Source organism: Amaranthus tricolor, chromosome 4 (assembly GCF_026212465.1).
Source record: "Amaranthus tricolor cultivar Red isolate AtriRed21 chromosome 4, ASM2621246v1, whole genome shotgun sequence".
In the NCBI taxonomy this organism is placed as follows: Eukaryota; Viridiplantae; Streptophyta; class Magnoliopsida; order Caryophyllales; family Amaranthaceae; genus Amaranthus; species Amaranthus tricolor.
Window position 1 is genome coordinate 7,670,624 of NC_080050.1, and position 55,000 is coordinate 7,725,623.

Below are 55,000 nucleotides of genomic sequence, written 5' to 3' on the forward strand. Positions count from 1 at the left end.
TATAAAGTATTAGAAGATTCTTGTTAGTTGAAAATGTTTAAATACTTTTATACAGATGGACAAAAATTGTGTTATAATATTTTTGAAAACTTTTCAAGAAAAAAAAATATTGTTTTGAATCCAGATTCCAGATCCAGACCCTGGATCCGCCAGACCGTAAGGGTCTAGATTTGGGTCCAAATTTTTCATAGCCTATGGATATAAATCCAATTAAAAAATAGTGTCTGAATCTAAGTCTAGATGGACCCGACCCAGATTTGACCCATGCCAATCCTTACTTATAATCTATGAAATTAATTAGCATTTTAAAATACACATAAAGAAACAAGTCTAGGGATGGCAAAATGTGCGGGTTGATGCGGTATGCCCTCCCTTATACTGATACTCACCTGAAATTTTCATATCCACCTCCCTACCCACCACCCATGGCGGGTAAGATTTTCATAATCATGCCTGCCTACTTGGGTATACGTTCGAACCCATCCATACCCACTATGGCCAACTGGGTACGCCCATCATAGTTGTTACCCACCTTATACCCCGCCTCACATTCACTCCAAGTCCGTGTTATATACTTAATCCTTATAAATTTAATTGTATATCTATTTTGTTTAAATTATGCAATGTAATAAAATAAAATAAATAGTTTTTAGTTTTTTCAATTGTTTTTAATTTGATATAAGTTAGTACATTGTAGATAAAGAGTGGGCAGGTATGGGGTGAAGCGGTTGGCTATAGGGTATGGGGCGGGTGGGTATGGGGCAGAGTAGACTTTATATCCACCACCTACCGACTACTCATGGCGAGTAAGAGTTTTCATAACCATACCCTCCCACTTTCCACCAAAATCATACCCATACGCGCTCTAACTAGGGAGAATACGGTGCAAAACCTATATAGTTTAACCCATTTGTCATCCCTTAACAACCAAACATAGTGAAAGAATCTTTTGTGTATACCAAAATTCTAGATCATTCTCAATCACAATATATTAATGTAATATATTAAGTCATATTATGAAAAATCATAACATAAACAGCTTATTTTTGTGACAATACAATAGAAATGTCATAAAACAAAGAATTAGACAAGTCAATACATCATACAAGTGTACGTTCACAAATCACTTGAAATTAAGTAATTCAGATACTTCTCGAATAAATTTATGATATACCTATCAAACAGTAGTTGATTATACAAAATTCATCAAGAATCTTCGATTACATTCTCGAATCAAATCATCATCAATCTGTCATATAACTCATCCTTACGTACGAATCACACAACATAAGAACTAAAAATATCATTACCTATGTCTAACACCAAATTGACAAAAAATTAAATAATGTTGACATTGTCACACTACAAATGTTGTTCATGTAACATAGATCTTTTTAGTAAGAGCTTAAAATCCTATTGTAAAGTAATTGTCTATGTTTATATGTCTTGTTTACTTCCATAATACTGCAACACGTATAAATGAGGAGTGTCATGTGGGCTTGGAAGTGTAAATGTAATTAAATTTGTGTCAAACTTTATTATAAGGGTGTGTTTGGTACAGTTGATTTTATTGATGTTTATATTTAGTTTTCCTATGTATATGTATGTTTTCAACACATAAAAGGTGTCCAGGTTTTTCCTATGTACAACTCCTAACTGAAATTAAATTTTGGTGCAACCAAACAGTACTTAAAGATGCATAGTCATCAATATATGATCATCACTGGACTGATTGTGTTCCCATTCCATACAACAAATTTTATTGTTAAGTCATTCATTTGATTTTTCCATATGGCTTGTAATGTCTAGAGGTAGACACTTTCAGTCATCAAATTGAATTTAGGTATTAGTATAGTCGAGTTTGATCTCGTCGCAGGAATCTCTCTATTTAAGCGTCTTTCTCAGGTTGGGGATTCTTTGGCCGCATATTAGGTTGTCGTTTTTTATCCCTCCACATAGCCTGATCATATGAGTAAAATACACTGGATACGATGATAATAATGATGATGTTTAAGTTAAATTGTTTTCGGGTACCAGTGTTTTAGGTTAGATTATTTTTTTAGTTGTATGTATATTTAAATAGTATGTTAATTCGATTTTGGTTATCTTTAATCAACTTCACTACCAATGTTTTTGTGTTTTATATATTATACAATTTAACATTAATAAAAATTTGGAACAATTAATACTCTAAATAACTCAACTTTTTACTGATTTTCCTATAATAATCTCAATTTTTGATTAAACATGAATAACCTCAACCATTGGGGGTGCTTGCTAAGATTGCACCAAGGTAACCTCTTACCTATACAACAAGTCAATTTGCATAAAAAAAAATTAAATACAAAATTAAATTATAAAAAAATTGAAATATAAAAAAATATATAAAAGTTTTTTTTTTGAGTTTAACTTTTACTTTTTAATAATTTGATTTTTGATTTTATATTTCCTTTTATTTGTAATAATTAACCAGCAAAAAACTAGTAACTATTTGGGTAATACTATTTCTGAGTATAGGTGACCCCAAAATTGGAAAAGTTGAGATTATTATAGGAAAATAAATAAAAAATTAAATTATTCTACATAATTTTTCCTAAAAGTTTTAATCAAAAAATCCGTATCATAACCTAGACATGTCCAAACGTATATTTCCTGAGATTAAAGTATTTTGGGCTAAACTACTAAACTTTAGTAGGAAGGGCCTCACGAGCTAACACATAGAGATGAAGTCAATACCAAAGGAGTATATCCTAAATAGAAAGGACCTCACTATATTTGGAAACAAGTAATAAAGTAAGAGAGAATATAAGAAAAAACATGATCACCAGCAATCAATATCTTCTATCTATTCTTATGGAGAAAATCATGTCCTTTGAATAAAATAATTAGAGTGATTAACTATCAAAAACCAACTCTCATGAATATAAAAATGTTTTGTCGTAAAACCCAAATATTATTTCTAAATTACATTGCAAATTAACCGGATAGTTAAACCATCCAATTATAAACATAAGAATTTAAGGACAATAAAACAAAGATGTAAAACAATAAATATAAAATTAAATATATGAGTTTATCCTCATGAATATAAAACAATTAATAAAAGTAACAAGGTATAAAAGATAAGTAAGGAGTTGATTGCCATATTTACAAAATAACTACAAATAGAACCTAGTAATTTATAATTTACTCATTACTCATTAGTATTCTTTGTAATACTCGGATGCTCATATTACTCCTTGTTTCGGTAATGAAACGAGGAAGTGCGAGACACTTGGAATACCGCAGATGGAGGCGTTATCGGAAGTAGCAACTCGTGGGAGGAAGCGACCTGAATTCCTGCAACACAACACGTTAGCCTTGTCCGGGGGGTGATCTCCCGGAAAACCCCTCCGACGCTCAAGTCAGAACGTAGATCGGAAATTAATGAATGACAGATTGTAGAATGAATGCAAGAAGGAAGGTCGGGATTGGGATTGCTAGTGCTAGTGCTAGTGTTTGGGAAGGCTAAGGAAGTAATGTAAGCAAGGATACTAGGAAAGCTATTTCAGATGATCCTCCCTCCTTGATGGTAGCCCCTATTTATAATGGTGAGGAAGGGAAGTTGCAGAAGAAGTGAACTATCATTGGAGTAGTGGGAGTAATGGGAGGTGGACTGATCATGGGAAGAGTGGGCAGTTATTCATCTTGAAACAAGGAGAGCCATGCATTGTGGGAGAGTGGGGAGTTAGGGTTTTTTAGAGGTAACTGGCCCATGGGCCATTCAAGCAAGATGGGACTTCCAGAAAAAGCCCATTGACCGAAAGTCAAGGTCAACGGAAAAGGTCAAAGGGTATTTCGGTAATATGATGCTAATTATTAAATAAATAAATTAATTAAAAAACAGTACCATGACATTTAGCCCCACGCATGAAGGGTGATATGAGGGGAGAGCCCCAACGACCTGAAATATCTTCCTTTATGCGGAAAAACACGCGCCCATCGTAGTTGATTTGATGAAGGGATACGATCATAAAGAACATTCAAAAGCCCCATGAGGATGAACACATACCCAATTAGGTGAATCTTCTAATGGATCATGAAAATTGAGCTCGTAAGCTTCGAGTCGACTGTTCATATGTCGAAATCCGAGTTGTACTGAAAAAGATATGACTTTTCAAAGTCATCGTGTGAAGCGCTCCGAGTTTAAAGAGAAACGAATAACGTCAACTGAGCCGCGGCTTTGAAGCATGCCACGGAGCAATCCTAATCATATTATCATATAGCAGCAAAAATATAGGTGTAAGGGCTTGATCCCGTGACCTCTCATATGGCATACTGCACCTGCGACCAACTGAGACAACTATCCACTTTTGTATCATATCGCGCGGATTTTTTGTAATCTATGCTTCCAGTCCAGCTTTTAATACTTTGATGCCGTGACTATTCTTGAAACTTAGAATTTTTGAGACAAGATCGCCCCCAATGGGGGTCCGACTTATCTATCATGCGGATCATTCCAATTTTTTATTATTATTATTATTATTATTTATTTTTTTTTATTTATTTATTTTAAATCCAAGAGGAGAGCGAATTGAATAACACAAGCCGCGGATTAAGTCATGCCGCGGAGTACCCTCAGCTAGCAGCAAAAATGCAAATAGGGGGGTTTGATCCCGCGACCTCTGGGATAGTGTGCAGCACTTCAGACCAGCTGAGACAACCTTGCTATTATGTAGTAACTTAAGCCGTGGATTATATCATGCCGCGGAGTAGCTCCAGTCAACAGCAAAAATGTAAATAGGAGGGTTTGATCCTGCGACCTCCGAGATGGCGTGCAACACATGGAACCAACTGAGACAGCTATCTACATGTGTAGCATATCGCACGGATTTTTTATAAAATTGATGCTTCCAGCCTAGTTTGTGCTATTTTAATGCCGCGGAAGCTCCAACACTTCTATTTTTGGAACAAGACCCCCCCAAGGGGGTCCGACTTTTCTACCACACGGATGAAATCACAATAATTTTTATTTTTTATTTTTTATTTATTTATTTATTATTATTACATACCGTGGGGCGTGGAGTCTTAGAAGGATAATATGCCGCAGAACGAGTAAATCACGCGAGTTGATGACGCGGCTTAGATTTATACTTAGATTTTTAAACCTTCACTGAAGGACTTAGGGGAGTCCGACTTATCGACATCGCAGGATGATAAAAATACGTGAACAATTTTTCTCGTCTTAACAAGCCCCTTATTCTTCTATGACACGGGATGAGCAAAAAGGTCCGTGTCTTCGATTATACGGACAATACGAGAATTCTTCCATACTTAGAATTTTTACAAAATTATTAGGGGCACCTGGGAGTCCGACTTATCGACTCTACGGACACCTTCCATACTTCGAAAAATTATTAGGTGGTCATTCGATGGTTTGTAACAAGGAGGATGACGCGGCCTCATTAATTTCCGCGGCTATCATGGGTGATGCGGCAAGAGAGCCGCCACGTCTACAAGTCGGACGGTGGAATGAGTGATCTCAGACTTGGAATTTTTTCCATGTTTTTCTTGGAGTGCAATTTAGGGTCCGACTTATTGATATCACGGGAGGATAAGAATACTTAGAATAATTTCTCGTCTCAGCGAGCCCTTCATATCTTCTACGCCGCGGAATGAAGGTAAGGGTCCGCGTCTTCGATCATATGGTCGGCACGGGAATCCTTCCATACTTAGAATATTTCAAAAATGGTAGGGAGCACCTGGGTGTCCGACTTATCAATATCGCGGATTGATAAGAATGCTTCGAAAGATTGGAAGTTGCTCCTATGACGCTAACGAGGATGACGCGGCCTTGTTGTATTCCGCGGCTATGTTGGATAACGCGGAATAAAGAATCACCAAATTAGCAAGCCGGACTGTAGAATGGGTAATTTCTATACTTAGAATTTCTGTTCTCCTTAGAGTATAATTCTGGGTCCGACTTATCGACCTCACGGAACGATAAGAATACCAGCCACTTCTCTTATCATACCCCTTGCTCTTCCATGACGCGGAATGGGCATAAAGGCCCGTGTCTTCGATCATACGGAAATATGGGAATTCTCCCATACTTAGAATTTTTACACCATGACTGAGCGCACCAGGGAGTCCGACTTATTGATCATACGGACTTCCTTTGTACTTGGAATATTTTTCATACTTTATTCATACGATGGTTTAGAGCGACGAAGAAGATGGCGCGGCATAACATCCGTCGTATCTATAAGTCGGACAGCAGAATGTGTAATTTTTCTATACTTAGAATAATTTTCGTTTCTGGGGGTGCAGTTTAGGGTCCGACTTGTTGACTCCCCGGGCACATTCGAGTGCTGAAGGACTTAGAATAATTTTCTATATTCTACCCCTCCCTGGAGGTCCGACTTATCGAAGTTACGGGAACTTTCCTGACTTACGAGATTGATTTTTCTGAATCATTGAACCCGAGTTTACGGATCCCACTTATGAATATCGAAGATAGTTGAGATTTTACTTAGAATTTTATTCGGGATCTCATTCTAAAGGTCCGTCTTTTCAATGTCGCGAACAGGCAGTATCATGGGCAACCTTGGAATATTTTCGATTTTGGGACCCAATCTAAGGGTCCGACTTTTCGATATCACTGATTCATAGTGACTTAGAATAATTTGATTATGGGACCCCTCTCAAGGGGTCCGACTTATGGATATTACTGAATTTAATAAGATTTGCAATAGATTTTAGTCGAGTACTTACGAATATAAGAGCCGGATAATCTGAAAATAAAACTTCTGATGTTATAAATGAATTTTGATGATCACTAAGAATACAAATGACAACGCGAGCATGCCGCGGGATGAGTGCTGATAAAACAGAATACAAATGACAACGCGACTACGTCGCGGGATGCGATGATAAAACTGAATTCGAATGACAATGCGAATACTTCGCGGGATGAAACAATTTCGCGGAGTTAAGCTGATAAGACTGATAATCACTGATTGCCCCTTGCAAATCTTGTTAAATGAAGAATTTCTTCAAATGGTCTCCATTTCATGGGCAGGGTAGTTTTTTTCCCTTTCTCTTTGGGCGGGTGTCGCGGAAGGTCCGCGCTTCATGGTGTTGATGAGGCATTGGCGGGCCATTACCTGGTCTCCCTTGAGGATGCCAACTTGTCCATCATCCCGCTCGAATTGCAGCAAGAGTTGATGAGGAAAGATTGCTGCTTTGATCTTGTTAATAAGTGGAAGCCCCATGATGGCGTTGTAGGGGAATACGAGATCCACCACCGTGAATCGTATGGGCATAGTTCTGCTTCCGCTTCTTTCCCCTACTCGCACAGGGAGTATGATTGTTCCCATTGGAATGACCTGGTTTCCTCCAAACCCAATCAAAAGTTTATCAAGGGGTTGCAGGTGCTTTTCTTCGAATTTCATTTTTCTTAGGCATTCCATCGTTATAAGATCGGCTGTGCTTCCGGTATCCACCAATACTCGCCTTACCATCATTTGCCCAATCTTGATGGTAACCACTAAAGGATCAGTGTGTGGTTGTTGCAACGGTTGGGAAGTAGTGGCATCAAATCTCATGATCGGCCCACTTGAGGTGGTTTTTGGGGGTCCTTTGAACAGAGTATGGACGCTGCCTTTCGCAGCGCGGATTGTGGGATATTCCTCGGTGTAGCCGCTGAAAATCATATTGATGGTTCCTTGTGTGTTGGAACTTTCACGCCTAGCCTCGTTTCTTTTCTGGTTCCAAGGCCTTCTTTCCGCGTCGCCTCTCGTGCCATAGTCCTTTCGATTGATGAACCTTGATAGCTCCCCCTCGTCGGCTAGTTGATGTAGGATACGTTTGAGTTCGCGGCATTGGGCCAAAGTGTGGCCGTGCTCTTTGTGGTAATCACACCACAGATTGTAGTTGCGTCGATCGGAGGGAGTGGTAATAGGAGGTGGAGTTGGCAACTCATACCGAACAGCGAAGAAAATGTCCTTCCTGTTCCAATTGAACCTCGGGTCATTACCTCCATCAAGCAAATTCCGCGTCCTGGACTCCCCTTCAACGGCATATACGTGCCGGGATCGTGGAGGTCCCATGTCTGATGGAGGCTCTGGACGATGCGGCATGTAATTTTTATCCCTCCTAGATGGATGTTCCTCTACGCTCCTTGAGGAGCGATTGGATATTGGATCCTTCTTTTCTGATTTACGCCTCTTTGGGTCATGTGCCTGACATATCTCGGAGGCCGTGACATAGCTTTGACATTGCTTCATGGCCTCCGCGTATGTCTTCACTTGACTCTCGACCAACTGGAACTTGAGCCTTTGAGCCTTCATTCCGTTGATTAGGGCGTTTAAGGCGACTGATTCTTCCAAATCCGTTACCTCCAGCACTGCCTCATGGAATTTCCTCAGATACGATGATATGGATTCCCCTTCCAGTTGCGTTATGCTAAGCAAATGGAAGTTTGATTTCTCCTGCCTTCTGGATGCCACAAAGTGACCCAGGAATTTGCTCTCTAATTGGGCAAAGGTGTGGATACTTCTCCCTGGAAGAGAGGTGTACCACGTCAAGGCTACTCCTGTGAGAGTAGTTGGGAAGAATTTGCACCACAATGCCGGGTTGGTGGTGTACAGCAACATCAAGTTTTTGTATGCCATCAAGTGTTCCTCGAGGCAGGATGTTCCATCGAAGGCCGCCATATTTGGGATCTTTATTTTCCCGGGGTTGGGAGTATTCAGTATCTCCGGAGCCAACGGAGAGATTATTGGCATAAGATCTTCGGGGAGGCTACTCTTGCCGGTCTCATTCCGCGGCATTATGACGGGGCTGGTGGGATGGCTAGATCCCGTGAGTTGCGCTTTCTTCCTTTCTTCCCTCCTCTTGTCCACCAATGATTGAACACTTTTGAACGCCCTCTGCTTCTTGTTTTCCAGGTAAGTACGGGCATCTCGAGAGGCGGTTTTGGATTCCCCATTTTGGGATTCGATTCTGTTGAGGCTTGTATGTGTCCTCGATCTTTCCCTCCTCTTCTTATTGCGTCTACTGGAATGTGACATCCTTGAGTTCCCCTCCTGAGATTCATGGGATTTTGATAGCTCCTGGTGGGGTTCGATTCTCTCTCGCAGATTTTTTATCTTCTCCGCCATTTCTTCCAATACTTGCTGTTGAGGGGGGTTATTGTTATTATTCATGACAGTGCGGAAGCGGCAGTGAGGTTTCGTGCTAGCATGTCCAGATCACGACGAGTCACGGCTTGGTTATTAGCGTGACCTGCGGAAGTGTCTGTATCTGTGCTATGCACGGTTGCGGTTTGTGTTGGATTTCTTTTGGGAGCCATGACTTTTTGTAACACTCCCCACAGACGGCGCCAAACTGTTTCGGTAATGAAACGAGGAAGTGCGAGACACTTGGAATACCGCAGATGGAGGCGTTATCGGAAGTAGCAACTCGTGGGAGGAAGCGACCTGAATTCCTGCAACACAACACGTTAGCCTTGTCCGGGGGTGATCTCCCGGAAAACCCCTCCGACGCTCAAGTCAGAACGTAGATCGAAAATTAATGAATGACAGATTGTAGAATGAATGCAAGAAGGAAGGTCGGGATTGGGATTGCTAGTGCTAGTGCTAGTGTTTGGGAAGGCTAAGGAAGTAATGTAAGCAAGGATACTAGGAAAGCTATTTCAGATGATCCTCCCTCCTTGATGGTAGCCCCTATTTATAATGGTGAGGAAGGGAAGTTGCAGAAGAAGTGAACTATCATTGGAGTAGTGGGAGTAATGGGAGGTGGACTGATCATGGGAAGAGTGGGCAGTTATTCATCTTGAAACAAGGAGAGCCATGCATTGTGGGAGAGTGGGGAGTTAGGGTTTTTTAGAGGTAACTGGCCCATGGGCCATTCAAGCAAGATGGGACTTCCAGAAAAAGCCCATTGACCGAAAGTCAAGGTCAACGGAAAAGGTCAAAGGGTATTTCGGTAATATGATGCTAATTATTAAATAAATAAATTAATTAAAAAACAGTACCATGACACTCCTGTTGATGTATAAAAGATAAATTCCTTCTAGTGTCAGGGATGAATTAAGATGTAGTTATTAATCACTTAGCTCAATTCAGATGTGTTGAACCAAGACGGTCACTATTTTCACGTGTTATATGTTACACAATTTAATATTAATAGTGATTTTAATCCAATCGTCAGAGTCAATCAATACCTAAACAGATCAAGAGCTAGATTACCCTTGTCTAATGCTTAATTAAAACATACTTTACGCCAAGATCTAAGCAAAACTATCTGACGATCTGAAAATTCAACGATTCGATCAGATATCCAATTCGAATCTTAAGATATCCGATTCAAAATTCTAGTTCAAATTAGATATCTATTAAAAAATTTGAATATCGAATATGAATTCAAGTATCACATTTTTTAGAAATATCCGACATTTTTAATAAATGGATATCGAATATTAGATATTCAACAATATTTTGAATAGTTGGATATTTGGATATCAGATATCGAATATCCGCTATTAATAAGAATAAAGTTATGTTTATTTTAAAAATTATTTTGCGAAATTCGTGCGTCAAATATCTTATATGAAATTTTCAACTTATCTTTATTGGTCCAGATATTTTTGGAGATAACAAGTAGTGAATGTACCAGTTTTTTAATATCTAATTTATTATATGTTTTTTGGATCAGATATCCAACTTTGTTCACCCGTAATTAGAACTTATAACACACACAAATAATTGCTTAAAAACATGTACCAAACAAATTAAACAAATCACGAAGATCATAACATTCAAGTTGTACGGTGCAAAATGGTCTCAAGATTACATCAGAAATTGCATCTATCTATATAGCGTAGACGTAGTGTAGTAGAACTGTAGAATTAATATCTTTGTAAACTTACATCATTTGTTGACTTTGTAGGACATTTGGTATGAAGGTGCCAAAATATAATAAGTACGTATTTTATGGGTCAGTATATTTACTTAAATCAAATATGAACAGACTTCAATTCAGACCTTTTATTGGCTGGATTGTTTTGTATTTTTCATTATTTACAAAAAAGTAATACTCCTAGGCTTAGCTAGTTGTTGCATCAACTATTATGAATTTTAGGCATGTTGCTAGATATCAATTATCAACTCTCTATCTCATCTATCCCAACTCCTAAGGTGTATGTCCATTCTCTTGGCTAATTAACACCACTTCAAATATCGTATGCATGAATATGAAAGCTTACCCTCTTACCATGCACCCATGCTATTATCAAGATTAAAATATAATTATAAATTGAAATATCCTTTCACGAGAACTTCTTGGTTTCGAAATGTGAAAATAACCACTACAAAACTTGTTATACTTTATTAATATATCGTTATTCTTAAAGTAGTAAGTGTCGAAACTGACGATTATATATTACAATTTAATTGACGATTTAAAATATAACTATTCCATAAAAACTATATTACTTTTTAATATATATATATATATATATATATATATATATATATATATATATATATATATATATATATATATATATTATCCTAGTATTTTAAACTTAATATTAATTTATACTTTTATCATATAACGTAAAATAGTTACTATTTAAAAATACAATTATAATTGTTCAAAAAAAATACAATTATATAAACATATTTGGGTGACACAATGATTGCAAAATCAACAAATGTAATTGTGACACTTTTTTATGTTACGATTATTAATTTTGTGACAATTTTAGGTGTCACCATTATTTCTACACTTGAAGATGTCACATTTTCATTTATGATAGGCCAATTTATGACACTTTTTATAATTGTCACCAATTATTTTGGGACATTTACAATGATATGATATTGATATATTAAATGTCACAATTGACAGTTTGACAGTATTATTTGTAGTGAACATAGACCAAACTTTTTCCATTCTCGACGCTAAATATTCAATTTGAATTAAGGGTTAAATAAGAATCGAACTTTTGACCTAATTATATATGTACATTGATTTCTAATGTCATGTCACTGAACAAATGGCTAAAAGTGACCAATTTTTTCATAGGCAAGTTGTTTATGGACTAAATAATTAATATCTTAAAATGATTATTTCGATTCAACTAAAAATTTAAATGGATGATTAAAGGTACTCATATATTATACACTAATACATATTATATCGATTTAATTTTAAGAAATTTTAGCATAATACAAAATTTTAGCATAATACACTAATACATATTATTTCAATATTTATTTCTAGTGTTTCTCGATATGGAGAAGGAAAACATGAAAAGCAAAACCATTGGGCTATCTAGCTACCCAATTAAGTAGTGCTATTTTAAAATCATTTTGAAGGAGAGTAGTAAATTCATTGTTATTGAAGAATGTTTTTAAGTATTCAAAATCTAATTTCATACTTCTATTGAAGCGTACTATCTTACCTCTAAAATATTTTTAGGGTATTTAGGGAGAATGAGTTCAGTAAAATTTGAACTCAGTAAAATAGAGACTCAATTTTGAGAGACTCTAAAATATTTAAAGTTCTGAGATTATTGATAAATTTGTTAAAGAATTTGTATATAATAAGACTAATACAAGACTAGATCATCTTAAAACTAAATAGTAATAAGAAGAGTAGTCAACAAGTTTATATATTAATCGACCACTCACTATATCTTGCTTTGAGGATGTGAGCATTAGAGCATGGTTGCAGCGCCATTAACAGGAAAAGTAAAAGAAGAAATTTTTTAGAGGTAGTAAAAAAACGTGTAGATAAATGAAAATGAAAATTAATTGTGGATGTAAATTAAACAAAAAATATGATTTATGCTCAAGAATACAAATAACACAAATTTACTGGAATAGACTAAAAAAGATGGGACAAAATTTAGTCGGTATCATTCATAAGTTAGCATCAAGATTAGAAAAAATTGGCATAAATTATAAGTTTGAGAAAAGTCTTATGAGGTGGGCTTAGAAGAGCATGTTATAGTTAATCATAATGGGCAATCATAAATTTGTTGAAAATATTTTTCATTATACCAATAATTTTCCAAATATATAATTTATTGCTGCGCAACTTACCAGTTTACAGCAATTAGGGTTAAATTTATAGGATGTAAGTGGCCTTCAACATCATTTGGAAATAAGAACATAATCCAACTTAAATGGCATTTTTTCCCAATAATTTCATCGATGTACACAATATTATTGGTAGGCCAAGTTATTTACAGCGGTGGATTTACGTTGGAGCCTACAGGGCATGTGCTTCTATGGGTTTTTTTAAAACAAATTTAAAGTAGACTTTTCTATTAGTAAGAGTAAAAGTAGAGAATTAGTACTGAAGTTTTTTTATGACAAATATTTTCTCATTTTAGTAATTTTATCTTATTTATTTATTTTATCTTATTTTTTATTAGGTCAGTTGATTTATTTTGCTTCAGTTTCTTTTATGGTATATCATATTTAAAATTTTAGCAAGTTTTTTATGAGCCCGTCTCACTGCGAGACGGGCCCATACAAGCAACTCATTAGCAAAAAAAACATAAAAAAAACAAAGAAATCTGACTTCACACTTGTGCAAAAAGCAATTGTTTTTAAATAGTTTAGTCTGACCCAATTAAGGTCGTTTTACGGTGAGACAACCTCAACAAAGAACGTGTACTATAATATATCAATCCACTATTTATTTACACCATACACCTTATTTTTAGAGTATATTTAACTTTTTCTCTAAATACATTATTTTGAATAAAGAGGAATGAATTCAATAAAAAAGTTCAAATTGTTATTAATTCAGGTAATGCATATAATAAAGATAAATCTTAATTACTAGCATTCTTTTATTCAAAAATACTATTTAATTACGAGAAACTCTTTCAAGAATAAGATCATAATAATTTTGATATATTTATTGTGCTTCTACTGTGTACTTGTCATTTTGCAAAAATAATAAAAAATTAGTTGTTAATTTTACAAACGATACTCTGTCGAAATGTCGTCCATTAGTTGGTGCCCCTTGGGAGTTTGAATGTTGGATTCGACACTGGTTATGTATGGTTATTATTTAAGTCAATTTATGAAGTTTATAGGCAAGAGCAAAGTGTGCAGTTGTTTAGAAATCTCAATTTAATTTGAGGGATCTTAATTATATATAATTTTGACATAGTCCTTGCCAACAAATCTAAATATTATAAAACGAGTATTTACAAGATTTGATTGTATTTTGGATTAATCTTAGTGTTATAGTATATAAAATATTATGGGGCTCAACCAAAAGCTTTTGGTTGAGTTAGTTCCTTGACAAGGCCAATCTTGGAAACTAAATTATTGAACTTCGAATGCAATAAGGGTTTGGTTAAGACATCAGCAAGTTGGTCATCACCAAAAATATGTGTGACATGAAGAGTGTCGGCTTGCACTTTTTCACGAACATAATGAAAATCTAGTGCTGAATGCTTCATACGAGAGTGGAATACAGAATTTGCAGAATAATGAGTAGCACTTAAATTATCACAAAAAATAGTAGGAATTATTTGAGATGAATAAAAGTTCGGGCATAAGAGAAGTAACCCATTGGAGTTCAATGGTGGTAGAAGCAACCGCTCGAAATTCAGCTTCAGTAGATGAACGAGCCAAAGTAGTTTGACGTTTAAAAGACCATGCAATGGGATTAGAACCAAGATATACGATATACCCGGTAGTACTACGGTAATTATCCTTATCACCAGCCCAATCAACATCCGAAATGCATGTAAATGTAAAGGAGAGTCACGTCAAAGGAGCAAACCATGACATCAACATCCAAAAATGCATGTAAATGTAAAGGAGAGTCACGACAAAGGAGAAAAACCATGACGCATAGTACCATGAAGAAAGCGGAGAAGACGTTTGACAACATTAAGATGAATGTCAGTTGGTGCTTGCATAAATTGAGATAATTTATTAACTATGTATGAAATATCGGGGCGAGTAAGAGACAAATATTGAAGACTACCGATGATTGCTCTATAACCGATGGGGTTCGCGAGTAAAGTTCTGGTATTTAAATAAGGGCACACAAACCAGATCCCAAATGAGAAATTTCTTTGTACACTTTGCGTACCTCTCAACAATGGAACCCAAAAATCACGAATAAGCCTTAAAAGATTTTGAATGGGTTGTTGCCATGCAAGATGAACTGAATGAATTTGAAAGAAATAAAGTGTGGCACTTAGAACCCAAACCAAAACGCAAAAAGATGATTGGACTAAAATGGGTATTTAGGAACAAATTGGATGAACACGAAATCATTGTAAGAAACAAAGCAAGACTCGTGGTTAAAGGGTACAATCAACAAGAAGGAATCGATTATATAGAGACATTTGCTCCAGTAGCAAGGTTAGAGGCTATCAGAATTTTAATTTCTTTTGCTGCTTTTATTAATTTTAAATTATATCAAATGGACGTGAAATGTGCTTTTTTGAATGGTTTTTTTGATGAAGAAGTCGTTGTGGAACAACCCCTGGCTTTGAAAATCCTTCTTTTCTTGATCATGTCTATAAGCTTAATAAAGCTCTTTATGGGTTAAACAAGCTCCTAGGCAATGGTATGAAAGATTATCAAAGTTTTTGATTGAAAATAACTTTGTTAGAGGTAAAATTGACAAAACCTTATTTTTTAAGAATAGAGGTTATGATAATTTAGTTGTTCAAATTTATGTTGATGATATTATTTTTGATGCTACCAATGAATTGCTATGTAAAGAGTTTGCTAACCTAATGAGCACTGAATTTGAAATGAGTATGATGGGAGAATTAAATTTCTTCCTTGGTTTGCAAATTAAACAAACAGCTAATGGAAATTTTATTCATCAACAAAAATATATAAAAGAACTTCTTAAGAAATATGGTTTAAATAATGCTAAAACAAACCACACACCCATGGCTACAAATGTTAGATTAGATGAAGATTCAAATGGTATTGATGTTGATCAAACTATGTATCGAGGCATGATTGGTTCTTTATTATATCTAACTGCAAGTAGACTCGATATTGCTTTTAGTTTTGGTTTATGTGCTAGATTTCCATCAAATCCTAAAGAATCACATCATACAGTAGTGAAAGGAATTCTGAGATATTTGAAGGGAACAGATGACTTGTCCCTATTTTATCCAAAAAGTGATGTCTATGATTTGAAAGGTTATAGTGATGCAGATTATGCAGGAGATCTTGTAAATAAAAAAAACACTTCAGGTATAGTACAATTCTTTGGCTCTTGTTTAATAATATACTCAAATATGCTCTGATGATAAGGAATTTGTGATATAATGCTCTGATATGTTTACATTTGACTTGGAATGTATGGTCTGAAGCTCTGTTTGTGTGCTCTGATAAAAGTATTGTTTATTGTGTTCTATCTATACTCAGGTTCACTAAGTATCTTAGTAATTTATGAATGTTTAGTTTAAAGTTTATTTAAAAGACATAAGTAATGAATTTCTAAGAATTAATTTGAATACTTTGATTATGCTTATGTTGTTTTTAATAATTCTAAACATTAGAGTAATTTGTTTTGTTAAGTATGCTTGGTAAATTATATTGTAACGAGTTGATTTTCTAAGTTATGTAGAGTAGCTTTAATCTCTGGCACGCTCTATGACATTGGTTTTACTCTATTTTGTTTAAGTTTGTTTAAAAGTTTGTCATCATCAAAAAGGGGGAATTTGTTGGCCCTCTTAGGTTTTGATGATGACTACACTTTATATAAACAAATGTATTTCAGAGATTATATGCAGGTCGATATCCGGTCTTGTTAAGGATCGTTGATAGTGCCTATGACTTAGTCGATGAACGTGTACTAGTCAAAAGAATCCAATGAAGTTAGATAAGGTATATCGCTTAGGATGTCAAATGTAGACAGAAGGTCTACTGTTCCCAAGTTTGATGATCTGACGTTACTGGAAAATGGAGACAGTGCATTGTTGCCATACTGGAGTCTGAAGAAGTTACGTCAGCTGGAATTTTTGTTAAATTCTATTTTCTGAATTTTTAGTTGATGTATTAATTAAAATTAATTTGTTGCATTATTTAAATAAATAAGTTAATTGGAAAAATATTTTTTAACCACCTTAAAATAACCGTGTACTCTTTTAAAGAGTGGAATATTTCTCTCCTTATTTTTCTCCTTCAAAATAGGCTTATATTTTGGATCTAATTAAGTAATAAACTACTTTGTCTATTATTAGTAAATATAAACCGTTGCTTTTTTTTTTTTACTTGAGCATCAAGCTTCCACTTATTTCTCCTTAGAATAAGGTTATGAAGAGTTAACCGTGGGTTTTTATTCTTTAGATCTAAGATCCACTTAATTCTCCCTAATCTTAGGAATAAGGATGAATGGGTAGTTATTCTCTTTTTACTAGCTAAATAAACTCTATAAATAGGGGACTTGTTTATTTCTCAAGAGTATGCGTATGAGACTTGGACAATCCATACGTATGACATTAAATCAACAAGAAATATTTTTGTTCTAAAAATTGCCAATTAATTTATAATATTTTCTTGTGCAACTCTTTAATTTTATCTTTGAGAATTTATCCTTGTAAAGGATTTTTGAGAGAATTGTTGTAACTAGACTTGGGTAAGTCTAGGGGAGATTTAGAAAGCTTCAAGTGAAGCTAGAGAATTAGAAAGCTTCGAGTGAAGCTAGAGAAAAAAGCTTTGAGTAAAGCTAGAGAATTGGAGAAGCTTCGAGTGAAGCTAGAGAATTAGAAAGCTTTGAGTGAAGCTAGAGAATTAGAAAGCTTTGAGTAAAGCTAGAGAATTGGAGAAGCTTCTAGTGAAGCAAGAGAAAGAGAAAGAGAAAGAAAAGTTGACCTCGTTAGAGAAGCTTCGAGTGAAGCAAGTTGTATTTGTTTTATATAATTGTAACGAATTGCCTAAAACATATTGGAGAGTTTTGAAATTTCGATGGGTCGTGGTTTTTCCTTCTATTTAGGCATAGAAGATTTCCATGTAAAACTGTGCTGTCTCTTTTACTTTTTCGCATTAAGTTTAAGTTTTAATCCTTCAATCTAATTCTGCAAAAACACTTAAACTTCTAAAACAACAATTCACCCCCCCTGTTGTCGTTCCCCATCGCTAACACTTTCTACAGCGTACATTGACGATTTCATGCTAAGAGTTGGCACACCCTAGACCCAAGTACTTTCTCTAAATCATAAACAACAATACAACAAGTTATAAATCATTCAAATATGGGCATGTTAATTGGTGAAAAGCGTAAAAAGTGTTTGATAAAAATTTGACACTAAGGCAAAATCAAAAAAAATCTACAATGTGTAATTTTTAAATTAGATTTTGACTATAATTTCTCTAATAAAGGCCAATGATCAATACTCAACAACTAATTTTTATTAAATATTTTCATAATAATTAAGATAACAAGATGACAAAAATACTAATTAAATTGTATCAAATATGACCGATACTTTCAACTCATCAAACAAGTAACAATTTCATCCATTAGTCATTTATCAAATAGATATACATATAAAATCTTTGTCTCTTTAGATTTATTATTAATAGTGAAAAACAAGCAAGCAAGCCAATTTCACAAGAGAAAAAGATTAGTCAACAAAATAGGAGTATAGAGGTGTTAAAAACAGACTCAATTAATTGATAATTATTCGACTTTGTAACTGAATTCGATATGTCCTCACATAAAATAGATTAGCAATTATGTTAAAATCAACATGAATATGTTAAAATCAACATGAATATAATTTCTGAATTTAAACTGACTCGAAAAATCTGATCCAAAAACCCAAATCATACCTCTAGGCTCTAGTATATGGGGATAAAATATGGGATGGAAAAACACAAAATTCAAGAGAAGTGTAAGTAATCCAATAGGGTAAGCCATTTGCCAAAAATGTCCCTTACAAATCCATGCACATAGACTTTTGTAACAAAATACAACTCATTCGAGTAACTGCATCTTTTTTTCATTTAATTCATCTCTGACTTTCTCTTTTAATCTTATTATCTAAATCTAAGTTTTAATTGCTACAAGTCAGATTTCTGCACTTTTTTGGGGACTGCTGATGAAATTTAAGTCATATTTTCCTTGGTTTTTCTGATTTTGGATAAGGTAAAATATAATGCCACCAAATTTTTGCTCATCTATTATGTTTTCAATGATCAATGTTTTCCAACTTTCATGACTTTAGTCCTTGAATTCTTTTTTTTTTTTTTTATTTCTTACCAACTTGGTATTTATCAGAATTTATCGACATTTTTATCTTAGTCTTTTTTTTGATTTCGCAATAATTATATTTTATTATTTTTTTAATTATTTTTTCTCACTTTTATTTATTTTTAATAATTTAATCGTTCATAATATTTTTTAATCTTTGTGTTAAAATTCATTGTTCAAGGATGGTAAAGGGATCGGAATAAGGGAGTTGTATTAAAATCAAACTTAAAAGTACTAGTTGTACAAATCATATGGAATTTAAGGTAAGGTACACCGAAGTACAATATTACAATTTTCAAATGGTCTTCAAATATCTTGACTAATGTTTTTTAATTTTTCAAACTTAATTGACCAGTCCCAATGACAATAAATAAAGAAGCAATTATAAGCAAAGTTTGTTCCACACTGATAAATTAAATTATTAAAGTCATTTCTTTCATTATTATATGTTTTTGAAATAATACATTATTGGCTTATAAATTTTTATGTGCACCTTGTATTTTCCTAGAAATATTTGTTGGCATTTAAAATAAATCCAACTCAGTTTATCATTTATATTTTTGTACTTTCTTAACAAATAGTTTAGTGGATTCAATTCCATAAAATAATAATATTCAAGGAAAATTTAAATCTGTATTAGTATAGGCCACAATAATTCATTGTGTATTCAAATGTTTGAATAATTGTGTTCACCGTCTAGCCCTATAAAACAAAAGTTAATCGATAATAAAAACTAAACATATTAATTAAAAGTCATTTTAAAAGAGATTATATACGCTCTACCCCTAAGGTTAATAATATTTTTTAGGCATTATAATGAGCATGAATTATTTTTTTCTATCATCTTCTATTTGAGAATTTGTACGTGTTATGAGTAATTTTCTAGTTAATGAGTCATCATTATTATCATCATCAACATACTTAGTGTATCCTACTCATATAAAACCATGATCAGGGTCTGGGGAAGAAAGAACAACGGCAGCTCAGACCTATAGAGAAAAAGTGCGGTCATAGACTCCCTCAGCTCGAGAAAGGTCATCAAAGAGAGAAAAACCTGCAACTTACAAATAGAATAAATACTCTCTCCGTTTCCTAATGTTTTTTCCGTTTAGAATATTCTACTTTGGAGAGAGAAATTTGATTAAGATTTTTAAGATATATATATATATATATATATATATATATATATATATATATATATATATATATATATATATATATATATATATATATATATATATATATATATATATATATATACATATATATATACATATATATATATATATATATATATATATATATACACACACATATATATATACATATATATATATATAAATATATACATATATATATATATATATATACATATATATATATATATATATATGTATATATATATATATATATATATATATATATATATATATATATATATATATATATATATATATATAAATATATTTATATATATATATATATATATATATATATATATATATATATATATATATATATACACATGTGTATATATATATATATATATATATATATATATATATATATATATATATATATATATATATATATATATATATATATATATATATATATATATATATATATATATATATATATATCCATGTGAGATTTCGTTAGATATTTTTTAATGTATACTTTTCTATTACATATTTTTTATAATTTTTTATGATGTGTATTTAAAGATATTAAGGCTCAAAATTTACTTTGAAAACTGTGCAAATAATAAATGGAAATAACATTTGAAAACGGAGAGAGTAGAATACAAACAAATAACTAAAAATAAAGATAAAATTAAAGAAGGAGGTAAAGAGTAATAATTTATATCATCATCTTCTTTATTTATTGTCGTTTCCAAAATCATGTAAAGAAGATGAATTGTAAAATACTAGAGACAATAAGTAAAATATCATCATAATTAATATCATACTCGAAACATTTTCAACCACAAAATCTGTTTTAACGATAATTTTAATTCCTAAATTGTTTCATTGTGATTCATAAAATCGACTTCAAATTAAATTATTAGTACACTAATTTTAAGTGTTAGGTGCAAGTAGTAGGAGTATTAAATAATCCAAAGAAGTAAATTTATAAGTTTGTTCTTGTTCATGTGCACCATGTGCTAGCCTTATGTCTTATTTGATACTAATTTTGTCATTTTAGCATGCTTACTCAAAATATTAGCCGTTAATGTTGACATCAACTATAATTTTATCTGATATTTTGTATATATAATATATAATATATAATATAATGAAAAAGTGTCCCTAATAATACAACCTTAAAACTTTCTGGCATAGTACGTCATTTCTGAAATTGTGGAAGCAAATTGAATAATTATTGCAACTAGCTACCATAAATTTAAATTATATTCAAATCAAACAAGTTTTATAGAATTAGAATCAATTCTCTTTCTTTTCCTATTCTTTTTTAAATCTTTCTTTTTCCCTTTTATTGAATTGAAAAATCTTATGTAATCTCTATTCCTTAGAGTTATCTCGTTTGATAAAAAAAAAAAAACTCATAAAACTGATTAAAAGAGACAAATTCAAAGGAACACAGTAGTATTTCTACCTTACGTCTTTACCCGTTCTGAAATACTTTCAATTATATGGTTATATATTGAGATTATTTATCCTTCATACTTATTTTGCATATCGTGGCTATTTTGTAAGGAAAATATCACTCCGAAGGATCTTATATATATATATATATATGTATATACACACATATATATTCATTTTAGTTCTGCATAATTGCATATAAAAATTATTAAAGTATTTACAATACTATATAATGAAACGGATGAACAACAATTCAAAAAAATTAGTTGAGTATTTTATTATGGGCTTATTTTTATTTAATTGTTTGCAAGTTGTTGACTTGTTGAGTGATTGAATGACATAATATGCCAAAATATATATTAATCTATATATCATTTCAGTCGAAATCATTTTTGGCAGCATATACCTTATACTCTTATTATATATTCCCATTTCAATAATAGTGATAAATTATTCTTTAAATTATTTCTCCTTTTAAATGGAGTTTCACAAATGTTTTTTAATTGGTACAAATATAGTGTACGTTTAAGTGGTGTTTTTCCGGAAGAAATTTTATTGTGGAAAATAATTTTTCTAAAAAAAAAAAAATACTTCCTCTATTTTCAAATGTTCTTCCCATTTACTTTTTTCACATATCCCAAAGCAAATTTTAAATCAAATAATTTTTATTGTAAGTCTTTAAAAATTCTGAAAAATTAATATTTAGAAAGTATATATTGTGTAAAATCTAACAAGATCCCACGGGAATATGTTTTTTTCTTATAAATCGATAATAAATCGTAGTCAAAGTTGGACACGCAAATTCGTAAATTGTATTTGAGAAAAACATAAAAAAAATGAAAAGAATAATATTTTCAATAGATAATTCAAATAATAAGTTTTTTTGTTTGATTTGATGTAAAAATCATTAAACTGATAGTTTAGGAATCAAGAATTGTTATCTACTTGCTTCAGGCCTATAGAATTTTTCTAACCTATCCCGAATCAAAATTAAAAATTGTTATGTATCAATAATCTAAATACCATTACTTATCGGTTCAATAATTATCATCTCATAATTAGTTTATACCTCAACTTTTTTAGACCATTTTTTTAAATATGAAGGAATAATAATTCATAAAATAATATATAAGGACATTTTTGTTACTTTAATAATTCATAAGTCACTTGCTCAAAATTCCCATTTATGTATGATTCTCTAATATATATGGTACCTTTAAATACCATAGAGTGGAAGGAATGTGCAATAAATCATACCTAGCTCCTAAAAGTGGATTATGATTACTGATTAGCAACTAAACAGTTTGTAATCTACTGCAAACAAATTATATGTTTAGTATAATAATATAAAATTATTAAAAATGATATAAAAAGCTAAAATATAAACACAAAACATACACTAATAATAATTAATTTGATGATAATTAAACAACTTAATAATACCTTAAATATTACAATGAATAATACATACTGATATTGAATGATATTTTAGATTATTATATAGCGTAGGCGGAAAGAACGGGAGGCTAGGTGAAAACACAAATTCTCAAATGACACTTACTTTAAGATAATTTTTATTGGGTTGGCCCAATGTATGCTTACTGTTTTAAAATAATCACTTATAACCTTAAAATGATCACTTATAGTTTTAAAGTGATCTTTTTTATAGTTTTAGAGTGATCACTTATAATCTTAAAATAATCAATTAATGAAATAGGCTAATTATATTGGTTCGTCTCATGGTGAAACGGCCTTATACAAGACTTGTTCAGGTGAGAATCAAACCAAAAACCTTACGTTGGAAATGTGGTAGGAATTGCTCCAACCGAGAAAAAACTCGCGACCCGTTTGGTTGATGGTAATAAAGTAATGGGAATGAAATGTTGTAATGGCATTAGTAATGAAGGAATGGATATGAGAATTGGTAATAAAGATTCTTTTGTTTGGTGTGCATGACTAAATAATGGTAATAGAAGATAATATTCCATTGATTGCATTTGGTTTTTAGTAATAAAAAATGGTAATGACTCTTAGTTTTATTATTGTATATTTGTATCTAAAAGCATTATTGTATCTAAATTATTCTATCTAATGATTCTTTTTTTAATAATAATATTTTTTTGAATAATTACATACATTACCTTTTTTTTCTTCATTATTTTTTTCTTCAGCTCGAAACAACATTACCTAATTTATTTACCATAGTAATACTTCATTACCGTTACAGCCTAATACCAGGTTGTTTGATGGTAATAAAAATGACCCTTTTTGGTAATTTCATTACCTTATTTTATTATCATCCATTACCATTGAAGGCATCCAAACAACCAAATTTTTTATTACTTTATTTTATTACCATTACCGCCCTCTAATACCATGTACCAAACGAGCCGTTGATTCTTTGATAATACATAATTAATCCCTAATGCTATATTGTAACTCTAGTTTAATTTAATAATTATATAAATAAACCGATACAAAACATCCATTATCAATTGCATCTATTTTTTTAATTTCATGCTCCCATTTTTGCTCTTCGAAAGCAACTCCTCACCATATTTTTATTGCACAAACTAGGTTTAATAATTTATTAACGTATTACATATTAAGCAAAAGTAATTGTTAAAAATTAGAGTAAAAATTGTAATTTATTTAATTATAAAAATGTTAAAAGGTCCATATCTCATAATCTGATATTAGTGAATTTATGCTTTTAAGTTACTGCAGATACTAAAAACGCTTTATCTGAGTCAGATCCAGCCATGCATGGCCCAACTTACATATGAATAGGATCAATAAATTACATAAAATTCAAAAAAGGTATTAGTAAAAAAATGTAAGAAATTAAATAGGTGCTCATTTTAAGGCTACCATTAATTAATCCATTATCAACAGGAATTATCCACTTGATCTGTTGACTTAATAGCATCATCCAAAATCTAGTTTTATTAATCAATGGAAGAAGAGAATATGAAAAAGTAGGTTATACTTTTTAAAAAAATTATAAAAAACGCTAATTTTGTGAGAGACTGTATTAAATTAGGCTGGACTTATTGTGAATGCCAGCATATTAACGAGGGGACACAAGTGCACACACTTCATAAGCCAAGGAGATATATACCATCCCAAAACCATATGGCAATGGGAAGAAGGTCTCTAATAGTTTATAAAGTGTGCACACCATTTTGAATTTATCGATGTGAGATAACTCATCCCAACAGACTGTCTCTTAAAAAGATGACTTTAAAATAATAAGTCTATATTTTTATTTTCTTTTTAATTTGTATTAACTATAGGCCATATATCTAATCCGTCTCTCGGAAAGACCGTCTCTCACAACAATTTAAAAGAAGTTCGTCTAATAGGTGAAAATTTTCTTTTAATCGTTGTGATATAGGTTCGATTCTGATCACCGTCCTTGTAATAGAGGATTTGTACTCAACACTTGTAGAACTACATAGAGAATCATCATTACTAAGAATAGGGAATTATTTTATCCTGAAATAAAAAAAAAATTAACGATACATAATTTTGTTAGCTCCTACATAGTGATGTTTTTAAGAGTAGTTTAAAGTGCGATGAATAAGAGTCCAGAAAAATATAAAATCTCAAAATGGATTTCATTTAATTTGCTTAAATAAAATCTTTGTTAGAGTAATTTATAAAAAAATTTATTGAGTATTCACCCAAATTTATTATTCATCATACATTTATTTTTATCCAATCTATCAATTTTGTTTTTGACATTTATTGTTCATTTATTTCCCATCAAATTACGAAATAAGTCCGATCCCTAAACAAAAAGTTATTCCAATATTTCTTAAATAAAATTAAGAAAATATATGGTCGTACTTTTAAATAGAAGATCCTATTTTCTAGAAGGACTTTATCCAAATCACTTTTAAATCTTAATAATATGCAAGTAACTTCCGATGAATACTACTTTGTTATTAACAGTACAAAGTTAATCTAAGAACATTTAAAAGTTTGTGACTTTATTTACCTTTTTTATTAAAAAAAATAAAAATTTTAAAAAAACTTGTTCAAGAAGTGTTACTTGTTATGACTTCATTAACACATTAATTTGAGGATGCAATTTTTTTTCATCTCTCTCAAACAAGCATAATAAACTATACAATTGCCATTTTGTGAATTCATAATTTCTATATTTATTAATCTATGATTTAGAAAGTAAAATAATGTTGTATCAAAAATAAGTTTTATTAATATATTGTACACAATCAAAATACCAAATAAATTTTTCCCATGAATAATAATATTTGTACCAGTTTTGAAAAGAGAAGTACTATAAGTTAGCCTAATGCTTAGGATTTTTTCTTCATTCTTATTACACTTTAATAATAGCCGTAGTGGGTAAGAAATTTTCAAACGTAAAAATCATTTAAAAAGTATAATGTATTAAATAAAATTACATAAAATTTACATCAAAAATCTGAAAAAATTATATTATAATTTGATGGAAGTAAATTAATCATATTGGGACCAAATTAAATATTTCCCTAAACAGAAAAATAAAAGTTTGGTGAGACTTTCTTTTCTTCTCTACTATCCTCCATTAATTACGAAAACATTATGATGACCATTAAATGTAATGACTCACACAATACACACACTCATAAACCCTCTTATTTTTTTCCTTTTTTTAAGGTAATTATAATTATATATTATCTTTTTTGTTTAATCTAAAAAAAAAAAAAGAATCAAATTCAATGCCCTTTTACACGTGTCAACTAACATCTTTATAAAAATTACACAAATGTAACAAAAATCAATTCAAAACGGATAAGCCTAGAGGCCCCATTAACCCTCCTCCTTCCCCTATATTTTCCCCCCCTCACCAACATCCCCTCCTCATTTCTCAAACACTCCCACATTCTCTACAACTATTCAAGAGAGTTTTTTTAGAAAGAGAAGTAACAAAAAAAAAAAAAAAATTGTGTATGGAAGGAAGAAATATGAAAAATGGTGATACTAACAAAGTAGTTGGTTCTTCTCTTCAATTAGAGAAGAACCAAATTGACGTATCCGAGTCTAGCTCGCTTAAAAAGCTAGGCTTGGTTGCATCAATTGCGGCTGGGGTTCAGTTCGGTTGGGCACTACAACTTTCGTTGTTAACCCCATACGTCCAACTTTTGGGGATTCCACATACTTGGGCCGCATACATCTGGCTATGCGGCCCTATCTCAGGCATGGTCGTTCAACCAACGGTGGGTTATTACAGTGACCGTTGCACATCTAAGTTCGGCCGTCGTCGCCCCTTCATTGCCGCCGGGGCCGCGCTAGTAGCTGTAGCCGTGTTCTTGATCGGATTTGCCGCCGATATAGGACACGCATCCGGCGACCCAAATGGCAACGTAGTAAAACCAAGAGCCATCGCGGTTTTCGTCGTCGGATTTTGGATCCTTGACGTAGCCAACAACACTCTTCAAGGTCCATGCAGAGCTTTACTAGCCGATATGGCCGCCGGATCACAAGCTAAAACCCGTTACGCCAACGCTTTTTTCTCCTTCTTCATGGCTCTAGGAAACATCGGCGGATACTCCGCCGGTTCCTACAGCCGTCTCTACAAAATATTCCCATTCACCAAAACCCAAGCTTGCGACGTCTACTGCGCAAATCTAAAATCCTGTTTTTTCATCTCAATCACCCTCTTGATCATCCTAACCATCCTGGCCCTCTCGGTAGTCCGTGAGCGCCCGTTCTCCCTAGAGGAAATCGAAGAAGAGGAAGAAAACTTAAAAAACAACACATCGGGATGTAGTAGACTTCCATTCTTCGGACAATTAATCGGAGCCTTAAGAGAATTACCGCGCCCAATGCTAATCCTTTTATTAGTAACATGCCTAAATTGGATTGCATGGTTCCCATTTTTATTATTCGATACAGATTGGATGGGTAAAGAAGTATACGGGGGTAAAGTAGGAGAAGGAAAAGCATATTCAATGGGTGTTCATGCAGGTGCATTAGGATTAATGATTAATTCAATCGTATTAGGAGTAATGTCATTAGGAATTGAAAAAATTGCAAAATTAGTAGGAGGAGTTAAGAGATTATGGGGAATTGTTAATTTGATATTAGCGCTCAGTTTAGCGATGACAATTGTTGTTACGAAATCGGCGGAACATTACCGGGCGACACATCATGTTGTCGGTGCCGCCGAAGCTCCGCTTCCGCCGGCTAGTGTCCGGGCCGGCGCTTTGGCTCTGTTCGCCGTCCTCGGAATTCCTCTCGCGGTATGTTTACTTTTTCTTTTCTTTTTATTTTTTATTTTTTACTATTTTTTCGTGGCGTTCATTATTTTTTCAAAGTTAATTTATTAATACTGTCATGTTTTTTTTGCTATTATTAAAGTAATTGTTTGACGGTGTCATTTTTTTGGTTGTTAGTATAAGGTCTTAAAATTAAATCTGTTAAAAAAATATTATTTTAAATAAGTTCTTAAGATTAAATCTTACAACAATAAAAATATATTATTTTTAGTAAGGTTCTATGATTAAATCTCGTAATAGTATGGCGTGTAAAAACACTCTATAATTAGGCTTTTAATTAAGTTGTTTTATAGTTGAAAGTTTCTATTTTATTATCTAAATAATAGGAGTTCAGTTTTCACTAATTATAATTATGATATAGTAAATTCTCCCTATGCTGATTATGGCTATGATGAAATCACTTTATAATCTTATTAATTTGTTATTTTTAAATTTTTTAAAAATATTACTTCTTGTTAGGAAACAAACCCAATTTATCTTATAAATTAATAGATGATAAATAGTATTATAAGTTTATTATATAATTGATGTGTATACAAATATATTTAAGAAACTAGTATTAAATGATCATGGTGAAGCAAAAAACAAGGAAATGTTTTGAAAAGAAAAGTTTTTTATTTTATTTTTTGTATAAACATATCATCAAAACGGAAATATATTATAAATAATTGTAATTATTGTACTATTAAATAGTTACTATAATAACAAATTTCTATAATTAGAGAAACCGTAGTCAAAGACGTATTAATTTATTTTTAATTTTTTTACAGGAAGAAATCTTTCCTTGATTTTATTATTAATAAATAAATTGAAGGACGTATTTAATTTGAAGTATGGTGGTATATGGCCAGCTTTGCTTAGTTTCTAGAACTCCTAGCCTTTTAGCTTTTGAGTATGGTAGTCCTACAGACTATAGTAACAAATAAATACGAAAATAAATTTTATACATATCTTTTTTTATAAAGTGGTGGGTCTTATTATGTCCAATAATTCTTTTTTCATTGACTTAATTTTCATAGTCAAGCAACCATGAAAAATCTATTAAGTAAACTAGGAAGTTAGTTTGGAATTAAAAAATTAAAATTTTTATCTACTTTATAAATATAATATTATATTAATTGAATTTTTTAAATCAATCCAACTAATGATTAAAAATAATAATTTTAGCGGTCAGGTTTAATCGCAATTGGAACATATACCGCTTTTCTTTTAATTATAATTGCCTTTGTCTTACTATTTTTTGTCATTCGGTTCTCTCAGCCTAACGTACGAATAATTATAATTTTAGTGAGAAGATGATTGGTTTTCCATGTTAAGTTGTTAGCATAAAGCAACACCGTCCATACTCAAGTAGTAAGAAAAATGGGCCAGTGAGTTTCGCCTTTATGCCTGGTTTCAAGTTTGAACTATTCAAATGTGTAGAATAACCGGTAAATGATTTTTAAAATATTCCTTTTTTTAAAAAATAATAAGTGTTTTACGAGACCGTATCACAACGACATGACTCCATATAATTAGCTTATTTCCTAACTGATCACTTTACAATTGTAATTGATTATAAGATTATAAGTGATTATTTTAAAACAGTATATATATATATATATATATATATATATATATATATATATATATATATATATATATATATATGTTAGACCAGTCTAATAAAGTTGGTCTCAAAATTTGTTTTTTTTTTAAAATACTGTTCTGATATTTCGAGTTTTGTATGTATTTGCTTATAGTCCAACTTCAACTTGAAGCCATTTTGGCTGCTTTCTTTAACACTGTGACAAAAACCTACTCTAAGACTTGTCCTATACTTTGATGACAATTGAATATGAATCTGAATCTGAAATATATTGACTTGCTAGTTGCTAATGTGTTTTTATTAGCCTTTATTGGCTGTCTTTGCCTGTTAAAATCCAAATTATGTAAGATCATATTAATTAAAGTCGGTATCATAATACGTATTAATCAAGTTTTCGAGTGATCAAAACAAAAAACAATTGGTGAAAATATCAATTTTAGCATCATACACTTCTTAACCGATGGGCTAATAATAGTACGTCTTATATTCGATCAGGTTTATTAACATAAAATATGTACTTATTTTTTGACGGGATAAGTAATTAATTCAGTTTATTATTAGTATTAGTAATGTGAAAAGAAGAAATATAGTTTGAAAATTTAGTCGAGCTAGTCAATTAGAGGAGGATTATGTAGCATGTTTTTTCTACTTGTTTCTAGTGATGAAAGATTAGTCAAGAACATTAGATATAAGTTAGTAAATAGGTCATGTAGGAGATAATTAATATAGAGTACCTTTATTGACCATTTAGTTTTGGTAATTTGAAATTTGAATAGTGGTTGACAAGTTTTTTCTTTTGATTCCTTTGGTTAGAATCAAACCACATAATCAATAAAGAATCTTATCCAAGTTATGTTCATCACATATTCATAACTTTATATTAGCTCCTTCTAGTTCAAGCCATCAACATTTTTAATTTTCATTTTATGCTTATATTGTATTCAAAAAATAAATAAATAAATATATATATATATATATATATATATATATATATATATATATATATATATATATATATATATATATAATTCGAATAATAAATTTATATCGGTATTTGTTTTTTCAGATCACTTTCAGTATTCCTTTTGCATTAGCATCCATCTTTTCAGCATCTTCCGGTTCCGGACAAGGTAATCAATTAACGAACTTTATTTTTCAAATTTTACTGAATCTCTCCTTAAATATATATGAAATTAGGGGTCTATTTTGGACATCTCTAATATCAATCAAATCGTTTAACAATATTTAATATTTAATTTGTAGGTTTATCACTTGGAGTTCTCAATCTTGCAATTGTTGTTCCTCAGGTAATTAATACAATTCAAACATATCATTAATTACTATCATAATCAAACTTATTTTCTTGACTATTATTGAAATATAAATAACATAACTACACGTAAAGTTAGATAGATCATATAAGATAATCAACATCTTAGGACCCTACAAGAAAACACAAGGTTATTGATTGTTCTCCTACATACAACTAACACCCAACTTCCATATATGCTGTGGCATCTAATGATGATTTTGACACTCAATAAATTAATCTTTTGCTTTCATTGTTATAATAAAGTTCCAAGTAAACTTCGCACTAAATTTACATTAACTAGATTATAATACACCAATTTTTTTATTAGACAGTCTTATCGTGAGTTGCACTTTATACATGAATTAAATAGTCCAAATAATACAAATTAATAACATATGGGCTTTTTATTTTGAAATCATCTAACCGAGAGACAATCTTTGACAAGAGTAACTCGATTATAATACGTTTTGTCTGTCCCCAAGAAATTATTACAGTTGTATATTACACACAAAAAAAAGTGGTAGGATCATTTAAATTGAGTGGGTAGTATTAAAAGATAGTTGAATTGTGGCGCTGTGCGTGTGAATAATATTCCTATTCAAGAAAATTGTAGAAAAGTAAGAAGAACGGATTAAAAAAAGTGTAGCAATTTGTTAGATTACGTATACTTGAAGCTATATTCTTAAGATCAATAGTAAGTAGGAATGAAGCACCGACCAAAAAATGAAAGCTAAACGTATGATATGATAGTGTTAAAGTTGATATCAACTTTTTCATATGTGAAGCCAATATGTCATGAAATGTAAATCTACTTTATAACTTTACATTATTACTTTTATTATTATTATTATATATATATATATATATATATATATATATATATATATATATAACTATTTTTATTAATAAGTCCTATAAACTAAAAGATTAAGTTAATGACTCGGGTTTTAATAGTTTTATATTTATATAAAATTTAAATCCGTAATTAAATCTTATGAGATCATATCGTCATGATCTCAACTGAAAGGTTAAGTTTTGAATATGTTAACATTTTAAACCCATTCGGTTATATAGGATTTAAATTTTCCTTACATGTAAGTGGATGGATTACTTGTAAATAGATAATAAATAAATCAGCTTGTTTTGTACGAGACCATCTCATCATGAAACGTATCTATATAATTAGCTCGTTTTTTCTAGGTGATCACTTTAACATACTAGATATATCTAAGTCAGCTCAGTAGAGATGATTTTACTTTTGTGAAAATAACAATAAATTAATATTTGTAATATTGTGGTGAAAAAACAGATGTTTGTGTCGGTAACAAGTGGGCCATGGGATGCATTGTTTGGTGGTGGAAATTTACCGGCATTTGTGGTAGGAGCAGTGGCAGCAGCAGCAAGTGCCATACTATCTTTTACTCTTCTACCTTCACCTCCACCTGAAGCCAAAATTGGAGGGTCCATGGGTGGACATTAATTAAATAACTCATATAGAATATCATAATTACCTTTTACTTTTCTTTTTTATTTTTATTTTACTTTACTTTATTTTGTAATTAGAGAGAAAAGAATTATTATTCAATGGAGCTTTTTAATTAATCTCCATTTATGGTGTAATTTTCTCTCTTTTTTTTATTTGGGGTACTTTTACTTTGCACCTTGTTTTTGAGATAAGCTAAGGAAGTGTTAGATGATGGGGGATTAAGCAAGAAATTGCTTGGGTATAAATATTGTCCCTCTTTGTAATTTTCAGTCACATTTGATGATATAATCAAAAATCCAAAAAATTTGAGCAAATAGAGTTTTTTTAAGCACATCGAGCAAATTCGATTTATTTTTGACAACTTTATAGTATTCGTTGCTTTGTTTCTTGTTTGAGTTGTTTCTCATTCATTCCCACTAAAATATGAGAATTAATTGCCTTAATCATATTAGAGTTATATATTTTCAACTACTCTTGTAAGAGACTGTTTCTCAGAAAGACGACCTTAAAACATAAAATTCACATTTTAATTTCTTCATTAAGTTGTATTAATTAGGCTATTTAGCCATAAATGTAATGCGTCTTTCAGAAAGACTGTCTCTCACAAGTAATATATTTTAATCAAAGTAATTATTGCCTTGAATAAATGAGGGTATTATTGGAAATAAAATAATTACTTCATTGCGAATAAAATTTTTAAAGGTACTGGTTTTAGAAAGGTGTACAAAAATGTTACCTACGGAGGTGTAAGTAGTGAATCATCCTGTATGATTTCCATGTATCACAATTATATATTGTGATAAAAATCAATCTTTAAAAATGATATATGTGAGGCTTAATTTAATCAGTTAGACACTAAATTCATCAACAATGTCATCACTTAAAAATAATCATATAAAAACTCATAGTGAAAACTTATATATGCGTACAATAATAAAATAAAAACTCATAATAATAATTTTATAATACTAATATTAATACTTAAAAAAAATCATAAACAGATTTAATTTAGTTAATTCGACTCCAAAAATGATCATCAACAATATTCTTCTTTATACGAACCTGTTACTTCTTACTTTAGTTGTTCGATAACAATCATCTTCTCATATGCTTCTTCTTCCTTGATTCTTCAATGTCTTGTTTTCTCATCTTGTTTTTTAAAATTGATGCGAGGTATATCTTTCGACACATTATCTGACTCAACATCTGAACACAAATTCTTAAATGAGACGTCTTATTGTGAGACCATCTCTAATAGGCTGACCTATGTACATTTAGTGTATTAAAGTGATCACTATAATTTTAAAGTGATCAATAACAAAAATATGCTAATTAAAGATTCGTCTCACGGTGAGATGATCTCATACAAGTGCTGACATCTAAATACTCAAAAATACGCTAATTCAACGGCATATACACAAAAACACATGAAATTTCAAGACTTAAATGAAGACAAAACTCTAATTCTTTAATATATAATTACTGACATACTTAAAATAGGCGTGAAAAAAATATGAGAGAAACTTAAAAATTAAGAGAAATAACGTTAATTTTGACATAACTATTAAATTTTTGAAACTTCTTTTTTAATTTTAAAAATTAAAACTAGTTTACATTTTTAATTTTATTTTAAAAAGGTCAATGTGAAAAGTGGATCAACCTATATAAAAGAGGACTCATGGTGAGATAGTGTCAGGTAAGAAATATTGCTAATTATTATATCATTTTTGGAGAAAATGTGTGATTACTTTAGTAGTAGGAGATTAAATTTAGATGGGCCTTACGTTCTCTTATCTACAACTTATTTAGGCTCCACATGCTTGGGCTTCTATTATAAGGCTATGTGGCCCAACATTAAGGTTAATAGCGAAATTTACTTGATAATAATAAATAGACCGTCTCTCAAAGAGACGACCAAAAAATAAAAAGCTCACATTTTTATTTTCTTTTTAATTTGTATTAATTAAGCTATTTAGTCCATATATTTAATGCGTCTCTCAGAGAGATTGTCTCTCGAAGAGACTGTCTCTCACAATTATGTATGATCTACTAAACCAAGAGCAATACGTCTATTACAAGTAACAAAAACTTTCAAATGAAATGGTATAACCGCGAGACCATTTTTGTTAGGTTATTTCAATGTATATTTACTATCTTAAATTGATCATGTATGACTTTCAACTGATCACTTACAGATAAAATAATCACTTTTAAATAGTCTTGGAGTGATGATTTCTAATCGTAAAGTGATCACTTACTGTCTTAATGTATGAAACTAAATTTCTAACATTAATGAAATGAATTAACTTTTTTTCATTCATGAAAGTCATAATTAATTTGTTAAAAATAAAGATATACCTAAATATTCGTACATATTGAACTTTTTCTCAAACCGCGATCTTGTGAAATTTATCGTTTATTTTTAGACCTATTTATATTTATTACAATATCATCTATGGATGCTTAATCTGGTTTTTTTAATGGTAAAAAGTATTATTCAATTGGTTTTAAAATGTAAAACCAAATATCAAAATTACTGGATGTCCAATCTAAATTTTAATTTATATGTTGCCTATTTATATTTTATATTCACTCTATGATATTTTGAGCTACTTTTGCTTAGACCTTTCTATTTATATCTTTTAAGAGTAAACAATACTAATCACAATGACACTTCAAAGCTTTTAGCATTTTCTATATTTAAAAAGAAAAAATAGACAATAATAATTCCAACTATATTGATATGTTATTTTACGTAAATATTAGCATACTAGTATAGAACTCCGTGCAATATACAGATCTTTTAAATATATACTCCATTAATATAAAAAAATTTGGTTTTAATTAATGATTCAATTACGTATTATCTTTTTTTATTCAAGTATTATTATTCCAATATAGCTATCACTATAATAATATTATAACAATTATTAATTAAATTAAACATTGCTAAAAATAAACTTAGTAATAAGAGAGATTAGTAACTTTAGAAAACAAATATTAATTATAGGTTAACAAATTTGGGGGGTATATATAGTGTATTAACATACAAATGGGATGAATGGAAAACAATAGACATTTGCCAGTTTAATGGGATAAATCATATATCAAATTAAATCAAAAGATGTTATAAATATGTTGTTTCTTAATTTCTAATATAAATTTCTGAAAATCATATAAAGATTCTTACTTTATTTCGTTTTTGAGTTTCAGTGTAAGTAATGTCATTAACAGATGCTATTAATATGTTGTTTCCTAATTTTCAATTTAAAATATATGTATATTATGTAAATGATTCTTACTTTATTTCGTTTTCAAGTTTTTGTGTTAGTATATTTACATATTAGAATATATGATTAAGAAAATCACATAGTTTGATATGAAACATAATATTCTTGATTAAAGGCAATTGATTTACATTCAATAATAAATAGAACTATTAGCAAACATAATTTAAATATTGACAAAATACATTGGGTTGTTTATTTATTAAGATTGTAATTAATTTTATAATTAACTGGCAAAGGCAATAGTAAAAATTACTACATTAGATCGGTCAAACAATTTCAATCAGTCAATTTTAATTCTTCATTCAAAAAATTATAATTGTGACACTTAGCATTTTGCAGTCTTTTTAATAAATATTATGATGATTATGATAATTTAAATATTGACAAAATATATTAAATTGTTTACTTCTTAAAATTGTAATTAATTCTATAATAAAATGACAAAGGTCAATAGTAATAAATACTGCATTAGATAGGTCAAATAATTTCAATCAGTCAATCTTAGTTCTCCAACCAAAAAATTACACTTGACAGAGGTTTTAGAATTGAGACACTTAATATTTTACGGTCTTTTTAATAGATGTTATAATTTCACCGTAAAATATAGAGTTTTCTTTATTCTTATGTGACTTGAGAACAATCACTATCCTGCATTGTACCAAGCAATAACAATGGTGGAAAGAATATTTTGTATTTCGTGGGTTTTAGAGTACAAAAGCTACCAACTTATACCATGAGAAAAGGTTGACCAAAATGATTGAGTTTAATTAATGGAGTTCGTTCTCAATAATATTACTTGCAGTTCAATAATCAATAAATATTAGAGAGTAAATGCTTTCTTTAACAAATTTTTGAGTGCAATTCAAGATGGCTCCTAGCGTTAAGAAATGTCTCTTTTGACCTTTTAATGTTACTGTTATCGATGTTATCATGTTTTCCCTTTGTTTCATGTGGAGTCGACTACCTTCTCATACGTTATTATATTCAATAATATATTATAAATCAGTTTATATATATATATATATATATATATATATATATATATATATATATATATATATATATATATATATATATATATATATATATATATATATATATATATATATATATATATATATATATATATATATATATATATATATATCAACATACAAACGACTTTATGAATTGCACAAATTTCTGTATTACGTATTATATGTATGAATTTGCTGGATTGATCAAAGTTATATGTTTTAAATTAGGCTGGACTTATTGTGAATGCCAGCATATTAACGGGGGAACACGAGGTGCACACACTTCATAAGCCAAGGAGATATATATACCATCCCAAAACCATATGGCAATGGGAAGAAAGTCTCTAATAGCTTATAAAGCGTGCACACCATTTTTAATTTATCGATGTGAGATAACTCATCCCAACAATATGGCATTAGTTATTTATTTTGATTCAATGTACAAACTTGAATAAATTAAGAGATTATACAATCAATTATATAAGATGTTGTAAATATAGTCCCTCACACGTACATATGTATGGCATAATGATATTGTTGTCATATCATATGCAAGGTGTATTCGATGTAATAAGAGACCATCCCATCATCTTTTTGTTATTCCATGTTGGGCAAAATGGTGTTTTGGTAAACTTTTGACATTGAAGGGTATGAAAATAGGGACCCTTTATTCTTCCACTAATATCAACACTCTCACATCATCGAATCTTCTAAAACTTTGATGTTAGATGGATTCTTTAAACTCTTTCCACATATCACAAAACAATCTGATTATTATCTATTATCTAGATGTCATTAAATAAAGCTTGCCTATAATTTTATGTAGGATTTATGGGATCAGAGCTATGCAATCTTATCTTTAACAAAGTTTGTTAAAATTAAGATTCTATTTAAAATTATTTATAGAGGTAGAATCGAATCACAGAATCGTACGATTCTACAAAACATCTTAAATATATTAAAATATATAATATTTTATCATTATTATCCATTTTAAAACTCTAAATTTATGAATTAAAGTTTCTTTGATTTTATTTTTAAGAATGTAAAGAAAAGTTTTTAATAATTAGTTTAAATCTTTAAACCGATTAAGAAATTAAATTTTTTAAAAGTTTTCATGATGATACATTTGAAATTTATTTATATAAGTGAAAGAGATTAGTGAAAGATGGTAAATAAAAAAAATTAATAACAATTATTACTAAATTAGTAGAGTCGGATCGTTAAATCGTAGGATAATAGAATCGTGTTATGATTTTACATCTAAAAATTTTATTCTAACTAGAATCGTAAGACTCTACAACTTTAACATTCTACCTACGATTCAAATTGCTCACTTGTTTTGAGATTATAAAATCGTAGAATCGTAGATCAGAATCGCGATTTTAACAACGGTGATCCTTATAATAACAAAATGGTTGTTTTTTATTGATTTATAATAACAAAACTCATCACAACTTCTTATGAGTAAGACAGGGGCGATTAGTTCTAGGCCCATTTAAGATGTCCGATCACCTAGGACCCTAGAAAAAAGGAGCCTCACGTATTAACAAACTCGTTATAGTTCATCAGTTAAGCGTAGCTCAGTTAGTGATGTGTTTCTTATGATATTGTCGGTTAATAGTTCAAAATCTATAACGTTAAGTTTTTGTGAAAATTTGGTCTCTATTTTACCATTGATGGTTCATGAATAGTCTCAATTTACTAAATATAATCAATAAGTAAATAGGGTTCCTTACTCTTTACCCCGCCCCTGAAGTAAGAAGCATATATTATTGAACGAGTCATTTTAATTTGAAACAAAAGAATTAAATTTTGTTGACTCCATCAAAAATAAATACGTCATACCCAAAGAAAATCTCTATGGATTGCTTAATGGTTAGGTTAGAGGACCACGAGAGATGCCACAAAACAATAAATTCAAGGGAAAAAAAAGGTGTTTAACTTTGCATATGTTCAAAGTTTGATATGAAGTATGACTAGAGCCAAACAAGGCCTAAGATGAGATGAGTTGATCTAGAAATGATAAGATGATTTTTTTCATTTAAGTAGATCATGTGAATTGCCCCCATAATGTGGGTTGTAGGTGGTCCTTGATATGTTATATGGTGGGGAAAATATTATTTGGATGCTTCTAGAGTTGGTGAACAAAAGGGGGAGAATATATGTCCTCCAATTAATTAATAAAATATTTGAGACTAAAATACATATTAAATATTTATAATAATTAAAGCTTGATTTTGAAACAAAATGATTCTAATTTTGCCTACTTGCATGTTAGGTACTCCTAGGTTTTTTTGGAAGGTATTGTTGTGTTCTTGACATTGATTTTTGTATTGGGAGGATGACAAGTGTGAATTAGGCCAGGTAAACTTACAATTAATTGTTTTTTGTTTAAAGAAATGATAATAATGGTGTCATTAATTAATTTCACAACAACTTAAACGAGACGGTCTTATTATGAGACTATCAATTTGAATCGGCCCAATTCTCGCGTGTATCAATATTTTAATTTTCTAGACATTTATTAATTTTGACCTTAAAGGTATCAATTTTGAAAATTGATATCTTTAAGGTCAAAATTGATACCTTTAAGATCAAAATTAAAAAATACCCAGAAAATGAAAGAAATGCCAGATTATTACAAGCGCAAATTGAACCAGCCCAAATTGAAGGTCTCATTATGAGGCTGTCTCGTCCAAGACCAAATGTAATTAATTAGGAGAATATTGTTGTATTCTTGAAAATGATTGTTGTATTAGGAGATAAATTTATTATTTATATACATAGCTGATCGTTTTGTAACGAGCCCGCAGAAAGTTGGTTTTGTGAACTTTTCTAAAAAGTCTTTATATTAGTTTGAAGTTGAATCACTTATATGCTTATTAATTCTTTCTAATTTTTTTGTTGTAGGGTTTAATTAGGATGTACGATTAATAATCCCTCCCTCAGGTCAAGGATTGCAACACTCGACTCTATCCTTCAACGATATGCTTTGTCATCTCTTGACACACTTCACCAAGAGACATGCTTTCTTAAACAACATGCACGTCAAAAAACCTCGATACAAGTCATCAAGACAAAATTCTCCTGTAACCGCCTCGAATTATGAAGGCAAACACTAATTGGAATTTAGTATTAATCAAGCGGAAGCTTACTTTTGCCAACACAATTAAGGGGTTACTTAAAGGTTAAACTAATATTCAAGTATAATGCTTGAACCAAACCAAAGCAATATAACGGAAGTCTTAACTGTCCAAAATATAGGAAAATTACAACCAAATCGAAATAAGTCCAAAATTCAAATTACATCCTTAAAATAGTCTAAATCTAAACTAATAATCTCTCAAATAAAATAAAGAGATCTAAACAAAAGGGGAGTCATACTCCAACTCGGGTTCAACTTTCGCTCGCATATCCATTCTCCGTCGAGGTGCCATAGGGGTTTACTCTAAAAACAAAACCATTGGAAAAACATACAAAGCATAGTATCAGCAAAAAGGCTGAGTATAAACACACTGGTGTCCGTCAAACAAGTTATTAAAATCTTTCTTTTTTTTTTATTTAAGTAAATTCATTTTGAAATATGCTTTTTCATTTGATAAATCATATTATGATTCAAATGAAGTTCAATGGCTCTATAGTAATTTAAAATTCTCATTTTTCATTATAAATCATAAGATCTCAATAGATCCAAATCAATTTCAAACTCATATCATAAGTTTACATGGGTACTCTGTGAGTCATCCTGTGACTCGTTTGGTAGTCGGTCTACCGTCCGTGACATGTCCGGCAAGTGTAACACAATGGTATTGTGAACAATACGCGCTCAGCATTGGTGAGCCGTTTAATCATGCACACAACATTTGTTGTGGCATATGTACCCGCCATTTAGGCTAAAACATTTTTTTGTACATAATATATATCTTGTAATTTTAATAGCATTTGAAAATCAAAAATATTAACTTTCTCCATATGATAAACATCTTTTATTTGCACATAGCAAAACATACTTTATTTGCAACTTAGCAAAATCAAATCATAATATTTCCCACATGGGTAAAACATGCTTAGAATAATCATATCATTAAACATAACCTTTGTATTATATTGGGGCATCACTAGCATGTATGGAAATTCATCGTAACAAAAAGTGATTAAAGATCAATACGATTTTTTTTTTAAGGAAACCACTAAAATGTTTCGTGTCAATCCTTCTTAAAGTAAATATAACTTAAAAGGGTTTTGAAATTCATTCAAAACAACTAGAATATGATTCATAAGTCTATAAAATCATTAATACAGAAGATTTCATAAAACACTATTTTCTTAAATACGAGATAGTTTTGCCGGTAATAAAATCGATAATTGATTTACAAAGTACATATTAATTCTCCAACAAGGCCCAAATTAATCAAGTCATTATAATACCTTATTTAAAATGAATTTAAGTTTGTCCCATCAAATTATAATGGGTTATGCGAATTTATAACGATCTTACAATTATTTTCGACAATTTGGGTATTTACTGTTATTTAAATGGTGTCTTAAATCCGTAAAATTTATAAACCATCTCATTTAAAATTAATTTATACTATGAGGCAGTAGGTTATTAATATAATTATAATTTTTTTTATATAGGTTTATTTTTACCCAAATTTAATTAACAATATTACACTTTCTAATAAATAAACGTTTTCTATTATTTTGATAAATTAGTACATAATTAATAATTTATTTTATAAAATTATACCAAAGTTCCAGAAGTCATATAATATGTTTATTAGGCCATTTGAACTTATAAAACTCATGTATGATGTTTTATTATTTTGTATAGACATTTTATCGATAAATAGAATAAAATAGGTTTAAAATTATTTGAGTCCGAATAAAATATTATAAAAAATTATATGATATTCCAGAAGCTATTTTAAGGGGTATAAAATTTTAAATAACCATTAAAAATCATGTGGGATATTTTTAATAATTAATATCGTTATTTTACCGATAAATCGAATAAAATTTATTTAAGTCCATATATGGTCACGAAAATCCATATAAATTTTTGAACATGTATCTACTGCTTATATAAGTGTCTCATAAAAGTTTCATGTCCAAAAAACGTCATTTAGTATTTATTTTGTATTTTACCTTTTTCAAACTTACCGATTATTAATAACCGAGTAAAAATTATTAAGGTCCTTAAATGTCAACGAAACCTTCCCAAACTTTTACCAAATTTACCTACTGTCCATATGAGTATGTGATAAAAATTTCAAGTCCATATGTCTTTGTTTGGTAATTATTTTATATTTTACCATTTTATAATTTACCGTTAAACAATTTAACGATTATTCAAAAATTTTAAAAAAAATTCCAAACTAAATATATTCTGGCCAAATCTTGTTGGAGACATTATAATATGTTTTTATTAATTATTTTTGATGATGAAGAGTTCATCTAATACCATGTTTTATAATAAGAGTATTTAACACCTTAAAATCCATTAAAATATCAATTTAACGAATAATCTCAACAAAAAGTATCCAAGAAATTTTCTTAACATATAGCTACTGAAAATTTCTTTTAAAATGAATTTCAAATATTTTCAAATTCATATAATCATTTCCATCACAATAACTTTCACAAAGTAGTGTTAAACATGCCTTTAAACATATATTAATTTATAAAATCAACATGCATGATGCCCACAATAATAATACATGTAATAAATTATTTCATACTCAAATTTGTCATTTTGACATCATCTTTCAAGATTTAAGAACTTCTCTTTGGGAATTTTATTTTTTTTTTTTTAAAAAAAAGTTTATACACAAACTTTCCCAACTTGTTCTTAAATCCTTTAAAAATCACCCCATGTGACATACCTCGACTCCAAGCCTATATAATTATTCCGTAAGCTCCTACGCGTTCTTAGAAGTGGTTCTAACTTCGGGTCCTTGCCCTTCAAGTCTCAACTCCAACTCTTCAACTAAACATATTGCATTCATCCAAAAATCAATAATAAATTTGGATTTCTAACATGCACTTAGCTTTTCCTAGTTAGAGTTGTTAGACTAATACTTGTGATGATTTTAACATATTTGGAGTATACTTATTATGTTGAGCAACATACTTAGTTAAGTCCCATAATTTTATTTGAATCATTTAAGTAACAAAATTTATATGTTTGTGGAAATACATTTTCTTACTTTCTATTATGGCCTATTTTTATAGATTTATAAGTGATGATTTTCTTAGTTTAGAGATAAAATACTCATTTTATAATGATCTTAGTTTATAGAAAGATTCATGTAAAAAAAATGTTTTACATAAACAAGTTTTAACAAAACTAGTGGAATAAGAAAATGAACATAACTTACTCTATACTTGGTGGATTTCTTCAAGTTTGGTGTCTATGGAAAGCACTTAAGATGAAGATTATTTTTATGGGAGATTTGAGTTTATAAACATAAATTTTCAGAAGTTATAGATGGGTTTTTGAAGGAGATTTGATGAGAAAAGAAGGTGTTCTAGTTATTGAAAGTTTGAAGGATTCTAGTGTTTGTTCATGGATGAACTTGGGAGCAATGTGTTGGGATTTATGGCTGAATAATAATTCAGAAAATTGAGTGCTTTTGCTTCAAATATTTGCCTCTTGCATGCTTGTAATGATGCACAAGCTTTGGGTAGAACAAAAGGGGTTTTGGGTAGTGTGATTGGCTTGAGTGTGTAAGTGAACAAGGAGCTACTAAGGGGATTTGGGACAGCAATATTAGCTGCTGTTTGGGGCTGATTTGGAGTGCTTTTTGTCCTCAATTTGATCTATTATGGTATAAGAAAGGTTAATCTAAGATAGTTTAAAGTTTGGGTAAAAATTGTTGTACATGTAACAAGTTATGTAATTTGTACTTCATGTTTAAAAATCACTTGTATATGTGAGAAATATTTAATTTACTCCCATCATGGTTATATAATATGCTTGGGTAATAATTAAAATTTTTTTCGAACTGTTATGGGTAGTTGCTCAACTTTAAGTTTTACCTCCAAAGTTTACGTTACTTGTTACGATTCATAATCGCGTTACGAATTAACAAGTTTCTAATCATTGTAGAGAATTTTCAAATTACTACCATCACTAATTAAATTATAATTAGTAACGAACAAATATATAAGAAAAATTAGGCACTAAAAACGACTAATGAAATCTCCTAATAATACGACTGTTTCATCTCCCTTTGCATTATCACACTTAGAACATGCCTAAACATGTTGTCTAGAATTCCAAGATGTGATTCATGATGTTGCTCCATCGTAAGTAATTTCTATATCAAGCCTTTGGCTCTTGACACTAATTGTTGGTCCTACTAGACATGAGTGAATCGCATTAGTATAATATTATCCCCTTTAATTAAAAATAAAACTCGCATATATTTATTTTTAGACACCTTACCAAAAAACCTCCTACTAATTTAGAATCAGTCGATCTTGTGATAGAGGATTCTCAGGACAATCAGCCACACCCATTGAAATATATAAATATTAAAAAAGAAAACAAAAAATGGCTATAATACGCGGATTTCGATTAACAACTCCCTACCACAGATCATGTTTAAGAAACTTTCTAAAACTACACTCAAACCAACATTTCGACATTCAACACTAATTTGCATGTAAACTTTACACAAAAGTACATCAAATTCACGAAAAAAAATAATAAAATCATCAAGAACATAAGATAACATCTCAAAATCAATAAAAAAAAATTAAAATAAAAAAAAAAAAATCTACTTACAAAATTAAAGGTATGTAATTTTTATTCTTATTGAGTGTGCTTATTAATTTCTATTGACGGTTAATGATTTTTAAATAGATTGCTAATAAATGTTCTTTGAAATTTCACAATTTCTTTTATCGGCCTATTGATTATCAAGTTAGGTGATGAAAATATGTTGTTCATGAAAAAACCGATGGATAAAGCTACTGAGAACTCCTACTTTAATATACAAAAAACTTATTATAAGTTGTCTAAATGCCCACTTATTTTCTTGCAATATGAAGGTACTGAAAACACCCACTAAAAAAAATAAGTTGAAACTACGATAAAAAAATTCACTACCACCTTATATTAGTCGTCATTGCGATCAAATAGATGCAGTTGGTTGCCATTTATGATAGCGACCAAACAAAGGTGGTCGCCAATGATGAGCAACTCGCGACCAGTTGGCGACTATCTCTTAATTGGCGATTAGACATGGTTGGTTGCAAATTGGTCATAAATTCAAAAGAAAATTAATAAGGAAATTCTTCTACCCACATTCAATTGTCTATAATAATACACAACCTAGAATTTTAATGATACACACTCATTACTTCTATTTTATATATGATTAATTATTTTTGAATTGACATTAAATTATTTTTTTTTGGCAAAAGAAAATTTTTATATTTATAAGCCAAAACAATACAAAATAGTCAAAAATAAGAAGGACCAATCCACCTTTTCCTACATCAATATGGAAGTTGAGCACACATTCTATGAAAGGTTTTCCAACCCCACTCTTCACGTGCAAAGGTAGAGGACGCCTTCATGCAAAACAAGAGATCCTAACTCAAATACACGAGATACTATTAGAGCCATGAAGATTGTTGCCCATTTAAGAAAAGAACAAGTCATTCTTTGATCTCTTGCTTGATTCTAGTCCCAACCTGCTTCGGTCTTCTAACATAATCATTCCAAACCGCATCATTTCTGCTATTCCAGATGTTGTATACCAAAGAGGTGTAAATAGAACATAAGATAAGCTTCTGGGACTTGTTAAGCTTGTACCTTCTTGTATCCATTTGGCTTATAGGTTTCAAGAGGATGTCGGTCCACTCTCTAATACTCTGCAAACATAATCTACTAAAAGGGCAATATATCAAAAAACAGATGAGAAATGGTCTCAATAGTAGTTGAACATAGGGGACAAGAAGCATCATCGGTGATCCCAATGTTATGAAGTTTATCCTTGGTGGTCAACTTGCCTAATGCCATGAGCCAAGAAATAACTCTAGTTTTAGGAATAGAGAATCAATTCCAAACTAGGTTTCTCCATGGAACTTTGGTCTCCAGCTTTTAACAATAATAATAATAATAATAATAATAATAATAAGTAATCATGATTCAATTCTAACGGTATATTATATGTCCAACTCCGACAATCGAGCAAGAAATGACGACCGTTTGAAGTTGCTGTGATTTTCCAGCACAAAACGTCGACTCGGCTTTCATGTTGTTTTTGGTGCAGCCGAATCGGCTTTGAGCCTCTGTTTTGCTACACTGGATTTTCATCCCTTTAATCTTTGAATTAGCTTTTAGAGTTAAGTCCTTATTAGTATAAATAGGTCCTAAAAAACTGATTAGTGCTCCTTCTTCTTCCTCTCTCCTTCTTCCATCTTCTAGACTTTATTTTGCTCATTTTCCATTAGTTTACTCTTATTTTATCTTTTAATTTAGTTTTTCATTAAATCTACCATTAATCATCCTTTGAGCATTGTAAGTTTTCTTAATATTTAATTTTCTTTGTCTCTAATTCCTTGTATTAGTTTTAATTTTCCTTTAGTGAACTTTAATTATCGTTATTAATCATCCTTTAATAAAAACTAGTTTGTTCTTCATTTATTGTTCTTTGAATAAATTGTTGTGTTCTTTGGTATTCAATTATTGCTTCTTTTGAATTTGTCATTATTATCATATTCATCTATGTTTAGTATCATCTTAGGGTTCGTATTTATTGCTTTCACCATGATTAGTGAGTAGATTCATTTTCTAGGGTTAGGGTTTGAACTTATAAGTCAAGTATAATTTGATTACCGAAAGTGTCTATGAAACTAGGATTAAAATGGTTGAACTGTGCCAATAACCCTAAATTAAATGTGCTTTGTTAAACTAATCAACAGAACTAGTGTGTGAGATTAGGACCAACTACAAGAAAAATAGTTTTGGACGTCAAAATAATTAATTTTTGGGGTCACATAGCAAGGTGTGGCCCAAGGTATACTTAGGGCGTCACTCAAACATAAGCGAAGCACAAAGGTAGTTTTAACTTTTAAGCGACAGATTCAAATTATATCGGCCAAAATACAATTATGGGCCACGCGCTAATGTTGCCCAAAATACTTTATAGGCGACGCATATTTGTAAATGTCATCGAAAACCATACCTAAAAATCTAAAATTTCGGTCCCACCTAAAACCCAAAAATGTAAATTAAAAAATCCCGCCTCCCTGTATGTAGCCCGCCATTCACTCAAAAAAACCCTTCACTTTTTTCCCTAACCCTAAAACCAAAAAGAAATCAGTATTTGTTTCATCTTTCCTGCCATTCACCATCTCTAACAGTGAGAGCTCCATCTCCATCGCCATTCTCCCTGCTTGGCCTATTCCATGTCCATTCTCAAGGTTTGTTTCCATTTTCATTGTTTCTTTGCATTTTTGTTTTTTTTATCTTTAATTTTTCATGGCTACTCCTCTTCTCTTCCCTGGTTGATGTTGGTTTTTGTTTATTTGGTTTTTATTTTGTTGATTTTCGTTTTTATCTTTCATTTTTGTTTCTGATTTTTGTGTTTTATCTTTAATCTTCTTTTTTCTGATTTTTCATTCCTTCACATCTAGTTTGTTTGATTTCCATGGTTGGTTGACTGCTAGCTCTTTCCACGATATTTGCTCAATTGTTATTTTTCTAACCTGGGAACTATCAATACATGTAATTCAATCAATACTCAACGGGTGTATACTATATACTAGAGCTGTTCAAATCTAACCCGACTCGAAAATCCGACCCGGAATCGAAAATTATCCGACCTGAAAAAATGTTAATTTTTTAGGTTTTCCGAACCGGCATTATCCGAACCGATATTGCACTCGAACCGTTTGATAACTGTAAAGGGAAAAATCGAACTCGAACAGCAACTGAATTTTATAACCGACATATAAACGTTAATCGATGTTACCCGAACTCAACAGTGATCGATCCGAGTCAAATCCGACCTGAATTATGCACGTAACCGAATACAAGCTGACTAAAACCGATTAAGATCGAACTGTTTTTAACCCAAACTGATACAAACCCAAACCGATTATTAATCGAACTGATACAAACCCGAACGGATTATTAATCGAACTGTTATAAATCCGAATCAATTTTTCACCTAGTTTCAATTTTAATCAATTTTTCACGTTATGTTAAACAAATTAGACTAGATTTATTGGAAACCTTAATTAAAGGCTTCCTTCAAAAATAAACGTATGCCACTTAATGCAGCGAGCACACGGTATTCTTTAGTAAAAGGCGAAAGAATAGTTCGCTTTGTGCTCACTGCGTGGCTGCGTGAGGATAAAGAGTAGCAGGTTTTGTTATTTATATGCATAGTATTGCCTTGCACTTTTTTCTTGACCGATGTGGGATATTGTGCTTTCACTAGTTACTACAACAATGTTTTTTTTTTTGAAAGTAATCCAAAAATGTAGTATTTTGAGAATTAGAAATAAGAAATCCCTTGTTAACTGATCTTTACATTAGAGTAAGTTAGGATGAGTAGTAATAAAACTGAATTTACAAAATTCTTTCGTCTTACACCAAATAAAAAGACTAGAACTTTCAATGGGTTTAATGGTTTATGATTATTTTAGATTTTTAGGGTTTATGATTTATCACTTATCTAGTCATCTTTATGACTTTATTTAAAATTTTCAATGGGTTAATAAATGGGTTAAAATATGGGTCGATCTTACCTGATTGACCCATTTAATAAATGGGTTAAACAGGTTTTTTCGGGTTTACATATTCAACCTGAACCTAACCCATTTAATAAACAGATCATGTCGGGTTGACCCATTTAATTAATTGAGTCAAAAATCTAAACCCAAACCCGCTAATTTCGGGTCGGTTTCATATCAGGTTAGCAGGTCGGGTCAGCTTTTGCCAGCCCTAATTTCAGCAAATTAGGTCCAATTTCAGTTTTCTAATTATGATTTTTTGAATATTTGAAAACTAATTTCTAATATTGAAACATTGTAAACAAGATTATCTATAAATAAATAAGATTCCCCATGATATTGATATCAATTATAAACCAATAACATCTTCACGTAATCACGCCTATTCCTTTTTTTTTTCAAATGAGAGTGTCGTGTCTATTTCTTGACCGTTGATCTGATAGTAGCATTATAAATCTAACGCCTAAAACACCTTATCCGTGTGCTATCTTAATAACCAATAACATTTTGTGCAAGTACAACTCATGGATTGCTAAGATGGTAATATCTCACACGTCTATATACAAAGATCAACGACTTAGAATAAGTGATGTATCAATTGAGTAATATATTCATCAAATTGGACAATTAGTTATCTAAAATAATTTATTTGAGTAGTATAAATATTGTATATCAAATATTAAATATTTTTATTATTGAATTTGGTCAAATTGCATAATTTAGGCTATTTAATTCAAAGTAACAAAAAAGGTGGAGCATTAGTTTCATTTACTATAATAGATCGAATTACGATAAGTGAACTTTGAATTATGATCGATTATTAATAGCCTATAAGTTACTTTAGAGTATTCAAGATCAGTAATAAGTAATAACGTTGAGTTAACTGTCAATGATAGTCTATAACTATAAGATAGTTTGTATTAGTTTCATTCACTCCAATAGGTCTTGTTCCGAACATTATTAAGCTTAAATTAAATACGATCAATTATTAGTGTAATGGATTTATTAGTTTAAAGTATTCAAGGTCACTAATAAGTATAAATACATAATATCATATAAAATGGTTATGATTACTTGATTAATCTAATTCACTTTATTATAATAAGTTTCAATTATCAAACTTAGAAATACGATCGATTATTAGTGTAATAAATTAATATATATCTTAATAGTTTATACTCCCTCTAATTAAAAACAAATGTCTCATTTGGAATTTGCATAAATTCTCCCTCTAGTAATATATTCTAAATTTCTAATAAGTTAATAACAAGCCTAAAAAGAAATCGAGAGAATTACTCTGGATTGGAGGGACTATTAGTTTAGAGTACTCAATAACACTAATAAGTCTAAGTATGTAATAGCCTATAAGATAGTTTAGATTATTCTTATTCATTCAAACAAATCTAGTTTCGATTATCGAGTTTTAATATTCAATCAATTATCAAAAGTAGCAACATGATGCATTGTTAAATAATAGTCTCATATATATATATAAACTAACTGAAATAAATTGATCTGCTATATCTGATAAAACAATCGGTAATTATTTTTTGTAAGTAAATGAGCATACATCAATTAAAAACCCGACTATTAACTTATTTCGATATTGACCCGATCAATAGTTGTCTGTAACCGATAACTACTCGAAAAATAAAGCTCGAACCCGATTTGTGCCCGAAAAAACCAAACTAATGTTAGACCGATGACAACCCGAGCTCGATTGACACGCGACTTGAATTTCAACCGATAACAAACCAGTTTGAACCCGATAATGCAAACAACCGTTGTTAAACCGACCCGTAACTAACCGATCTGACCCGAGTATGACCCGTTATTGCATACAATCGAAAATTTACCAATTCGAAATCCGACCGAGCCGAATTACACCCGTCCGAAACCGATCCGATGACCCGAATGAACACCTCTACTGTATACTAACTAGAAATTATAATATCAATAAATAAATTGCTATTTTTCGTTTTGTTTTTTTTTTTCTGATTTTTTTTATCTTCCTGGTATTTGTTTGATTTCCATGGTTGGTGCTTTTGACTTCCATTGATGCTACCTGTGTACAAGTAGTTTTTGCAATTTTGCTTTGTTCAATTTTGTTTTTTCTATGTTTAGTTTTTGTCTTTGGTTTTTGTTTGATTTTTGTTTTGTTTGATTTTGGTTTTTGTTGTTTACTGCTGATTTTGTTTTGTTTTTTTAATCTTTAAATGATTGAAGTTTTTGTTTTAATATGAAATTTTGTTAGGTAAGATTATATGCTTAGAAGATAGGTGCTTGATTTCTCTCACAAATATCATACTGGATTTTCATCCTTCTCTTTTTGTTCACTTTATTTTGTTCTTTCTGATAAAAAAACCACATCTTCACCCAAAGGATCAATCATTTTCGCATATAAAAGATATCCAATTAAGAAAAATTTATACACCGTGTAATATCTAAGCTTCTAACGAGCTTTTATACATTTTGAAATATATAGGAGAAAGATTTATAACTACATTTCAAGACGTAAATTTTGATTGAAAAAATGGCACCACCTTCAACAAGCACTTCTAGGTACGCATTTTGTTTACGTGTAATTGAAGTAACATTCTATTGAATTTCTATATTTAAATTTAATTTTCTAAAAGTCATTAGTCAATTAAATATGTTTGTTCATTGTGTGTCTCATCCCGAGGCATCAATTACTATCTGTTATTGCTAGAGATTGTCTTACATTTTATTCACGGTATATGAACATGATTGAGACTGAGCTTAATAGCTTATCAAGGAATGAAAGTGAAGGTCAAAAATAAGTCACTCCTTGTCTGTATTCAGTGATAAAGGTAAGCCATTAGGAAAGGTCAACGTAGAAGAATTAAGTTATGATGAATGGAAAATGCCGTGGCTTCATATTTTGACAAATTGTGATAAGACAAAACCTTTTATTGAGTAAGTATATTGGCATATTTTGGATTATTGTCTTTATTTGAAATTAAAGTATGATCTTAACTTATGTTTTTTTAAATCGCAGTGAATATCAGAATGTGAAAGGTGATTCAAACATAGACTTTTGCGATTGGTTCAAAGTCATAGTAAGAAACATATAATTTATACTTTCATAATAAAACTTGTTATATGTTAATCTTTCTTACGTGTATTTGATCTTTATTCATTTGTAGATAACCAAACTTTGGAATAAAGGGGATAAAATGGTATACGAAGAATTATTATGCTTGGCAAGAGGACCAATGAAAAATGTGTTGACATAGAAGGATATGTTGGTGATGGATTTAGGTTTCACACTAAAAAGCGGCAAAGAAAGAGAAAAACACAAAATAGTGGAGTTATAGTCAAAGGAGATGCGGACAGTGGACAAAGATTTTTATGGCTTATTAGAGAAGGTTATTGTGTTGGAATATGACTCTCTAAAAGATAGAACCAGCCCTAGAGTTGTTATGTTTAAGTATAAGTGGTTTGATGTCTATGATGATCGAAGGGGGATTCAAAAGGATAAGTTTGGGAGTACTATAGTCAATGTTACTTGTAGATTTAAAACAAATGAACCATTTGTATTAGTATCTCAGAATAGAACAAGTATTTTTTGTTCAACTCATAATGAAGCACAATAGAGGATTGTCATTTTATGTTCCTAATTTACATTGTTGAATATTTTCAGGTCAATGGTGCAATGTTGAATATGATAACATTTTGCTTTAGTAAAGAAGTAATTTGATAATCTCCTTTTTATATATGATGATTATCTTGAGCAAGTACATATTCATTATAATTTTTGTAATATTTTTGTGAGTCATAGTATTATGAAAAGAATTCAAATCAAATGTATATACACATACTAGCAAAATACTTGCTCTTTTGTTTAGCAATAAATTATTATTATTATCATTGTGCAATTAATAATTATGGGCTTCATGACAACAAGTACCCAAATTACATTTTGGGCAATAACTCAAGCTCTAATGTGGCTAATATTGTAAATTGATATATATGCTATATTAACTATGGGCTACACATATACTTGTGTCGCCAAAACATATAACTATGGGCTACAACTATGAGAGAGTGGAATGATATTAGACAGAACACCAACCCAAAGAGGATATTAGTGTCCAGAAATGGGCAAGAAGAAGAGATAGACCCACCCAACTTGAGTGATGAGGATGGTACATACTGGGAAGATGAACAAGGGAAATGACATACATATGAAGGGGAAACTGAGGAGGAAGGAAGGGAAGACCTGGAGAGGATTCTACCTGAGGAAGAACACATTAGCTTGATCATTAGAAGAAGCTTCCACACCACACCCATGTCCAAAAAATCTGACCAAAGAGAAAACATATTTCAGACCAAGTGCAAGGTGCAAGGAAAGGTCTGTGATCTGATTATTGATAGTGGGAGTGAATCAAATTGTGTTAGTAAACAGCTGGTAGATGAGTTGAACCTAAAAACCAAACCTCACCCTCACCCATACAGGATGAAATGGTTAGATGACAAGGCAAGTGGAACAGTGAGTAAACAATGTTTGATAAGCTTGACTTTAGGAACCTATGCTGATGATATCCTGTGTGATGTGCTTGATATGGATGCTTGCCATTTACTATTGGGTAGGCCATGGCAATATGATAGGAAAACCTCCCACAATGGATATACCAACACATATACCCTTAGTCACAATGGAAGAAGAAAAGAATTGATTCCCCTGCCTCCACACAGAGTTGTTCCTCCTAAACCAACTCAGGTTCATGTCCACTTAATAAGAAGAAGAGAGTGTGAAAGAGAGGTTCAAGGAGAAGGAGAGATATACCTCCTGGTTACCAAAGAAGTGCAGGAACCTTTACCTATACCACCTGATATGCAATACCTGTTAGATCAATATAAGGATGTCTTCCCTAATGACTTACCCCCTGGTTTGCCCCCTGTTAGAGGCCTTGAACACCAGATAGACTTGATACCAGGAGCTAGTTTGCCTAATAAACCTGCATACAGAACCAATCCTAAGGAAACAAAAGAGCTGTAGAGACAGGTGGAAGAGTTAGTGCAGAAAGGGTATGTCAGAGAGAGCCTAAGCCCCTGTGCAGTACCTACTCTGTTAGTGCCAAAGAAGGATGGCACATGGAGAATGTGTATTGACAGCCGTAGTGTAAAGAACATAACAATCAAGTATAGATTCCCTATACCCAGGATTGATAATATATTGGATGAATTGGGTGGTTCTCAATGGTTTAGCAAGGTGGATCTAAGGAGTGGATACCATCAAATTAGGATGAAAGCAGGGGATGAATGGAAAACTGCTTTTAAAACAAAGTATGGGTTGTATGAATGGCTTGTGATGCCTTTTGGGTTAACTGGAGCACCCAGTACTTTCATGAGATTAATGAATGAAATCTTGAGGCCATTTTTGGGAAAATTCATAGTTGTCTACTTGGATGACATACTCATTTACAGTAGAGAAAAGGCAGAGCATCTAAACCACCTGCAGCAATTGTTTGAGGTTCTAAGGAAACAGAGGCTGTATGCCAAACTAGAAAAATGTAATTACCTTTTGCCTGAGGTCAGTTTTCTGGGTTACATCATAGGGAAGGCAGGAATAAGGGTAGATCCTGCCAAAGTACAAGCCATACAGGAATGGCCCACACCCACTACCCTAACACAAGTGAGATCATTCCATGGATTGGCATCATTTTACAGAAGATTCATCAAGGATTTTAGCTCTGTTATGGCCCCTGTAACAGAGTGCACAAAACAGGGGAAATTTGAGTGGACTGCAGCTGCCCAACAAGCCTTTGAAACCCTTAAAAACATGATGTGCAAGGCTCCCATCCTTAAGCCACCTGATTTCACCAAGCCCTTTGAATTAGAATATGATGCAAGTGGGGTGGGAATTGGGGCAGTATTAGTTCAAGAAGGTAGACCCATAGCTTTTTTTAGTGAAAAGCTTAACAATAGTAGACTCAACTATTCCACTTATGATAAAGAATTCTATGCTATAATTAGGGCCTTTGACCATTGGTCTCACTACCTAAGAATCCAACCTTTTGTGCTTCACACAGATCATGAGTCTTTAAAGTATATTAATAGTCAGCACAAGTTGAGTAGTAGACATGCAAGGTGGGTAGAATTCATGCAGACCTTTGACTTCTCAGCTAGGTACAAGGTGGGAAAGACCAATATCATTGCTGATGCATTAAGTAGAAAATATAGCATGCTTGGAATATTGGGATCTAGGATTTTGGGGTTTGAGTTCATTATAGATCAGTACCAGACCTGCCCTGACTTTGCTGACATATATAGACTATGCAATACCACACCACAGGGCTTATTTAGCATACACTAAGGATACCTGTTTAAAGGGAACAAGCTATGCATACCTAAGCTGCCTCTTAGATCTATTTTAG

At 31.0% G+C, this 55,000-nt stretch overlaps 2 protein-coding genes, 1 long non-coding RNA gene and 1 other non-coding gene across 4 annotated transcripts; 1 reads left to right on the forward strand and 3 right to left on the reverse strand.

The window, feature by feature from the left end:
- Positions 1-6,007: 6,007 nt before the first annotated feature.
- Positions 6,008-8,696, reverse strand: LOC130810682 (uncharacterized). The gene is made up of 5 exons (XM_057676822.1): positions 8,379-8,696; positions 7,903-8,222; positions 7,287-7,806; positions 6,754-6,891; positions 6,008-6,112 (listed from the first exon to the last, which is right to left on the reverse strand). The coding sequence occupies exons 1-5, from the start codon at positions 8,694-8,696 to the stop codon at positions 6,008-6,010; spliced, it is 1,401 nt and encodes a 466-aa protein (XP_057532805.1).
- A 17,962-nt stretch (positions 8,697-26,658) lies between these two features.
- LOC130809902 (sucrose transport protein) lies at positions 26,659-32,847 on the forward strand. Its single transcript, XM_057675759.1, has 4 exons — positions 26,659-28,111; positions 30,802-30,865; positions 30,999-31,042; positions 32,357-32,847. Exons 1-4 carry the CDS (start codon positions 26,819-26,821, stop codon positions 32,525-32,527), a joined length of 1,572 nt encoding a protein of 523 aa, XP_057531742.1. The 5' UTR covers positions 26,659-26,818; the 3' UTR covers positions 32,528-32,847.
- Positions 32,848-40,071: 7,224 nt separating this feature from the next.
- Positions 40,072-43,624, reverse strand: LOC130809903 (uncharacterized). The gene is made up of 3 exons (XR_009040967.1): positions 43,223-43,624; positions 42,728-42,831; positions 40,072-40,290 (listed from the first exon to the last, which is right to left on the reverse strand). It is a non-coding gene; the product is annotated as an uncharacterized LOC130809903 (long non-coding RNA).
- A 4,468-nt stretch (positions 43,625-48,092) lies between these two features.
- On the reverse strand, positions 48,093-48,208 carry LOC130811935 (U5 spliceosomal RNA). Its single transcript, XR_009041548.1, has one exon. It is a non-coding gene; the product is annotated as a U5 spliceosomal RNA (small nuclear RNA).
- Between the last annotated feature and the right edge of the window lie 6,792 nt (positions 48,209-55,000).

Bases quoted from the DNA above. Each gene is read 5' to 3' on its own strand.
- LOC130809902 (XM_057675759.1), top strand. From the start codon at position 26,819: ATGGAAGGAAGAAATATGAAAAATGGTGATACTAACAAAGTAGTTGGT. The intron at 28,112-30,801 runs GTATGTTTACTT...TTGTTTTTTCAG, and splicing joins TCCTCGGAATTCCTCTCGCG to ATCACTTTCAGTATTCCTTT. The intron at 31,043-32,356 runs GTAATTAATACA...GTGAAAAAACAG, and splicing joins TTGCAATTGTTGTTCCTCAG to ATGTTTGTGTCGGTAACAAG.
- LOC130810682 (XM_057676822.1), bottom strand. From the start codon at position 8,696: ATGGCGGCCTTCGATGGAACATCCTGCCTCGAGGAACACTTGATGGCA. The intron at 6,892-7,286 runs GTGGTGGATCTC...CCCGCGACGTAG, and splicing joins CTATGCCCATACGATTCACG to TCGCGTTGTCATTTGTATTC. The intron at 6,113-6,753 runs GTAAGTACTCGA...TGGTGCGCTCAG, and splicing joins ATTATCCGGCTCTTATATTC to TCATGGTGTAAAAATTCTAA.